Consider the following 69715-nt stretch of genomic DNA (forward strand, 5'->3'; position numbering starts at 1 on the left):
CACACAAATACACAAGCAGATAATTATTCATTTCTTTATTGGTTCTTTACTGAAAGGAAGTTATCAAGTGTTAAAAGTGTTTATTTGCTAGCACTAACATAGCAATAACACAACTGTTAATACTCCATGAATTTCGCGGGGAAAGCATTTTACTGTGAAATACGTGTAATTTAACAAAATATAGTATTCAGCTCATATAGCGGAAACCCTCTCTATTCATATATTATAGAGGAAACCCTAGTATCACTTATTATAGGAGCCTGTGTATACTAAGGCAAATATCACAAGACAAACATGATGTAATTTCACTGTGGAAATAAGGTCATTTTCCTCTTGATAACTGCCTTTAGAAACAAGAGTTATCAGCCAAGTGTGTATCAAAGTCTTCTTCAGGAGGGACAAAACATGTTGACTAAGCAGTGTTGTACTAGACGTTGCCTGTGAAAGTGCTTTCTGTCGGCTGCAACAACTGCAAACTCCCAAGAGCTGACATATGGAGCTACGTCTCTGTGACTCAGCATTTTCTCTCTCATCATGGAAGATGCAAGTACGTTTGTAACCTGATCACCTTGCCAGGATAGGTGTGAAGCCATCAAATTAGTCTAAACCATATTCTTTCTGTCTCTAATCTTAATTAATATATGTTTCCAAATATTAAACACATGAAGCAACACTTCATTTCAAAACTGACTTACACCATCAAAAGCATGACAGAAACTAGAAATGTAACTGTTGTAATGCATTCACTTTGAGTTCCACTTAATATATCTACATCGTGTTTTTATTTCTTGTTTACAACAAACATGTTAGGGTGTAATTATTTGTATATTTAGAGCTTTGAAGAACTTTAATATTTTCCTTGTTAATTGACATTTATTACAATATGCAACTTAAATTTTGTACATGTGGCTTTTTACTTGGGCCATTACCTTCAAAAGTACACATTTGTACCTTAAAATGTGCACACAGACCAGGTCTCACCATTTTAAATATAACAACAAGAGAATCCAGCCAAAAATGTTTATTCATCAAATTCACCATGTTAAAACCAATTAGTGCACATTCAACAGAAAAGCATTGGCTTGGCTATAACAACTTGAGTAATAAAGAGAGCAAAACTGAATTGTCTAATGGTGACATTATGGAACTTAAAAATGTTCACCTTATCAAACTTTAACATTTTAAACAAGAGCTGTGATAAGAATATCTTGCTTGATATATGGCTGGAGGCTTTGCAACATGCATATGATCTGAGGGCTGCATTTAGCTGCTGTCTCCATCCAGGGTGTGCTTGTCAAACAGGTACTCCGCCATCCTGTTGTTGCCAGCATCCATCTTGGAAAGGTTGGTGATGTGGTCACCAAGCTTCTTGATGGCCTCAACCTGCTCATTCAGGTAGTGAGTCTCCAGGAAGTCACACAGCTGTCGGACAAAACGTCAGATTTTTATTTTTAACGAAAATACCCAAACTAGATGACACTGCTTAACAGACTCATGTATTTAAAGTCACTGACTAATCACCACCATTGACCTCTACTGGCTCCTTCAAAAAAATCAACTTCATTTAACCCATTAACTAATTTGCATATTTCTTTCTTGCTTTTTCATATGCAGATCTGGGGAAACATTATATCTCACATGGGGGTCTCCCTTCTCAGAGGCGACCTTATGCAGATCCAGCAGAGCCTGGTTGACGTTCTTCTCCAGCTGAAGAGCGCACTGCATAGCAATCAGTCCATTGCCCCACACATCACGATCAGGCTTCTGAAGAGAGACACAAACATTAAGAGCAAGATCCCCTCTAATTCAACAGTCCCTTACAAATAGGTATAATGTCCATTTATAACAATAACAATTGTATTAAAAACCAAAACCAAAACAGGGTTACAAGTTTTAGTTCAAAACATTATTAAAGCACCTTGATGTCCTGAAGCACAATGCGTCCCCCCCTCTTGTTCTGGAACTCCATGATCTTCTCAGCATGCTCGCGCTCCTCCTCGCTGTTCTTCTTGAAGAACTTGGCAAAAGCAGCAAGAGCGACATCATCCCGTTTGAAGTAGAAAGCCTGAACAAAGCAAAATCAATAGATGAGAAATGGAGTCTAACAAAAACCAGAGGAAGGCATGTTCTTTCTGTGTAAGCTAAAAATACAGTATTTTTTTTTACTTAGCTAAGTTATTCAAACATTTGTTTAAAAAATAAGTACATAAACAATTAAGGATAGCATTGTGGGTGCTGACCTAAGAGTTGCTTCTCTGTCCTTGACCCAATAACAAAGTGGTTTGTGAGGCAAGATAATTTAAGAAACCAACATAAAAAAGAACATATTTCTACAGGTGTAATATCCTGACCTGATACTTTTTATTTTATTTATTATGCATTATATAAAAAAGGATTTAATTGAAGGAGAGAAAACTTGTCACCATACAACAAAAGATATGTCTTGTAAAAGTGAGAACAGAAGAAATGTATAGACGCATACCATTGAAGTGTAAATGTAGGAAGCGTAAAGCTCCAAGTTGATCATCTTGTTGATCAAAGCCTCGCAGTCGCGGTCGTAGTTCTGGCGAATCTGAGAAGTCTCCATTTCGGCTGGTTTTATTAGCCTATCAAAATTGATACAGAATAAATAAGAAATTTAAATAGGCTCAAATAATTTCCGACGAGATCGAAGTTCCGTTCAATCACTGTTGATGCAAGAACCTCTTCAGATCTTCCCGAAGCTGTGAGTGAAATGAAGGTGTGCGTTCATCTTATATACGATCAGCGTATGATGCGTCAGTGAAACTAAAAACCAGCCAATCAAAGAACGAAGCTCAGAGAGGAAGCGACAAGACAGTCCACGGTGTCATTTTCTGAGATAACATGCCATATCAACTATCATGAACGTGTCTTTTTTCCTTCTTCATGATTCAAGGAAAACTGAATCGATGAAAACATAACTGAATGAATTAAATGATATCAGGATCTGTAGCCCAAAACTAGAACCTCAAAAACATATGCTCACATTAATTAAACCTTTATGTACACGAAATTCATATTCAGACAAATTCACTATTGAAAACAATAAATTTAATTCTAAACTTTGTCGAGTAGGTTATGATAGTTTTACAGTAATACATTTTAAAATATAATAATTGAATATGTGATGTAACATGTTGCTCACTTCTGATGACACAACTGTACCACTTTGTATTTTCACAACAAATATAGGCCTAGTCTATATCCAGACACACCTATTCTCAACCTATTCTCTGTTTGACTGTTTTTTCCCTGTTATATGTGGTCTGTTTAGTGGTAAGTGCTATGTACAAGCCATTGAACCATTCTGTCTTGTGGTTTGTGGCATGGCATTAGGTTAGGCCTGGTTCCAGCTCATATATGACCAATAGGGCAATAGAGTCAAGAGTGGGCTAAGATCAGGAAAATATTATGTCTCACATATTCTTCTTTAGTTAGATATTTGCTCCTTACATTTCAATGTATATGGACTAAATTATATCATTAGTGTTATTATAAACACTACTCTTACAGGTTTTTTTTTTACGTTAACTAAGTTATTCAAACATTTGTTTAAAAAATATGTACATAAACAAACAATTAAGGATAGCTTTGTGTGGCTGACCTAAGACTTGCTCCTCTGTCCTTGACCTACTTGTAACAAAGTGGTTTGTGAGGCATGATAATATAAGAAACCAACATTTAAAAAACACTGCTGAGACAACAACAATCAAACTGGATATTTCATTGAAACCCTTATAGTTACAGAGATACAGCCCTTGTGACAACTTCTCTATGTGACAACAAGCCCTGGCGTACCCTAAATGCATTCAGTCAGGTGACAATGACGAAGCATTTTTGTGCCAGAACATGCACCCTAAGTATGTGTCAGCAACAAGTGAACATACCAGACAATGAGCTGTGTCCAGAGGAATATGTGAGTACAAACAAAGCAAATTTTGTTTCCCCCCAGGGACCAACAATGACCTGCTGCAGGTGGAATCAGCTATTAGTCTCCCCAAGCTCAGGGGTCAAGGTTGATGGTTGACTTTGAAAAGCTAGAAATGGATTTATATTTGTTTGCCCTGTCTGTTTAATATAGTTTAACTAAATGTTAGACTTTTAATGTGTTTTGTTTGAAACAAATTGTAAGGCATCACAGAGAAAGCAGACCCATAACAAGATGTACCTCTTAAGGCTGGCCAAGAATATTGTTGCTAATCCCAGTCATGTGTTGTATAATGTATTTGTGCTTCTACCATCTAATTGTCGATACAAAGTCCAAAGATTTAATTGAGTGAAACTAAACTATTCCTTTGTACATCAGGCTGTCCTAGAACTGAATAAGGTATACATGTAAAATGAAAACTCCAAGAATTAGAGTGCAACAGCACAAAGAGTGTGCAACAACATACTGTTATGCAAGAAAATGTTCAGATTTTGTCTGACAATAAAATGTATATTGTTAGAAAACACTCTCTGTCTTTCTGTTGAGTCCAGACATGTCTTACCCCTCCTCTTTCTCCCTCTCTCTCATTCTTATATATACAACGCATTCTTTCTGAATCCCTCCTTCTATATCCATCTCTCTCTTGATATTATGTTTTAAATATGTCTTACTTATATGCGAAGTATGCATGCTTAAATGTATACATTAGCTTCTCTTGATTTAAAGGCCCCAATAAAGACATGAATGTTATGACTACAAGGGTAAAGGAGTTCGTGATGAAACCATGAAGACAGTTCAGCATTCTTCGCAAAAGTCTATTCCTAATATGTCCATGTTTTTCTGTACATGTGGCTATTTTATATAAACACATGTTCTTGGCCAAATGCCTATGCCACGAATATGTGGTGGAGATTTGCTAACTATACGGCATTTGCTAACTATACGGCAACTATACGGCAAAGAGAATTTACAAAGGGACCAAATTGTTATTCTTTATTAACATATATCATTACACATAAAATATAAATCCAGGATGGTGGTCTAACCAAGAGAAACTTTGTCTATATTTAAATGCTTTGGACACTGCCTGCTGTATACTAGGTAGTATGTAGCAAGGCAATTCACTTGGTTTTGGAACAGAGCTTTTTGGCTTCCGTAGAGGTTTAGAAAAAAGGATTCTGACACAGAGGATTGTGCTTTGTTGTGACTGAAATACCATTTTGTAGTATGCTGGTCTGTATTGCATCATTATTGTTTTCTATGAAAAAGTGAAAAAGGGTCACTTTACATTTCATGGCATGTTTTGGTAAGAATAGCGCAGACTTTATGTTCATAGTCAAAAGTCTAGTTCCACAAGACTTAAATTAATGTGAACACTGGGGTAATTTGTTTGCTTTTATTTCTGCATCATCCACCAGGTAGGCTTAATAAAAATTCGGAATAGGTTTAAATAGCATCACTACACATTGATAAAAAGCAATTCCTGCTTGTTGAATTATAAAACTAGAACAGTACAATCCCACAATTTTAAATAAAAAGAGAAGTCAATCCAGACCAAAATATTTATTAATCAAATTCACTAGTTTAAAATAAGTGTACTTTCAACAGCAAAACACTGGCTTGAGCATCAATGGAACTGAAACCAGCCAATCAAAACATGAGTAACAAAGCTCCATTCAGCTGTGACAGCAAAGACATGCTCAAGTTTCATGAGTCTTTTTTTACCTTTTCATAATTAATGGTAAACTGATTCCAAAACAATCAGAACTCAAATCATTAAATTCAGTGGAGTTGAAGATGCAACCTATCAAAGAATATACAAATTCAAAAATATTTATGCGACCAACACTAGGAATTATTGAGACAACAACACATGAGAGAGTCCTATGTCTCAAGTATTTTGACACCATGGCATCTCTTTTGGATCATGTGTAAGGAATATGGACTTGTTTTGTTGTGTTTTACCTCCCCATGTGCTCCGTGACCCAGTTTCTCCCGTGCTTGATTGTGTTCATGTCATCCAGGTGTAGCGTCTGGACCAATCAGACACACCATTTTTCATTTAATTTAACAAATCAATTATTCATTAGAGTAACAAACATTCACAGACCCCTCACCCAATAAACATACTGGGTGCCAAGATGTCTGTGAACGAGGCCCAGGACCCTGGTTTCCATGGCAACCATGACACCTTTGCTAGACCAGATATAACTTTACGACCTAATGGCATGTTGAGAGTTCTCCCTCTCACTACATTTTCCATAGGAAAGACACATAATGCACAGCAAAATGGACTTTTCTTTAATTAATTCATAGGAAAACCTTTCTGTGAATGAACACACATCTCCTCAGGACATTGTGTATACCATTACTGTTCTTGTATATTGTCTTTTGAATTGTATACTGTTTTGTGTGTGTGTTATGATAGATCACTAGTTAATATAGCCCCACCGATACCATGTTTGGTCTCTTTGAATTTGTCTTCTAATTATCTAAATGAGATCATATTATATTATATGTGGGTACATAGGCAATATATTAGTGTTCTAAGAATCTTTAGTAATTTTGATTCGAGTTCCACATGCAAATGACCATGCTCTCACACAAAGGGAGAAATTCCGCTTGGAATTTCAGCCTTTCTCATTGGACAAGCCCATCCTGAGAGACGTGAATCTTCTCAGACCTTAAAAAGGCTCACGCACAGTTCTGCCCATGTTGTTGTTGTTCTTCTTCTGCTAAGTCTTCTGCTAAAACCTTCTGATTGCTGCCCATGTAGAGAGCTTGAGCCGGTGCGGGCGTGCCCGGTGGGCTCCAACACATAGCCGGTCAGTCTGCGGTTCTGTTAGATACGGAGAAGATGAGGATGTGAGCTAGCACCCCTCTAAGGACACCCTAAGTCTGCGCCAGGCCTCGGGCCTTGACTTTCCATTCACCAAAGATCGTAGGAACTCAGCTGATGTCTCTCTTAGGTTTTTTTCACTTTCCACTGGGCAGAAACTCCCAATCACCATCGAGTCAGAACATCTTTGGAGTTCATCACTCTTCAAACCCGGAAGAAGGTGATCACGACTCCTACACCACCGAAACTCCAAACCACCAAGGCTTTAATCCGAGACTGCATCTGTACACTCGTTCCAGGCCAAGGCAATGCAAGTATCATACATTTAACTAAATGAAACAGAGGTTTAGTATAAGCTGTTCTAAAACGACCCCGTTCTAAAATGGCGCTGATGATTTTACTCAGGTGGTTAACTGACTCTTTTCATAGCTTCATTCTCTGTTTTTTCTTGATGGCTTCATCCATCAAGCCTCATTTGCCCTTTCCCATGTATGAGTGATTGTTTGTGTGTTTGTTAGACTAGTTTGTTTTAGTGTTTAGTTAATAAAACTCTTGTGCACAAATTACATGAGTTTCTGATTCTGCCTTGCAAATTAATTGTCTCTTTACGATTTTGATCCTTACTACATGCTCTAATGCATTAATACTGTATGAAAGTATTTTCTGTAGCCACGGAAATATCCTTCCTAGAGTTGATATGAACTTACACTGAATGTTCGCTGGACGAACAGATTGGTTGATGGCAATTTAATTCTGCTACAGTTACTACTGGCAGCTGATATAAATAATTGTAATTAATCATAATTAACTGTAAATATTTATATACATTTCCCTTTTGAGCTAATTTGCTACACTGGTGTGTCTTGTAATTACCCTCGTTACCCCATGTATTTACAGTGGGTACGGAAAGTATTCAGACCCCCTTAAATTTTTCACTCTTTGCTTTATTGCAGCCATTTGCTAAAATCATTTAAGTAAATTTTTTTCACTCATTAATGTACCCCTGACTTAAACCCAATTGAGCATCTCTGGAGAGACCTAAAAATGTCTGTCCACCAACGTTTACCATCCAACCTGGCAGAACTGGAGAGGATCTGCAAGGAGGGATGGCAGAGGATCCCCAAATCCAGGTGTGAACAACTTGTTGCATCTTTCCCAAAAAGACTCATGGCTTTATTAGATCAAAAGGGTGCTTCTACTAAATACTGAGCAAAGGGTCTGAATACTTAGGACCATGTGATATTTCAGTTTTTCTTTTTTAATACATCTGCAAAAATGTCAACAATTCTGTGTTTTTCTGTCAATATGGGGTGCTGTGTGTACATTAATGAGGAAAAAAATTAACTTAAATGATTTTAGCAAATGGCTGCAATATAACAAAGAGTGAAAAATTTAAGGGGGTCTGAATACTTTCCGTACCCACTGTAAGTACCAGTCTGTGCTGTCTGTCTTTGTCGGGTCTTACATTGTGATGTACGTGTGTCTTCTCACGTTCCTGGTTTGGATTGCCCCTTGTGTGGATTAATTAAAGACTGTTTATTCTAATCTACGTCTCCGTCGTTCACTCCGACACAGTGTATGACAGAAGACCCGACCTGAAAAGAAGTTTAATTGCGTGTTCCCCTCCATTTGTTTTCCGTGGTTTGTACAGTGTTTTTTTCTTTCTTTTCTTTTCCTGTTTTGCCCATGGATCCCTTCGACCCCTTATCCCGTCCTGAATACCTCCTCCTCCTGCTGGAGCAGGGGGAAAGATCACTCGAGGGCTATACCAGACTGTTCCTGGCCATTGCTTCGCTGACCAGCTACCCAGACGACGATGAGAGAGGGCTTCTGTTCCTGAATTAGGCCCAGAGATGGCTCTTGTTCCTGAGTTTGGCCCGGAGAGGGCTTCTGTTTCTAAGTTTAGCCCAGAGAGGAATCCTGTTCCTGAATTAGGCCCAGAGATGGCTCCTGTTCTCGAGCTTGGCCCAGAGAGGGCTCCCGTTCCCGAGTCCAGCCCCAAGAGGGCTCGTGTCCCTGAGTCCAACACAGAGAGGGCTTCAGTTCCCAAGTTTGGCCCAGGGAGGGCGTTTGCTCCTGATTACAGCCCTGAGAGCCCGGAGGCTCAAAAATGCACACCCACCCTCCCGCTCCTGCCTGCTCCACTGCTGTCATCTGGTAGCCCCTCTGCTCACCCTCAGCCCACCATCTGTTCGGGGCGAGCACTGCCAGTCTCCGCGGGTCTGCCAGTCTCAATCGTCGTTGTGGGTGGAGAACCCCTTGCCTCCGCCTCCAGCCTCTGAGTCCTGGACTCTGCCTCGGCCCGTCGACCCAGCAGCTCCACCATGGCTCCTAGCTCCCTCCTCTCCACCATGTCCGTCAGTCCACTGGCTCCACCGGGCTCCCTCGTCCCTCCGGCTCTGCCTTGGTCTGTCGTCGACCATCCGTCTCCATGGGACTCCACTCATCCGGCTGCGCCTCGTCCCTCCGGCTCTGCCTTGGTCTGTCGTCGACCATCCGTCTCCATGGGACTCCACTCATCCGGCTGCGCCTCGTCCCTCCGGCTCTGCCTTGGTCTGTCGTCGACCATCCGTCTCCATGGGACTCCACTCATCCGGCTGCGCCTCGTCCCTCCGGCTCTGCCTTGGTCTGTCGTCGACCATCCGTCTCCATGGGACTCCACTCATCCGGCTGCGCCTCGTCCCTCCGGCTTCGTCAGGCTCCTCCTTCCCTTTGGCTCCTTCTTGGTCCTCTGTCGCTCTGGGTCCACCACGGCCTTCCGGATCCCAGCCTCCGCCTTGGTCACCTGAGCCATCTGCTCCACCTTGGCCCTCTGGATTCTCCCTGTCGCCCTGGCTCATCGGCTCTCCGTCTCCGCCTCGGGCTCCTCCATCACCTGCCACCGTCGGTCGGCCCCCTGGAGTCGTCAGCCCTTCCTCCACCATGGCTTCTCCCTCCATCGTCTCCACCTAGAACTCTGTCTGCCGGCCCCCTCCCGGATGCCCGTCCTTCTCTCGAGCCTCCTCCCAAGTCCCGACTCGTCCCTCCTTCTGTTGTATCTATGGCGCGAGGACACCAGGGGTGATATGTCAGGATTATGGACCTGTTTTGGTGTGTTTTCCCTCCCCATGTGTTCAGTGACCCAGTTCTTCCTTGTTTGATTGTGTTCATGTGATTCAGGAGTTTAAGTGAAATGAGCCACTGCCTCCATGATGTCACGCACTGTGTCATAGTGAATGATGGAGACATATTAGAATAAACAGTCTTTAATGAATCCACACAAGGTGCAATCCAAACCAGGAACGGGAGAAGACACACGTACATCACAATGTAAGACCCGACAAAGACAAAACGCACAGACTGGGACTTCAATCTCCAACAGTTCAAACTCCCTCTTTGAACTGTTGCCATCTGGTCGACGCTACAGAGCACTGAGCACCAGAACGACCAGACACAGGAACAGTTTCTTTCCTCAGGCAATCCATCTCATGAACATTTAACAATAATCGTGGAACACATAACACTAGTATACATTATTTATTTAACACACATACTTATTTACATTTCAAATTTGCACATATCATACCTGTACATACAAAATTGTCAATATTATATATTGTGTTTTTGCTTTTTTGTACATTGTCTATTTTGTCTATTATTATATTATTATTTTTATTATCTGTGTCCTGTCTTGTCACTGTCATTCTGTTGAACTGTGGAGCTTCTGTCACTAAAACAAATTCCTCGTATGTGTAAACATACCTGGCAATAAAGCTCATTCTGATTCTGATTCTGATTAAATACATGGGGTAGTGAGGACAATTGACAAGACAATAAAGTACTTTTGCTGGAAATCTAGTACATAATAGAACAATATTTCACCATCAGCGGTTATTGTCGTAAAACTCTGTCATAAAAGTTTTAATGGCATCCGTTGTGCATATGATTTTGCTTTCTCAAATAATATGACTTAGTAAATCATTGAGAAGAGGTTGTGTGTGCCAAACACAGTAAAAAATGTACTGAAACAAACTAACAATAAATAAAATGGTAGCACTGTGACTGACCAAAAAATGCTCCTTATATTTATCTTAATAGAAGCATTGTATAACATACCAAATCTCGTGGGACAATCTTGCAATAATGTAATTCCTGTGTGGAGGTAGTGCTGGTTTTCACTTGGTAACTCTCAGTACAAGAGTAATTGGTCTGGTGACCAAGCAAATTTGTACTCAAAATTGCCCATGAAACCTCATTCTGTGTCAGCTACAAACAAGTGCAAACTCCCAAGAGCTGACATGGAGCTGTGTTTCTTGTGAGTCACCATTTATTTACTGTTAGTTGTGGGTACATTTGTAACCTGATCAACTCACTACAGTGTAGGTATAAACACCTTGAAATTGGTAAGAGTAAACCGTGTTCTTTGGTGTCAATCATCATATATAATTCATATATTTGTCCTATAATATTTCCACTTTAAAAAATTAAGTTATCAGTATTTTTACAAAAGCTCTAAAAGATGTATAAAAATCTACACCTTGCAACAATCTGACATTACAAAAACTGACACTAAGTGCAAGAAGAACATGGTGTTAACCTGCCTTGGCCAAACAGCAGGGGGCATCTATGACAGACTGCTGTGTCGTACATCAAGAAGAGTTACTTACTGCTATAGGTTTAATTTACTTTCCATTTGTCAGGTGGAAACTCTAGGTGGGTTTAAGTGGAAATATATTGTATCTAGGAAGATGCATCAGTAAACAGAAATGAAAGAAAACATCAAAATAGTTTAAGTGATGGCAACTTATAATTAAATTTAGTAGCATAAACAATTTTTTTTAAAGTTGATTATTCAAAAACTAATTGAGTAGCATTAGAAGCGGTTAATCTGCAGAATCTAAGTTATTTAGCATGTAAATTTAATGAACAAGATACTTGTTACTCCTACTAGTGCAGTCATTGCTCATAGAGTCAATATGTTTACCTAATCACCAACAATTTAACCACCAGCACTACTTTTTAGCACCATGGTAACAACAAAAACTCTTAAATTTCAAACATAAGTCTTTCCCTTCACTATTACTAGAATGTCTATAGAAATGTTGCATATAGGTAAAGTGTGTCATATTAGCTTATACAACAGTTTAATATAAGCCAGTTTAGAGAAAACAAACAAATAAACCAAACTGTGTTAAATATTTAATATTGAAGTGAAACATCTTTGTGCAATATGTTTGATCTCTATTCATGATAATACTTTCCATGTCACATAATATGCAGTCGTCAGCAGTTACAGACCGACAAGACTTTGCAACCTCAGCTAATATCTCATAGAAATGTGTTCACTTTAGCTGAATTTTAGTGGCCTGTTTTATCCTGTGGAGATGAGGGTAATAATGTGTTGGCTCAATCAATCAATCAATATTTTTTGGTTGTGACAACTTAAAATGAAGTTGTTCAAAAAAAAAAGTTGCTCTATATAATTGAGTTGTAGCCCTGGAACTAGTTAATCTGATGTATTTCAGTTGAAAACAACATTTAGTACAACAAATGCTAATCTAAATATAAACAAGTAAACTACGAAGTTTTACTTCGTTACTGTACGGGAGCGGGTGGGTGCGTAAAAGAACCTTGCGGCAGCGGGACTAAAAAAACAGTCCCGCGCAGACCTCTAGGGGGATCCGCCAAATTAGGTTATTGGAATTCGGAGGTGCGGGATCCGGACCCAGCTTGTTCAAATTACACCCTGACTACGAATAGGGATTTCGGCTGTACGAGCACGGCTTGAACAGATTTATATGTCTCTTTGTGAAAATGAACTACAGAGACTTGTGCTTTCCGTGTCCTGAACAACGTTTGTCGAGCTGCTTACCGGGAATTCTCCAAAATCTTCCCATGGCCACTTCAGGCATGTACATAGGCTACACTTAACTTGCTTTTGCAGCTATACTAGTGGTTATTTTTTTATTAAATTTTTTTTTACGTTGCAGTAGGAAAAAAAAATAAAAATCAGAAAGCACGCCTGTGTCTGCTTTAGTCTAACATGTGTTAAATGCTTCGTTAAAAAAAAGAAAAGATAGATAATCTATCAAAGCAAGCAATCTTTATTCCGCCAATGTATGTGTAGCCTACTGCAAATGGAGAACTGGTGATTCTGTCATTCAGATGTTAACACTTTATGATAAGTGGAACACATCTTTAGAAAATTTAATTATAATTATACAATACCAACTTTTACAATAATTTAACATACTTTTACAATACCAAAATCTAAGTGTCCCCTTTATATTAGATACTGTCAGGGTTTTGCCCTGACACTCTGGTTGTCTTGTGTTTTGTTTCTTGTGTCTATGTTGTCTTGTGTCAGCACATGGCCTAGTTGATTGTTTTACTCAGCCATGTGCTTCTTTAGCCCCTCCTCCTGGTTTCCTCATTACCACACTCTCTTGTTAGCCCTCATTGAGTCATTAGGGCCTTTCGCACCGCAGGAACCTTTTCATAGTACCAGAACTAATTGTGGAACTACCCACTTTTCGGCGTGTTCACACCGCCGGAACTGGGAGCGATTTTAGTACCGAACTGCCTTTTTCGAGAACCAAATTAGCTCCTACTCCGGAGCAGGGTCTAACCAGCACAACTGGTACTAATCGTGACGTAAGTAGACATTGACTGGCCAAACGCTTACGAAAACGCCCTCCCCCGCCATGATTTAAAACTCCGTGTATACATACTGTAAGCATGTCAACTTATTTCGCAAGTATGGAGAACAGCAATCGATGGACAGACGCTGAAGTGTAGGCACTTGTAGCAAATGTAGCACTGCCAGTTGTCGTTGGAGATTCTTAGTCCTCCTTTCCGTTCTTTCAGTCGCTTTACGTATACGTCGACTTTCCATGTCCATTATTGTGAAACCCGCGAGACACAACAAACACAGCTCCGATCACAGCATCCTCCATCCTCCTGTTGATAATGTTCTTTTTCTTTGTTTCTGTTGTTGAACGCCGCGCACAAATGACGTCGCTGTCGACCGGCTTACGTCACTTCTTAGTACACACTCTCGGTGCGAATGCAACCCTTTAAATGGTACTGGGAAATAGTTCGCGCAAAATCGTCCCAGTACTTTAGTACCGTACGTTTAGCTCTGGAACTAAAGCGGTGCGAAAGGGCCTCTTGTTAGTGTAATTGCTCTCACTTGTTCCTCGTGTGTTTTCCTCCCTATTTATAGTGCCCCTTGCCCTATTGGCTTGGCTGGTTCGTGGTCATTCCTTTCCTCACTGTCTCTGGATGTTTATGTGTTCCTGTCTGTTTGATCTTGTGCTCTAGTCTTGTCTTTTGTAATTCTATGTTCTGGTCTTGCTCCTTGTTTTTGGATGCGGTCTGTTTTTGTCCTTTTGCCTTTAATTTAGTATTCATTTAGTTCTCTTAGTCCTGATCTTTTGTTTTTATTTTGGTTATTTGTGTTGGTTAATTTAATGATAAATTAGTTTTTTTTATTTTTTTATTAGTCCTTTGTTTATTCTCTTGCCTGTCTTGGAGTAATTTGTGTTCCTGTGGAGCTATGTTTTGTCTTGTTGTGGTGGTAGAGTTCCTGTCCTGACCTGTTCTGGTCCACTGGTTCCCTTGCCTGGTGTGCTTCAGAGTTTATGGTCAATAAGTATCTGAGCTCAGCTCTCTGGTGCCTTGCTCTGGTCTCTCTCCCGGCCTTGTCTTGCCGCCTCTGCTGCTATAGTATTCTGCCAGTTGATGTCTGCGGCTGTTCCAATGGCCTTCCCTAGCTATCTATTTATTGTGTTCCTGTTGTATCACCTGTGCACCTCACAACCCTTTTGATTGATCTGTTTTGTCAATAAACCCTTGTTACTCACACTGCAATTGGGTCCTCCTTCCAGATCCCTGACATTACGAACCAGCCAACGTCAGGACCCAGCAGATGTGCTTCACTACTCCAGTTTTTTTTTCCTTATCTAGTCAATTCTGCTCTGATTTTCATTAATCATGTCTTGTCGGTTCCAGATACCCCTGAGTTGACAGATTGCTGCGGCCATCCCTGGAACAGTCAAACTAGTTCCAGACACTCCTAAGTTGACGGATAGCTGCTGCTCCTATCCTTGCTAAAGTTAAGCCCGTTCCAGTTGTGTCTGAGTCGACTGAGACCACCATGGCCATCACGGTGTCCATTAAACCAGCTGCAGACACTCCTGAGCCCACTGATATTGCCATCCTTGCTTCAAGTATGTTCCAATCATTCCTGAGACCACTACAGTTATCCAAGTCAGTTAAGTTAATTCCAGACTTTCGAGTTGATCCAGACCGATGCGGCCATTCCAATTGCAGTCAAGTCATTTTGGGTCATTCCAGTGTTGACCCCGGCCATTGTTGCCACCTGAGTCAATCAAGTCCACTTCAATTAACCCTGTGTTGGCTGATCAATGTTGTCATCCCCCTCATATGTGGAGAAGGAGGGGACATGCATTTCAACTTATGGGTCTTCCTTACGAAGACTCAACCCATGGGTCCAGGAGGACCCGAGTCAAGAACCCTCAAGCCCTGTGAGTCCAGAGGTGTCTAGTTCGTTGGCCTTGGTGTCAGAGTCTCGAGTAACAGTTACGAAGCATTCTCCCAAGCCTCCCGGTCTATTTGACTTGTTTACAGAAGTTATGCCAGAGCCCGTTCCAGCCTTTCATGTCACTCCTTCAGATGTTGATCCTGCCAGTCAAGTCCATTGAGGTTGTGTCATGTCCACAGACGATGTTCCTGTCAGTTGTGTCATGTCCACAGAAGATGTTCCTGCCAGTCAAGTTCATGGAGACCATTCCTGTCTGTCAAGACATGCATTCAGAGATTGTCCCTACCTATTCTGTCTGGGCCATACAAAGTGTTCCTGCCTGTCCTGTGCTTTAGCCCCTCCTCCTGGTTTCCTCATTACCACACCCTCTTGTTAGCCCTGATTGAGTCCTTGTTAGTGTAATTGCTCTCACCTGTTCCTCATGTGTTTTCCTCCCTATTTATAGTGCCCCTTGCCCTATTGTCTTGGCTGGTTTGTGGTCATTCCTTCCCTCACTGTGTTTGTCTCTGTCTGTGGATGTGGCTGATTATGTGTTCCTGTCTGTTTGATCTTGTGTTCTAGTCTGGTCTCTTGTAATTCTATGTTCTGGTCTTGCTCCTTGTTGTTGGATGCAGTCTGTTTTTGTCCTTTTGCCTTTTTTAGTATTCATTTAGTTCTCTTAGTCCTAATCTTTTGTTTTCCTGTTTTTGGTTGTTGTTTGTGTTAATTTGAGCTTTTAGGCCTTTTGTTTATTCTCTTGCCTGTCTTGGAGTAATTTGTGTTCCTGTGGCGCTATGTCTTGTTGTGGTGTTAGAGGTCCTGTCCTGACCTGTTCCGGTCCACTGGTTCCCTTGCCTGGTGTCTGGGGTGCTTCAGCGTTTATGGTCAATAAGTATCTGAGCTCAGCTCTCTGGTGCCTTGCTCTGGTCTCTCTCCCGGCCTGGTCTTGCCGCCTCTGCTGCTATAGTGTTCTGCCAGTTGATGTCTGCAGCTGTTCCAGTGGCCTTCCCTAGCTATCTCTGTTTGTATTCCTGTTGTATCACCTGTGCACCTCACAACCCTTTTGTATTGATCTGTTTTGTCAATAAACCCTTGTTACTCACACTGTAATTGGGTACTCCTTCCAGATCCCTGACAGATACATTTTATTAATAACATTGTATTTGCCTTGGGTAGGTCAATCAATGTAATAAAATGTGACTTTATCTCATTACATAAATTAACAAGGTAAGGTTTTTTATTATTATTAACAATTAGCCTGCTTTAATCAATAGGCTTGGTTGAGATGAGCGAAATCTGCACAGAACCGATCACCACGAGATGTTTGCCGGTTAGAAAAGTGTCAGTTACGTCCGACTTGCTCTGATGTCATGCTGACGTGTGCCAAAAAACTTGCGACGGCGAGGCGGCTGTGTCGGATTGTGCAGTTAATCTCCACCAACTGCGCTGATCAAAAGCATGATGGGGAAACGACTGACTGACGACACGGCTTAAAGGGGTCATATGATGTTGCTAAAAAGAACATTTATTTGGTGTAATGAAATGTGTTAATGCAGTTTAAGGTTCAAAAAACACATTATTTTCCACATACTGTACATTATTGTTTCAGAAGTCGATTTTTACAAAGCTCATCAGTCTGAAAAGCGAGGTGTGCTCTGATTGGCCAGCTATCCAGTGCATTGTGATTGGCCCGAATACCTCAAGCATGTGACGGAAATGTTATGCTCCTTACCATATTGTGATGCCCTGTCCCGGCCGGAGCGACGAGACAAAAACATGAAAACCCATTATAAACGAGGCATTTGTTGCATCCAGTGGGGACATAATTACGGATTACAATGACTTATACTGTCTTTTTACGCATTGCATCTTGCCTCGTAAACATAAAACCATGTCTGCATTTGTGATCGGAGAAATGACAAACAACAAGCGCTACTCTACACTGCTCAAAACTTGCGTTTGAATCGTCAGTGGCAAATTCTTTAAATATGAAAACATACTTACAGTCTGTGAGTCAGAACAGCCGGCATTGTAGTCTACTCTCCTAGGATCAGGAAACAGTCCTCCATAAAATGTTCTGCACACATTTGAATATTTGGGTTGAACTGCTCTGGAACAGTGTTGTAAATACAACTTAACCACTGATTTCTAGTCGTGTCCTCTTTTGGAAGGCCAAACAAAGTAGTTTCACTTTCACAACGAAACACACAGCGTCACACACCGCGGCCTTGCGTGAGCAGAGGCCAGCGGCTAGAGTGAACGGCAGGCTTGAGAACGGTGCGGCCGGCGGGCTTGTGGCAACCACATGTGACGACCCCGGGCTGGACTCTGCTTCGTCCACGGTTAAAGCCGTGTTGATGTATTTCCTCAGCGACCAGCATGGATCGGCTCCAGGCATGACGAAGCGGATATCGTACTCTTTTGGAAGGCCAAACAAAGTAGTTTTGCTTTCACAACGAAACACATGGCAGCAACAATACTACAGCGAGAATAAAAGTTATGCCTTCTTTCTTTGCATGAACATTTGGGCGGCGTTATGCAAATCTTCCCACATAGTGATGTAGACATGTGGGGGCGTGTTAGAACGAGCCGTTTTAGGTAGGTGTGGCTGACTCTTAACTTTTATGAAGAATATCTCTTTGGATTTGAGACTTTAGTCTTTGCAAATTTACAGATCTTCTTTATGCACCAAGAGCTTACCACTTCAAAGAGAAAGGAAAAATTGAAATCGCATCATATGACCCCTGTAATGCTCATTGGTTCAGACAACTGTGATGCTGCGATCTCTTCTAAAATGTAAAAAAAAATTTTAATCTGATTCATGGGATTATGTGTTTAAATTATGCATGAATGTTCCCAAACACAATGACAGTGCGATCTCTGTGTGAGATGTGATTGTTGTCATATTTCTATAAAAATCGAAAATACGTTTGTATTAAAGTAAAAACGGATGATAAATACACCTTTCGTATGTAATTAAATAGCAAGCACTTTGAGTGTCTTGTTCATCATATTTATTTTCATATAAAAACAACTGAGCTGAAATTATATCATGTTAATTAGCAACGCAGCACGTGAGTGTGAATAACGCGATATCTGCCTTTGATCTCGTAGTTATCTTCCACTTCGAGAGCTCAAAACTGTCCGTCTTGACTGAGCTTATTTCACTCCTCTAGGGATGGGCGATACCCCTTATTTTGTTTTCGATACGATACCGATATTTTTCAAGGCAGTATCGTCGATATCGATACCAATTCGAAACTTCTGCACTAAACTTTTAAATGATGAAATTTATGAAATTATTAAATTACTAAGAGTAAAATGGGTAATGAAAAAACGCATTTTTGTTAGTTTAACCCTTTGACGCGTACGATCAGACCGGTGTGATCAGTCTTGGCTGGTCCCTGAAGCGTACGATCACACCGGTGTGATTAGAACTTTCAGTGCGTCATGTCATCAACTGCTGAATTTAAATCCGCTTTCGCGCGGAGCCAGTTCGGACGCGCTTAGCGCTTGTTATATTATGACAAATATTCATTGTTTTCAACCATATAATACTTATTTTAGGTTTCAGACATTTAAATACACATAAGTACTAGCAAAACCATACATTTACAGTTTGTAAAATGCACGCTGATGTCTATGGAAACGGCAATAATGATCCTTAAAAATATAATCTGCCGACATGTTTTAATTGATATCATATACAGATTGTGTAGGTAACTATAAAGTTTACTCTGCTCTTCTCCCAGTTTACCGGAGACCTACTTTAACGTGTTTCGGGAGGAGAGGATGAATTTGCATGTTGTAAATCCCACAGCTCGGATGCAGCGCGAACTAACATGGCGGCGCCCATCACCCGGTATAGATAAACTAACACGGTCGATATAAAAGTGTTTAAACTACCAAACAGATGTAATTGCACATATTTCAGAATCGGAATATCAGATATTTCATAATATAGTGAGCATGTTTGTGAATATTTTGAATAAAACAGGAAAAACAAAATAAAAGCGATCCATGTGTCACACAGATCTATTGTGGCTGCGTTGTGTCACATGACAAGCATGACGCGTCACCATGGAAACAATAAGGCGTTACATTTTAAAATAACGGTCGCCTAATCAAAACTCACGGTAAAATAGGTTATTCGTCCAATTCAATGCATATTGTACGCATTATTATTTTTATTTTTTTTGTTAAATAAACAAAATCAGTGGTAAATAAAACGCACCTTCGTATCGATACTTTCGATACTCGCGTCAGTATCGATATATCGATACTTCGGATCGATACGCCCATCCCTACACTCCTCCCCTCACTGCAGCCGCCTACTCTCGCCTACATTTCAGGCGAGGCTAGGGCATCTCAAACAAGCCTAATGCAAGGCAGGATTTGCAATTGCATTTGGATTATGTCACAATTTATGCGTCCACATATTGAAAACGCAATTGAAAATAAAATTTGCTATTCTATTTGAAAATTGTCCGGAATATCGTTCCATACGTTTCACAGGCTGTTAAGAGGACGAAATCAGCTCCGTATATTAGACATATTAAATATATTAGATTTAAGTTGTGCCATTTTAGCCTAGACATCCTTTACAAAAATAAGAAAACGTGTATTAGTAAAAGGAAGGACAACATTATATTATTAAAACCCCAAACTGCCGGGTTTCCCGGCAGGGGGATGGGGAATCACAAGATGATGTATTTTATATGGGCGTGACTTCTGACCTCACACATGGATGTGGGCGGGGTTGGATGTCCACCGCAGGCTGCAGCGAGCCCTACTTGGACGAGCTTGCTGGTGCTAAATTGAGGTCATTTTTAAAAAATAAAGTCCAAATATTTGTATTCAACCACCTAGATAGATTAGGAAAAAGAGGGGAATTAGTAAAAGGAAGGACAACATTATATTATTAAAACCCCAAACTGCCGGGTTTCCCGGCAGGGGGATGGGGAATCACAAGATGATGTATTTTATATGGGCGTGACTTCTGACCTCACACATGGATGTGGGCGGGGTTGGATGTCCACCGCAGGCTGCAGCGAGCCCTACTTGGACGAGCTTGCTGGTGCTAAATTGAGGTCATTTTTAAAAAATAAAGTCCAAATATTTGTATTCAACCACCTAGATAGATTACATCTGAGGGGGGAAAAAGGATGTGATGTTCAGAACATGGTAACTACAGTAATAATCAAAGTGGGAAGTGATGCCCTCTGGGGGCATTTGGCCAGGGGTGTTTTTACACCACAGACAAGGTTTGAGAAGAAAAAAATCATTATCAAAATCTATTTATATTTTCCTTATTATATTCATTATTTCCTTATTGGTTATTTTGGGAAAATCCCAGGTATTTTGCTAATATAAAATTAAATTATATAAGTAGCCTATATAAAACTGCGTAGCTATCGGTACTTTTTACTTAAATACATAAAAAATCAAGTACTTTTGTACTTTCACTCGAGTAAAATTGAAACTGAGTACTTTTACTTTCACTGGAGTAAAATTTTATTATACGGCTCTGTACTTTTACTCAAGTACTTGATTTGTTTATTTCTGTCCACCATTGCCTTCAGGTAAGCATCCACAGCTTTACTACAAGCACTACTTTTCAGCACTATGGTAACCACAAAAATGTGATAGAAACTCTTTCATAATCCTATGTCAAGTTACTACAACTAATATATATATATATTAAAGTACTGGAGCAAAAATAAAGACAAATTAAATATTGAACAATTAATAGCAAATAATTTTCTACTATCATTACTAGAATGTCTATAGAAATGTAACAGGTGAAATGTCTTTGTGCAATATGTGTGATATATCAGTAGGCTTACTCTCCTTATGATACTCACTTTTCATGTCACATAATATGCAGTCGGCAGCAGTTACAAACCGATAAGACTTTGCAAACTCAGCTTTCATGGTATGGTTGATCTGAACAGGGCTTTATCACTAATTTGAACTGGTCCTATGATTCCTGTTAAAAAAACATTGTCAGCACATGTTTTAAAATATTTACTACAATAGGTTAGTATTTATTAAATTACAAAATATCAGGATGTCAAGGATGCAAATGGCCCTGCATACTACAGCAACAGCCTGTGTGATGTGGCAAATATCATGAGACAGTTCTGCAATATCATGTAACAGTGATATCATCCCTAGTAACTGAATTTGGATGAAAAAAAAATGATTAGGGTGACAATGACAAAGCATGTTGTACCAGAATGAACTCTCAGTCTGTCAGCAAATGTAAACGGATCAAAGACTTGATACTGCTGTGTTGCTGTGACTCAGCATATTCTCATATATGCCATATTATGGAACATGTGAGTATGTTTGTTATTTGATCAGCTCAGAGACCAGGTGTGTAACCTTCAATTTTACACCTGCCATAACCTTTTTCAGTTTAGTAACACCAGGTAACCAAAATTCCATCTAATTCCATTATATTACTCTCATTTAAACAGAATATTCACCATATCTTTCATTACAGTTTGTTCTTTAAAATAAAAATTTCCAATAAACACTAAAGGTTGCAAATAGGTTTACATTGGAATGAAAAATGCTGAAATGCTTTACAAAACCATATACTGTACTATAACAGAACACAAATTCAGTGTAATAATTGCAGTTTTGTCTTAAAGAGACAATTCTGTCATTATTTACTAACAAACAATAACAAAACATTTTTTTGTCATACAGGTTTGCATGACATGAAGATATGTGAACTATTTTTGTGTGAGCTATCCATTTTGACAATAATTGTAAAAGCTAATTTTGTAGAGGAAATATATTGCAATACACTTATTTTATTTTATTTTTCAGAACCACATCAAACATAATTGTAATTCTGAGAACATCACAGAACTGGCACTGCGACTGATACATCAAGTACAGAGAATCACAAAACCACAGGCAGTTTAAAATGAATGAGTAAGTATTGCACACTAACCAATCCATTCCACCAACCAAACAATCAAGCACAAGACCACACACCAAGTTTCTACAAAAATTAACTACACGATTAATTTTTGTCGACACCTGAAACTGGACATTGGATTTCTAGTTCCCAGTGTGCTTTGTGATGGCCTTGGTAGGAAAATGTTGAAATTGGTGAAATGTTGTTATTTAAGTCCTAGTCCTAGTATTTTTGTATGAACTTTAATTATGTGGAAAAAGGTTTTTCCATTTTAATAAAGTATTTAAGAACTTATAAATGCTGTTTAGAACACTAAGGCTCTTTAACATGGTTTTTAGTGCCCAGAAATGTCAGGTGTTTTGACTTCCCATAGACATAAAATTCCAAGCCAAGTTTTGTGCACTCAGGAATAGCTGACACCACAGCTGAGATGAGCGACTGAAGGCCAACGATCTAAATGCTATCCATAGGCCTATTGAATTTTTTATATCATTTTAAATGTTTAAGAAATTATACCAGATGTGTATGCTGTACTTTAGGAAAGCTTTAGTAACAAAACTATCTGCTGCTAACTGACTAAACTGGGTTGAATCTGGTCAGTACCTGTATAATTGAAATCCTGAGGGAAACAGAGGTTGCTGTTGGAAGAGATGTTAGTGAGGCCAGCACGGGAGCTCATATTGTTGTCAGCGCAGATCCTAATTCTTCAGTATAGTGATAACACTAAAGCCAACATGACATTATGCCTTTCGGTGTTCAGTGTAAACCTAACGGTCTTCCTCAGACAAATTTGGGGTACGTGTAAAACTAGTGGCCTAATAATATAACAATCAACCGCATCACTCCATACTCAACAAGATAGCAATAAACATTAAAGCTTATTTTCCATTGTAAACAGTGGAGCCCCACCCCAGGTTTACATGTATTTACTAATAATCCCGTTTAAGTAAACTGAACATATTTAGTTCGGTTCTAATATTTGTGGGTCTGTATTAGTCATATTAAACAGATGTCATTTGATTTGAATTTCTGAACTATTTTCCTTTCTGCATATGCTCCTGTAGTAGTAAGTGTTGTTATCATTTAGAAGGTCAGTGAATATGCAGTGCATAGTGTTTGGCATCAGTTAATCCAGGAAAGACCGAGATGCCACACAGTCTTACATATAGTTTAATCATTACCTTTTTGTAGGCCAGAGAGCATAAATCATTAATGGCTAAAAAAAATAAATGCTTGTTCAAATATTACTTTTGTACTCACCAACCTGACACACCTGTTTGTTGAAAACAAAGAGACCAATCAATTCAGCCAAAAATGTTTATTCATCTAATTCACGTGGTTAAAACCAATTAGTGTACATTAAACACAAAAGCATCAGCTTGATGACTAAAAATCACAAGATGACCAATCAAAAGAGCCAGTATCTTATAGATGTTGCCTCTAAATGTTAACCTTTCAGCCTCTCAAAATCTAAACTTGCATTAGAGCTGGGTGACAACATTGCTTGACTATTTTCGCATACAGTATAGCTGGAGGCTTTGCAACATGCATATGATCTGAGGGCTGCATTTAGCTGCTGTCTCCATCCAGGGTGTGCTTGTCAAACAGGTACTCCGCCATCCTGTTGTTGCCAGCATCCATCTTGGAAAGGTTGGTGATGTGGTCACCAAGCTTCTTGATGGCCTCAACCTGCTCATTCAGGTAGTGAGTCTCCAGGAAGTCACACAGCTGTTGGACAAAACAATAGAAGAGATGTTAGGATGCTTAATTCAATAAATTAGGATGGGATAGAGGCAGTAATGTACATCAAAACATGGCCTTAGAAACTCACATGAGGGTCTCCCTTCTCAGAGGCGACCTTATGCAGATCCAGCAGAGCCTGGTTGACGTTCTTCTCCAGCTGAAGAGCACACTGCATAGCAATCAGTCCATTGTCCCACTCATCTCGCTCAGGTTTCTGAAGAGAAAGAGACAGACACGTCAGTGAGCACGTGATGCCCCCCTCCCCTTCAATTCAATGGGCCCTTGTAAATATGCATAGATCTAGAGCCAGATTTGCTCATCAAATCGTTCACCATAGAAAAGGCGTATTTCAAATGCGATTACCTTTACGTCCTGAAGCACAATGCGTCCCCCCCTATTGTTCTGGAACTCCATGATCTTCTCAGCATGCTCGCGCTCCTCCTCGCTGTTCTTCTTGAAGAACTTGGCAAAACCAGCAAGAGCGACATCATCCCGTTTGAAGTAGTGAGCCTGTAAGGAACAAAATCGTTAAGGAAAAGATTCAAAACACCGAGAGACGCGCTCGTTCACCGCCTAAGTGCAAGCTCTGAATTGCATAACGCTACACTGTCGCAACCAAAAGAAAAAAAAGGCAAAAGACATGGTCTAGCATATGGATTAAAAAAAAACTAGACACTTGCCATGGAGGTGTAGGTGTATCCAGCGTAAAGCTCCAAGTTGATCATCTTGTTGATCAAAGCCTCGCAGTCGCGGTCGTAGTTCTGGCGAATCTGAGAATCCATTTCGGCGGATTTTTTGTCGTTTTATTATCAAAATGTTGGTAAAAAATAATAAATATGAAGTAAGATGTTTTCGAAGGGAAATTCCAGCGAGATCGAAGTTCCGTTCAATCACTGTTGAAGCAAGAACCTCTCCAGATCTTCCCGAAGCTGTGAGCTAGAACCTGCAGCTTCGTCTTTATATACACTCACTACACGACGCGTCAGTGAAACTGAAACCAGCCAATCAAAGAACGAGCTGAGTAGCGAGGAAGCGGTAAACAGTCAGCTGAGAGTCAGCAGACAACGGAGATAAGATATTTGTTCCTCTTTTTCATAATTAATGGCAAGATGAACCCAACAGAAAACGATTTGACATTCTAGGGTTTGTATGTAAAATGTAACGTTAGACAATATATCAGTCTTTAAGAACTGGACATACTTTATACACAAATAAAGTTTTGTAATTATATTTAAATTACACCAGGGGTAATGCAATTAATTACATATTGAACGAAAAAATCGTAATAGATTGTATTAATATAAAAAACACTGAAGAGTAAACCTGATTCTAAGGTTTGCGTTAAATGAGAATGGAGAATGTTCAGTATAATCAAAGACTATATCACCCTAAGGGACTTTGGTATTATTTAGTCAACTTTTTGTATAATTCATCATGATGTTTCAACCCGACACCTCTGCCACATTGTATTTTCACAGCAAACTTTTAAGGTTGAACCTTAAACTATTTACAAAATGATGAAATGACCCTTGACTTCCTTGGCACACTTGACTTTGTTTGCTCGAGTCAAAGGATCAAAGTGTGTTGAATTAGTGAAAGTCTAATGGGTTAAAAAGAAGTCATATTCAGTAGCATGATGTTAATCTAAAAATCATCCCAACGTTGAATTTGCTGTGCTGCTTATGTTAAACTATAGAAACGGAAACCATGGTGTAGTAATATCATGGGACAGTCTTCCAACTATATGTAGCTGTTTTTCACTTCATAACTGCCTTCGGAATCGGACGCAAAGGTAATCTATCAGGTGACTATGACTAAGCATTTTGGTACCATGATTTGCACACGAAACCTCACTTTTGTCAGCAATAAAACATGTCCACTCACAAGACGTGGCATTTTGCTGTGTCACTGTAACTCAGCAGCATTTCGCCGTTTCACTTCCTTATGCGTGGCGCGAGCACGTTTGGATGTTGAACTCCTCCTCAGGGTGTGGACTTCAGCTTTTGTAGTAAACAGCTTTCAGACTGCCACATTATAGTATTTTTATATCAGTAGTTTTCATATATTTAGACTTCTGGTAGCAATGAGAATGAGATAGTAATAGTAATGATAGATAGTAGTAATAGATAGTAAAGAGAATTGTCTATTGTTGAATGAGGAGACCTACATAAACTTATAACCTATGTAATGCTCTATGCTACTTTTCAAGTCTTCCCAGATGTCTACTAAAGAGCGCTTGATCTGGGAAACATCTGCTGTGTAAAAGCAATCTGATAAACGTATTAGATCAGTTTTACATAAGCTACATTCTAAATCATAAGCATATTCAAGTAATTTTCTAAATGTTTATTTAACATCTGATAGGAAATGTCTTAGGGGTGTATTGCAGGTGAGCAAATACAATTAACTAAAAAAATAGCAATGGCAACCCACTCTTGATAGAACACGTACAACACGGAGACGTCTTTTTTACGTAAACTAGACGTCTCCGTGTTGTACGTGTTCTATCAAGGGTGTAGCCATTGCTATTTTTTTAGTTAAGTAGAACATAGTACCACTAATTTTGGGCCAGTTTTCGGATCATTTAATATCTTTTTAATCAGTTAATTTAATAATCAGCACTCTAAACAAACATATCATTGTTAAATGAGGTACCTCACATTCTATATATGACAACAGGGAATGTATGATGTTTTACATTTTTTGCATTTGTAATAAAACCTGTACTATTTTGCAATAAACAAGTTAAACTTGTTATAACAGTTTATTTGTCAGAATACAACCGTCTGTCATGGGAAACATTAATAAAAGTAACCTTCCTGATTTTACATGACTTTGTGAAAGTGAAACAAATGTTAGAATTTCTCCTAACATGCCCGGTCACTTTCTGTTGTCCAAAATTTAATAATAAGTGCTTTATGCAGTAGGGATCCAAATACTTTTCCAGACCACCGCCTTCCTCCAAAGCTCTTCTTGAAGAGAGGGATTTGAGCTGGTCCAGTTTTGTCCTGCTTCCCTCTCCTCCTCCTCTTCACAGTGTAGCCACAGACGTTTAAGGGGACTTACACAGGAGTACTGAAGAAACTGACAGCCCTTATGAAAAAAGTTCCATTCATACAATAAGATGAGTGCTGCCAGAACATTTTCCTTGTTCAAAGCAGGCAAAAATGTCTGCATGCTTTTAGTTAAATTGAACACCATCTTTGTAAATGTATGCCCTGCCAAGGTCAAATACAAAATGTTTCTGTTCCCTAAATCTCAATGCGTATTTGTCTTCTTCCATTTTAAGAAAAAATCCCCTCACCTCTTTACTTCCCCAATACCAAATGCTTTGAATCACACTGTGGTTGGCAAGTGCCTGGTTCAGCTGATCCCTGCCCCCTGTTATTATATTGACCAGACCTCCGGGGATATCAGAGGCCTGCAGGACCTTTGAGCAAAAAAAACAGAAGTCGAATACATTACAAACAAAGAATTGCGACATGAAGATTAATTGTAAACCATGAACATTAATGGAGGCAGTCTGAAGGTTACAATGTGAGTGTAAAGTGTCTACTGCTACCACTTAAAACATACACATATACAGAAATGTATTTATTTGAAAAGTAACCTGTATAAATTCAAGAGCTGGAAGAGGGTATTTTTCACTTGGCACCATGACAATTGCATTACCCATGGCAATAGCTGCCCCTAGCAAGGACACCAGAGAGAGCAGTGGTTTGGAGTTGGGGAGAATCACTCCCAGCACCCCTAAAGCCTCAGGAGATGACAGGGCGGAACCAGACTGGGGCAGGACCTTTAATGAGATGAACATATAATTAGAAAGCAAGCAAATAAAATCTTGGGTTAATTGACCCTTCGCAGGGAGCTTGACTGACAGGCGATCTGACCAATCATAACGCCAAATCAAATGAATCAAACGCCAAATAAATCAGACAGGAGCGTAGATTAATGTCGGTGGACTTGAACTTGAAAAATTTTAATTGTGAATTGATTTCTTTCCGCGGTTGAAACAAGAAACCTTCTGATGTTCATTCATGTTTATTTCATGCTATAACTGGTAAAGAGGAAGAGATGATCGGTTCACGTGCCGCTTGAACGCTAGTACAGTGATCGGTCACAACACATTAAAGAGCCACAAGATGGTATTTAATGTTTCAATAAAAAAAAAAAAAAAGACAATTTTAAAGTTGAGACTTTGTGTCATATCAAAAGTAAGCTGTTTCTTTCTTGTCTGTTGGTGCATGTCAGTGTCCTCTTTGGTCCGCAATTTATTTTTCACTGTGCAAGAACATGGTGTGTGGCATGAGAGCACCATGGCTTGTCGGACGTAGCAACAGTAACTAAGTGGGGCAGTCCTTTGCGAAGGGTTAATTATGCAAACATTCCTATACTATTGAATAAATATTGTAGGTTCTTACTGGTGTTCCACCCTGCTCTTTATCACAGCGTGCAGCCCAATCAGAGAGTCTGGAGATGCTAAGCTGCACCTCTTTCTCTGCCTCTTCTAATGAGATGCCGGTTTGAGTCTGGATTGATACAGTCAGGTCCCGTCTCCTCTTATCTAGACTGTCAGCAAGTGAATAAAGGGACTGAGAGCGTGCAGCGGGGCTTTTCTTCATCCACCTGCAACGACACAAGGAGCATCAGAGTGGTTCTGTAAGTATTTTATCAAAAAAGTTTGACCTACATTTTTTTGGTCCATATTAGGTTTGCACGATATTGGATTTTGCCGATATCCGATATTTTTCAACTCATTTTGGCCGATACCGATATATTTCCTTCTGTTTGGTAACAACACCAAATCTCCCCTGTGCAGAAATTATAAGCAAAATATTTTTTAATTTAGGTTAGTTTTAAACAAGAACTTATTTGTTAGAATTAAATAAACAATGAAGATTTTTTTTGACAGTACATTGAAGCTTTGAAAATAACTATAAATAAACTATATATCAATCGCTGCATTTCTTACCCCCAGAAAGATGCAAGGTTAACCCTAACATTTCATTTTAAGATTTAACATTTGTAGATGGTCTAAAGCAAAAGAGTTGTAAAAATTCTGAAAATCTTTTAGAGCTTATGATTTGTTTAAAAATAAAACATATTACACATTAATGAATAAATCAGTATAAAATTATTTAATTTACAAGTGTCATGTTTGTGACTTTTCCCCCATGTAAGCTATAGCTTCTGATCTTTAAATCAAAACATACTCATTATTTTATGACATCAATTACTGCTTTATTTAATCAGAAACACAGTCTAAATGTTATTTGAGTAGGCCATTTTACTTTTAATTCAATTAGAAGTAGGCCAACAGCGATCCCTACAGATTAAAACTCCTTACCGAACGTGTGTTAGGGACCTGGGGGAGAGGCTGCCACTATTACTGTTTACTCTATCACACACCAAACACTTAATTCTGTATGTGCTTTCACAGATTAAATGCAGCGATCCAAATAATCAATCTAATCATCATTCAGACAAAACTTTGCTTCAAGAATGAGCCACACTGCTCTAATCGCTAGCACACCCTGAGCACATGTGAGTAACGCATTCCTCTTATCAGCAAGACATATCGGCATAATTTTTCATATGGGCCGATGCCGATATTTACATTTAAAGCCATCATCGGCCGATTCCGATATCAGTCCGATAATATCGTGCATCCCTAGTCCATATGTTTTATCCTCATGGTAACTTTCCCATATGCTCCTACCCTGGCTGGACCTTCATGGCAGCCTCTACTGCATTCCGGACATCCTTCCTGCCTCCGTCTGGGCAGTGAGCCAGTACAGAGCCCCCAGGGGCCAAAACTGACCTGCTGCAGCCCGAGTCAGCTTTACACAACTGACCACCCACGAACTGGGAGTAAAAGCGAGGGACACTGTGAAAGAGAGGAGGAGAGAGAAATGGGTTATAGGAGAGGTCTGAGTTTAGCAAACAGCATTTTATACATTGGTCTCCAACTCAATTCCTGGAGGGCCACAGCTCTGCACAGTTTAGCTCCAACCCCAATCAAACACACCTGATCCAGCTAATCAAGGTCTTCTGGATTACTAGAAACTTCCAAGCAGGTGATTTGAAGCTGGTTGGAGCTCAACTCTGCAGAGCTCTGGCCCTCCAGGAATTGAGTTTGAGACCACTGCATTAAAGGTTACCCAGTGGGCACCTTGATATTAGTCAAGACTTGATCAAGATGCTGTAACAATTTTGAATTCAGCTTGGATGGCAATTTCTTCCAGTGGTATTCAAGTGAAAATAGGAAGTTAGTGAAATTGGTTTAATGTGTATATACTGTATAGGCCAATATGTTTGACGATCAATTTACTGTATATCAAATCAACATCATGTCAAGTTTTTGGCATTAGATTGATTTGAATATTTGACCTGTTTTTGACATCAATTTTGATGTCTTTTCAACATCGATTGCCCACTGGGTATGTATTAAAATACAGTAACACAATTAAATAATATAATTCATGTTACACAACGAAAAAGGGGGAAAAAGGAAAATCTAAATCAGTGGATGAAATTTTAAAGCCTGGGTGCATTTTACAGATTTTTGTGACTTGATTTCTATGGTGCAGAGAGGAATTAAGTAAAGCGCGAGGAAGTAGTGAAGTACAGTGACCTATAGTACAGGAAGCTGCTCAAAAAATACATTTTCAAAGAGAGAGGAAAGTCCCACACAATCTGTTGCTGGCAGTGCTGCTACAATACCAAGAAAATCATCAAAATATTATGATTTCAGTAAAGGGGCATTCCGTGTCAAAATTCAGAAACTTCCCCGGATAAAGGCTCAGGTATAGTTTATACTCTGTATTCTGCTCTGTCTCACGCAAGCTCTTCAAAGCATACTGCATTGACTGTGAGCGCAGATGGACACCCAACTAGAGCTTTGAGCGCTAAAAACCCAAAAATCTGGCTTCTGTGTGGACACTGTGCCCAAAACTCAGCAGACTGTGCGGAGGACAAAAATGATGTCACATGGATTGTCCGCAGGCCAGAGTAGAATTCAGACAAGAGAAGTATATAATTCTGGCTTAAATTGAAAATGGGTGAAATTCAACAACTTGCACATGGAGCCACAATGAGATCTCCATATCTCTGGGATTGAACTATATAGGGCCTTAAAAATGAAGATACCAAAAAGGGTTTAAGAACCAGAATCTAAAAGGATATTGAGATTGAAACGTTAGGGGAAAAAAAACACAAGAAGTGCATTTTCCCATTTTTGAACTGTCATTATTGGCATACAATGCAACATAGATTGCTAAACAGACCTATTTTGCTCTATGTCATCTTTCTTAAGTCATTTCCCCCCTTTAATTAGGCTCGAATCTTTGTCATTTGGACCCCTATACAGTTCTAAGTACTATCTACAAAACAGTGGAATAATCAGTAAATATTCATCCATGACATTAAATATTTCACCAGAAAAAACTAAATCAAAACTCTGACTTGACTATGGAATTAAGTGTTAGTGCTAAAATCTAAACTCAATCTAAATACTTCTCAAGACAGACTTTTGATGATATTTATAGGTTTACACCAGCTGTAACAAGACTGTTCAATTTATGATATCAAACCTATATGCATTTTGCAGTTCACCATTGAACTATGAGCTACAACACACCCACCTGGAAGGATCAAATCCTTCAGGTATCATGAATTTGGAAGCTGTAGAGCCAAAATTAGCATAGTTGATAGAGCTGGGACTGGAGTGAGGGAGGGAAGGTGAATGTGACGGCCGAAGGAACTGATACAGGCCCTACAGAGGAACAAAAAGCACAGAAGGAGTCAGACATTCTCAACTGGTCACCAACCAAGACCATACATCCAATCAGAAATAAAGTAGAAAACCCAAAGGAACAGAAACAATAGCGTAGACAACACTGAATCCCATTTTCAGCACATGAAACTAAACATGTGACCATTTTTATAATATACCTCTCTGCCTCCATCGGTGCAGTTCCCGCTCTCCCTCCGTCCACACAGAGGCAATGCAGGATCCATTACAGAATGACAGTTCACCCACACCGAACCTACACACAGACTATAGAGAAAGAAAAAGAGATAGTAAGAGCAGTAAGAGATCAAGACAAAATGAAATCAAGGTTGCCCATATACTTGACCAAGCATGTACGTACCTCTTTGCAGACTCCAAAGCCAGAGTCAAATCTTCAGTCCAGATGGAGGCCGCCTGACCATGAGGACTGTGGTTTCCTATACACAAGCACAGATCACAAAACTTTTAACTTATATTGCAATGGCATTAATATAATATGTACATTTGTGAAAATATTCCATTAAAAGCTGCAAAATATAATGATTTTTACTACACTCAGACAACAATGCATGCCTATGGAAATAGTCAACTATAGCAAGATTTTTAGCTTCATATAAATCAGTTCTTTTTAATTTCATCCTCACCGAGTGCAACTCCCTCAGCAGAGCTCCTGAAGGATATGAGGGGCAGCACAGGGCCTGGAGGAGGTGAAATCACAGACTCGCAGGAAGGAGCCAGTCCACACAGTACAGTAGGGGGGTAGAGAGCACCAGTTCCAGGTGGACATGACTGGATCAGCTACAAGATGTAAAACCACAAGAAATCAGAAAGATGAAAGCATTCGTCCATTAAATGCCAAAAAATACATCCTAAAATATTTGGCAACATTTAAACTTAAACGTTCACACACTGTCGCCCCCTGCTGCTGGGCATCCAGAACTGCAGCATCTATAAGTTTCCTGTCAGTCTCAGTGGCAAGAGGAACACATTTCATCCCATTCATTCTCAACTTCAGCCTGGCCACAACAATGTCCAACACTGAGTCCTGCACACAGAGCACCCATTGGAACTAGACAAGAGAAAGAGAGAAGCAGGCAAAAAGATAAATATTATATTTGTTCTGTACATGAAAAGTGGTTTTCAATCAGTGAGCACCCCTAGCAGACTATGGCGGTACTGCTGAAGCGCTGTCAACTGGTTTTATTTTAGAAAATAAGCACTAATAACAAGTAGTATATATGAAATATTAGATACCTAATTATTAAATACATATATAAATACCACATAATGTTTTCCTATTTTCTTTGCTGAAAACCTTGGAAACTTGTAAAATATTGACTGTATTGGAATAGGTAAGTTTTTTTTTTTAATATTCTTGAGAAATTTCTCATGCTCTCCAAGGCTGCATGCATTTGATCAAAATACAGTAAAACAGCAATATTGTGACATATTATTACAATTTAAAATAACTTTTTTTACATCTCTTTTCTTCTTGAAGGCCAGCTCTATCACTCCATCCACAGCACTGTCGAGGTCTGCTGAATCAAAGATGATAAAAGGGCACACAGAGCTGAGTGAGAGACAGAAAGACATGGGGACTCCCCAACCAGCCACTGCTTTAGCCAGGGCTTCTCCAGTCTGTTGTCTTCCGCTGTAGGTCTGGTAGTTCACTTGTGGATTTTGAGCCACTTTGGCACCCAGTAATGCTTCACTGCCTGTTACCACATTCAGTACTCCAGCAGGGATCCCAGCCTCCATAAACAGCTGAGCCAACAGAAGGGCAGGAAGAGCGGTAGTCTTGCCAGGAACCACAATAACAGCATTGCCTAGAAAATAAATAGACATGTAAATAAATAATAGTTAATGCAGTTAGCGCAGTTTGATTTGCACCCGCACATCTCATTCAGATAGGATTACTAGTTTTTACATTTATGAGGAAGAACTCCTAATGAATTAAGCTATTTTAAATCATAAATTATATATATTATTTGTTAAAGCAGTTAAATGCAGGGTTATAATTATAGTTCATTATATTTAGAACTAAAACCATAAAAAATTGTTATTTGAAATAAAACGTTAAGTGAAATAAGAATAAATATAGTAATTTTAATTCAGCTAGTTGCCAAGGGAACACTTCTCATTTACATTTAGTTTAACTTAATGTACTAAAACAACTACAAATATATATATTGAAAACAAAACTAATTAAATGACAAAAAACAACAACAAAATGAACAAAAGTAACTAAAAATGGAAAATATACAAACGTAAATAACTCAAAATATTATAGTTAATTATAGTTATAACGAAAAACAAAAAATGTTACTTAAAATAAAATAAAACTTAACTAAAATAAAATAGTCATTTTATTTCAGCTATTTGCCAAGGCAACATTTCTCAGTTTTATTTAATGTAATGTAATACAATAACTAAAAATAAAATGAAATAAATAATAATAATAATAACTATATAGATATATTTTAAAAACAAAAACGAATCAAATGACAAAAACACAAAGTGAACAAAATGAATTAAAATTACAATGGAAAATATAAAAATGTAAATGATTCAAAATATTTTATTAATAAAAACTCTCTTTATGATACTAAAATAACACTGGTTAAATGTAAACCAATGAGAAAGGTTTAACAATACACACACACAACCCCCACAATTTTATAGGGACGATGATCAAAATACTCTCAATACTAAGGTGAAGTACAAAATTGATTTTAAAAATTGATTTATAGTTTTCAGTATTACATTTAAATGTGAAACATGTAATTTACTTGCCATTAGTGCTGCATCTGCAACAATGCAATTTTTTGAAAGTGCCACAGTTTTATTAATGTCAACATAAGTTAACCTTCAAATGCCTTAACTGCTGCTGTCAGCAAGTTATTAAAAAAAACAAAAACAATGTTTCTTTTTTTTCTTCCCTGTTTTTATGTCACTTCATTCATCTTTGAAAGTGTGGGGAGTACATGACAGTATCATAATATTGTTCATAAATTATGTATCTTATGTTTTAAGAGAAAGACTCACCCATAGCTAGAGCTGGTAAAACCTTAAGCAGAAGAAAGTAGATGGAGCAGTCATCTGAAACAAGCACTGCCACAACGCCTAGTGGACAGACAAAACATGACATGAGACTTTTAGAACAACCATGCCTCCTACTTACAACACATTTTCTCACTGTCTTCAACAAGTTCTGCCTCTCAGACTCACACACACACACACACACACACACACACACACACACACACACACACACACACACACACACACAAACCTTGCGGGATCCACTCAGGCATGAGCGTGTCTCGTAGCTGAGCCCAGCTGGCATAGTACTGGGCCAGTCTAATGAGCACAGCAGGAGAAGTAGAAGACTGAGAGAGCTCACACAGCTCAGACACACACTGACTGTGTCTCTGCAGGACACTCGCCAACCTGGGGCACAGACATACATTAATAATGATGTAGCATGAAGTAACATGGAACATTTATGACATTATTTTGAGTAAAGCTCTAGTACTGGAGTAACACTTTGGCTCTTTGGTAACAGCTCAGTTCACTCCAGGTTTTGAAGCCTCCAGCTGCAGATGAGGCAGCAGACGCAACATCCTCATCTTTAGCACAAACAGTGCTGCAGACCACCGCTGCTGTACAAAGACAGGAGGAGGAGGGCAGGAGAAGTTATCTTATCACTGCATGGAAGATAATATAACAGATCTGAACTTCAGGAAAAGATCAAATATTGCTTACCTTTGGAATCAGTCACATCTTGGGTCTGTCTGTCTGCAGGGCTGGAAAATTTCCCATCAATGAAGTAGCCAAGAATGCGAGAGTGTTTCTCCAGCCATGACTGAGAGAATGAAAAAAAACATAAACGGACAGCTTCTTGACAATTTGTGTTTAACTGGAATGAATATCTCACACAAATTGGACAGCAACGATGACGTTACACTTTCAAATTAAGTTCAAATATGCTGAAAATTCAAATTACTCTGATAATTCAAACAACAAGCATGCTTGATTTGAGTAAACAAAATGTAGTGTGGTTGTTCCACCTCTCTGAGGGAACCAATAGAGTGGCTTTGTGAAAACAGGGTGAAGGTTGCAGTAGATAATTCATAGTACATATAGCTCGCACAAAATACATGAACAGTTAACTATTTTGAACTTTGCTCACAACACTTAAAGGGGTAGTTTGCAAGAAAATTACATTTACTTAGACTAATGTTGTTCCAACCTGTATGACTTTCCTTTGGCTTTTTATAAAGTGCGATATAAGAAATATAAACACTTGACAAGATCAGTCACTTTTCACTTTAATTGCATGGCAAAAAGATGTAATTAATATGAATGGTGACTGAAGCTGTCAGTTTGTAACCTGCCTAAGATGTTCTTTTGTGTTTCACGTGAGAAAAAAAGTCATATGGACTTAGTTGGTACATGTTGAGGATGAGTAAATGACTGAATTTTCATTTTTAAGCGAACTACTCCTTTGAAACATCCATTGTTTTTTAATGCGAATTTACAGCAAGAGGACCACCACCAGCATCTTATCACATGCTTTTCTCGTGAGCTGTCTGTATCCCAATGAACAGTCACATGCAAATAATTTTAACACAGGGTGAAAAAATGGCAGTGTTCTGTGGCACTTAAAATGCCAAATAAATAAATATCAAATTGATGATTCAAAGTATTAAATGCATTTAACATGCATTTAATTTTAGCCAAATAAATAAATATCAAATTGATGATTCAAAGTATTAAATGCATTTAACATGCATTTAATTTAAGATGCATTTTATTTTGACCCTCTAACTCTAGCACTCTCTATTTTAATTATATTCTTTAAAAAAAACTTCTCTTTTAGACTTGCACTCTATTCATTTACTGCTTGTTTTCTTAAAAAACACTAGCTTTTCTAATCTTTTTGTATTCTATCTGTTTTCTTTTTATTTATTATACAATTAACAAAAGCAAAAAAGGCCTCTAGCACTAGCTTGCTCTGTTCTTTTTCTGTCGGTTTTCTTTTTATTTATTATATAATTAAAAAAAAAAACTTGCTACGTGTACTGTGTTAAGCTAACTGAGACTTGTTATAGCACTTGTATATCATATTGCTCTTTTGTTGGTTTGATTGCTTCCATTGTCCTCATTTGTAAGTCGCTTTGGATAAAAGCGTCTGCTAAATGTCTAAATATAAATGCAAAATACAAAGTTAATTTACCCCGAGGATCGCTTTACGTTACCTGTGCAGTTGCTGTGCTCGTGCTGGATGGTCCATACTCCATCGTTTGAAAGATGTAGTGCACAGTCTTTGTAGAAGTGCCTGCCATAACAATTTAACCTACAGAAATAAAAAATAGTTTCTAACTTCTGAAAAATATGCTAATTCAACATAAAATAATAATACCGAGTGTGTTGATACTTTCACTTAAAAACAGCGATCAAATGTGCAAAGCTGTCAACTGCTATAAGCAGGACCTGACGAATTCTCGATTGCAAGAAACAGGTAAATATTAAAAACAATTCAAATGTGCATTCAACGTGAGCTTACAAGTCCACGCTGGTATTTCTTCCTGGGTTGTAATTGTGTTGCCAGATCGCGCAAGAAAATCAAGCAAAGTGGTATTTCCCAATAAACATTAGAGGTCGTATGGACGTGCAGATCATGTCTATATTACGTCGGTCGGTCCAGGACCATATCTGTACGTCTACACGACGTGCAAATCTGGTACGATCCAGTGTTTTTTTTGTGTGTTTTTTTGTGACTTCTCGGAACATACAGAATGTGATTATGTATGTATATGTATGTATGTATTTATGTATGTACCAACAGTGATACAATAAAAAACTGATATAAAGTGACAAAGATCAAATAGTGAAAGTAGCAATACATTTCAGTACTCAAATCATTGACAGAGAAAAAAAAGCGTGACAGGTAAATACATTGTCAACTTCTTAAGATTTTTCAAGGTTTACCATTACATACACATCTATTGGGCAGGATTAAAAACACTACAATTACATGCCATAATTTTAAAGAATGATTAAAACAGGAACAAAAAAAGATAAAAGAAAAAAATAGGGCAAGATGGGGAAGATGCCTCATTTAAGAACAATGTCAATATATTTTTAAATTGTAACATTTAATCATAAGTTTAGCATGTGCACAATGATGTGTTATTACAGTAAATAGAAATATTTGCTAATTTAGCTGTTATAGCACAAAATATTAAAAGATGTGTGAGATATGGTGATATATTATTAATATTTCAAAAAATTCAAGTCAATGTAAAACACTAAATTAAATCGATTTAATTTGTAATTTGACAATTAAGTTGAATAAATTACTTTTAATTGAATGAGACGAAGCAGAATCCCAGAGAATTATCTGAAAAGTAAAATATATGACTTATTTACAAGCATATGAATATTTATATATTTAGTTTTCTGTATTTCAATTGAATACACGTCATTATAGCAACACCATGAATGCAAATTCATTGATTTCACTCAATTAACTGCTAGGATTTAATTAAAAAGATGTTGTCTATAAATTACATCTAATTCATGAAAATATTAAACTTTAACCCAATTAACTACGATAAGCATTAAACTTAAAAAACAATAAATAGGTCACCCTGTGCTAATTCTGGGAAGTTTTCTTACCATAAGGGTCTAATTTTCTTTTTGACTTCCTGTGGGCAGTGGTCTAATGCTAATGGTGCATAGAATGCTAGCAAATGTACTTGTAGTATTTATCTATCACCTCTGAATGCTGATTTATGTTACAAAATGTGGAGGAACTAATGTGAGGAAAGACTATTCTCATAACAAAAATAACAATATAACTATATAAAGGCCTTTTCATGTGAGCACATTTAAACTAATGGATTTAATTTGTATTAATGCTACTCCACATATATGTTGTTAAGAAAAACAGACATGTCAACTAGTTACGACTTAATGCAGACTAATATGTACACTGTAAATTCTAATTAGCAAACCTTACTTAAAGCATGCAAACTAATTGCCTTGAAAAAAACAAGTAAAGTGAAATAAGAATAGTGATTTGTACTAACAAAGGTTTATTTAGTGTTGTAAACTTACACGCAAGTTCTGGTATCTCAGAATCACTATTTTCAACAACTAAATGATTAAGTACAATATACTATTTGTGTATTTCAAAACAGCTCATTTAAGTCGAGCTGACTCATGTAACATTTCCTGCAACTTGGAATTCCTTAGTCATATTTACTTGAACAGCAATCTAGTTGCTTGCAAACCAATAGCCTTTAAAAAAAAAAAGTAAGCGTTACTCCAGTAACAAAAGTGAATCAAGCATCCATTACAAATGAATGAAACCATTCATCACACACACACACACACACACACACACACAATTACACATAAATTAAAGGTAGTGACAGTTCAAAGTTAAAGGTATTGTATTTTTTGTTTTTCAATGCAGTTTTAACTTGTATTACAAACATTTTGAAACAAAGCAAAAACAATCTGATTTAGGGTATGCTTCTTGTAAACAGTGGAGGTAGCAGTACGATGAGTTTAAGTATGGCACTGAGTTGCCCGCACCAGTTGACAATGGGGTTTTTTTCTGTCCCAAGTCAAGCATCACACAGTAAGTGTTTTTCACTGCATTAGGGTAATCCAAATGTAGCAGTAATCCAAACGTAGCACATGGCAGTCTGGAAGCAAATGGTTGAGGTAGACCCTGGAGACTGTTCTTTGCAGTACTACCCTGAACAATGATGGCAGAAGACACAGGGTCAAGGCAGAGAAGATTTGGATTAGTACTTCATCTTCAGTGATAGTCAGCAATCCGACAGATACTAGTGCCCAGACCATCAACATCAGACACCTGTATAAAACCAAATAAATACAATATTAGTGGGAAATTATCAGTTGTCAGTGTTATCTGTCCTGCCTACACTGCCATGCTATTGAGTTAGTTCACGCAAACTTGACATTTATGTCATCATTTACTCACCCATGACTTTTGTTTATTTTCAGGACACAAATGAAGATATTTTAAATGAAATCCGAGAAATTTCTGTTCTTTAACTAAGGCCCTGTTTACATTTGGTATTAAGATGCGTTTTGTTCGATCGGATCACAAGTGGACAATGCAGACAAATAACAGTTTACATCTGGCAGATTACTAGGGTAAATGGGTGGATCCCTCTGTCAGCGTCAAAACACGAGCGGGAGGGCTAAAGGTATTGTGCACTAATACATCTGCTTGTACTTAAAGCTGTTGTTTCTTTCCATGTTATCCGGAAAAAAAAAATCAAAACGTTTCACACCCTGTACTTAGCGTTGTCCACTTGTGATCCGATCGACCAAAATGCATCTTAATACCAAGTGTAAACGGGGCCTAAATGTCTATTCACCCAGAACTTTGTACAGCTGATCATATAGCGATCATGTATCTTCAGAAGACTTGAGCCACCTTTCCACTGTACGGCCAAACCGTTCTAGTTGCTTAACCATTCCATTCTGTTCCGATCCGGCCCAAGCCAATAATTATGGTTTATTTTTTCACTGTTGGGCTGTTAACAGAGCTCTTTGGAATGCAATACAAATGTGTCAGTCGTTGCCTTAGTAATGCAAGAGTAAAGATACAGTACCAGATGTAAACAGCACTCATGTAATGAAGGATGAAATATTTATTTTAATTTGACTATTAACTTGTTTACTTAGCTCAAATAGCACGCTTGGCCAGCTACAGAGAAACTAATGGCTAGTCAAAAGACAAATGACCGATCCTAAACATCAACATCACTAAGGCATTCTACAGCACGGTTCAGCGTGTTCAGCTAATAATTCCGGATCAATAATGGTTTGTAATCAGACATACCTAACCAATTTCAAGTGGAAATATAACTAAAACTGCTCCTTACCATTCATAGAACAGTTTGGCCCAAAAGTAATGAAACCGCTCCATTAATATGGATTTATTATATGGTTTCTTCATGAACATTTTGAAGAGTCAGAGTTTTGGGTTAAAGATCTTCATTCGTGTCATGAAGATGAACACTTTTTTATGGGATAGAATGACAGGAGGCAGATTAAATGGCATCATTTTCATTTTAGGTTGAACTAGGTATATAATCAACATAAATCTTTATAGTCAAGTCACCTTTATTTATATAGCGCTTTTAACAATACAGATTGTGACAAAGCAACTGAACAGCATTAATTAGGAAAATAGTGTCAATAATGCAAAATGACAATAGTAAACACTCATTTTTAAGTTAAAGACAGTACAGGATCTAACAGGCATGTTGTTGGTTTAGATGCAGTGATAAGTTTATTTAGCTCTTCCTGTCCTATAGCTGTAAAGCACTGCAGTTTATCTTTTGGTGCGATGAATGAAGCTAAAGTATAGAAGTATCTCAGTAATATACCAGCAAAATGATGTGCTTCTTTAAGGTGTAACTATGAGACTTACAAAGCGGGTTAGTTGTAGAAGTATCTGGGGTAATCACGAAGTAAAACAGGTAGGTCTCAGATGGGTGTCCAGTGATGTCAAATCTGCAACAATTGCAACTATTAACGTTGGCCTATATCTTGTAATTAATATTTGTATGTAAGTGTTAATGAATTGGATTGAAGAGTATAGTTACTAACACCAGTATGATTTTCTCCTTCTGATTTTCCTGTTAGATACCCAAGTCATCTTCAGTATATTGAACTTCTGTCGATCGTGATAACGGACCATCCATTCCTTAGGGAAAGTATTGGGTCAGGGTATGTAAGTTTTCATTTGTATTAAAGTTGTTTCCATGCTATATTGATTATTAAAAATGAATTCATATTTGCAAGTCACATAACCGTTTTACAAATGAATAATAATAATTACAAATGAATTATTGGGGATACCAGTATTTTTTTTGTCAAGGATACACTTTCTAACTAAGCAGGGCCCATTTGGTATTTTATTCCATGGCACTAAAACATTTTATGCGGAAGAGCGCTCTGTATTTTTATATGATGCATTAAGAAAATTCTAAAAAGTGTGTTTTTACATCTACAAGTCAATTTCTTCAACAACATACTGCAAGTATGCATGTACCCAACATGTAGATGGTCAAAAAGTGTATACAACAACATAAACTTGCTGCAAAGGTTCTGCAATGTGTCTGACTCTGTTAGCATGAAGGTAAATGTTTCATTAAAACAACAATGTCTTTCCCCACTTTTTTCACAGGATTCCCTGCTTGAATCACTGAGAAATAAGTTTAAGAAGGAAAGGCAGCCGCTTGTGGCCAACAATGAAATCCAGCGAATGAAAGAGAGATGGGCAGGAAGGAAGCGGCCTACACAGCTCTCTGTAATGGCACCTCGAGTCCTTCAAGTTTCGCGGAGTCCCCTGAAGGACAAGTTCAGGCGAATGATTGAGGACTGTGAAGATGGCAGACTGAAAAAAGGTAATTAGGTGTGGCGCTATAATTTAACAAAACATGCAATTGGCTCTAACTACAGTACTGTTGCTCTGATTAAATTAACATGCAGTTTCTTTGTCTCAGATGCTACCATAGTCCATTATGACATTGTTAATCTGCTGCTAGCTTCCTTGTTTTCTTCTGTTGTGCATGGCCCCTTAATTGCTGCCTGCAGCTATATTTAAATCTGCACTGCTTTAGATTTTCAGCCTACTACTGACTGACACCCTACCTATCTGCCTGAGATCATACCTGTCTTCCTTCCTGCATGTATGTCTTAAGCCCAAAGTATACTTACCTTTTTAGGCATATGCAAGTTTCCATATTTTTTTAACGCGCGGACTTTATGGTCCAGGTCGCATACGCGCATTTAATTTTTTTGCAGTTATTAGTTTATCCACAAGATGACAATCATGCCCTGGGCGTGTCGATTCACACAGTAGTCGAAGAAAAACTTGTGCAAGCTACAGCGACAATTGCTAAAAAGCGGAAAGTCACGGCTATCCTTTCCGCTGTGCCTACAGGATTTCGGTGAGTTTTTGTAACTTTTATGTAGGGAGCAATACGACACAATAAATCGTCGAAAATGAGGGCAGACATGCGAAAGTACTGATAATGCTTCTCGTGAATACTCCGCATTTCTGTCACCAGTAGACTGAGGCCTTCTCCACACGAACACAGGTATTTTCAAAACCTCTGTTTTTTTGGGGGGGGGGTCCCGGTTTCGGTACGGTACGGTACGGTTCGGTACGATACATGTTCAGGGAAAAGTGTTAAAGGACTACTGTCAAATGAAAATAAGAACAAATAATCAAACTACAAGCAACAGCACAAATAAATACAGTAGAGCAAAGATACATCAATTAAGCTGTTTTTCATGTATCTAACAGTAGTTTTCAGGTACGGAAACTGAAAGTAGCTAATCAAATGTAAAACAACATTGCATATAATCTTCACTGTATAAATTTAATAAAGATTAATCATTATTAAGTTACAAAAGCTATTCAGTCAAGAGCAATGAGAGATTTCAGTACACTGATACTGAACACATGCATTCTTTCTCGAGTGTTTAAATTCACTTAAGACATAACCTACTATGTTTGTTAGAATAATCGCCAAGACAGGTATGTTGACAATTCTTGTGTGAATTTGTCAGTTCAAACGCAAGACTCGAAAAAGAACTCAATATTTGCACGCTGTACACGCGCTTCCGTGTGCGTGCTTCGGATGAGTGCACAAATCTTCTTAGAGCACGCATGCAAGTTCTCTTTCACTGGAATATTAAAATTGGCAAGGCTTAAATGAGTTTAGTTAAAACACAGATAGCAATATGTGCTCTCATCTGTCTTATCTGCAATCGCGCACTATCAGCACCCGGTTGATGATGGTGTAAATGACTGGTCATATAGAGCATACGGCACTCGAAGTGAACAAAGTTTAGGGGAAGCCAGAATGCGTATCCATGTATTCACAGAAACATACATTAGCCTCTGTCTGTCTGTCTGTTTTATTTATTTTCAACAAACCATATTATATGCATAAGCTTCGTCAGATATTAGATGAACTGCGGTGCAAGTGCATGCTGAACCGAGTGTGGAGAACTGTCGTGTCGAACTGCCGTACTATGTGTGTGTGTCTCTATGCGCGCACATCGGGATAGTGCGCGATAGAGAGAGCAGAGGAGAATTGTAAACGCACGACCATGTAGAGACAGAAATGATATGCCGTCGTGTAAATAAGATAAATAACATAGGGCTATTTAGTTTTTTAAATAAAAGAACGAGGTATAGACCTGTTCTATAGGAAAGGAAACCTTAAATGACTTCTGTTGTGATCTGGCACTATAGAAAATAAAATTAACTTGACCTTCAAGGGGGACGGGCCACCCCCCTAATATAATGGCAGGGGAAACACTGCTTTGCAAGGCTGTGCATTCGACTAAGCGTATGCGTAATAACGAAATATACTTTGGGCTTTACACACAGTAATGTTTAAAAAATAAAACAAAAAAGTATTGGGTAAAAGCATCCCCCATGTTATGTTAACGTTCACTGTCTTAAGAAAAACATTACGGGAATAGCTACTTCACAACACAGCATCCTGCATCTCTGATTTGCCATGTTTAAGTTAGTCAATAATGATCAATTAAAGAAAAATCTGAATACAGTTTTTATTTGTGCAATCTCTCACATGTTCTGCCATGGATTTTTATTTTTCTCCCTTCTGCTTGTGTCTCAACAGCTGCTGAACACCACCCCCAAAGGCTCTTTTCAGAGCCATTTTTCACATCGTCTTTGGCTTTGTAAGTATATTTTGTCACTAACTGACCGACACCTTCACATTATTTGAGTTTAGATCAGTTGCAGCAACATTGTGCAGCATCCAGTCTTCACTGTCTTAAGAAAAACATTAAGGGAATAGCTACTTCACAACACAGTCTAGCATCCTGCATCTCTGATTTGCCATGTTTAAGTTAGTCAATAATGAGCAATTAAAAAAAACGGAATACATTTTTATTTCTGCAATCTCTCACGTTCTGCCATGTTTTTTATTCTTCTCTTTTTCTCCCCTATGCTTGTCTCAACAGCCGCTGAACACCACCCCAAAGGCTCTTTTTAGTATATTTTTTTTGTATATTATACTTTGTAAGTATATTTTGTGACAAACTGACCTACACCTTCAGATTATTTGGGTTTAGATCAATTAAAGTGCATCATGCAGCAGCCAGTCTTCACTGTCTTAAGACATTAAATTTATGATCCTTTACCACAATTTTATATTGGTAACATGTTTGTAATGTTGGTTAGTAAATAATAATTGTTACTATTTAGATCTATGTAATATTTTCCCCCTTTGCTTGTCTGCAAACAGATCATTGGCATTTAAGATGTTTTTAACCGTCAGACACATTCTCAGTGCGTCTCAATCAGCTCCCTAGTTAAGTAGTCAGGAAACTGATCAGGGAGTCGACCATTTTAAGGGCTGTCTCAATCACAAAATTCTATCAGTGCACTGAAATGTTCGCTCCCTGAAAAGTCCCACAATGCACCGTAAAATCCAGGGAGCATCGTTGCTCACTATGTTCCCTTAACGGAAGTTCTGAAGTGTGAAATATGAATCACGTGAACAAACTCACCACACATAATAACATGCGAGAGATGTTTTGGAATTAATAATCCTTTATTTAATTATATTTAAGCATAAACATACATCGCTAGACAGGCACTGAACAATCATATTGGTTCGGGTCAGTTTTTTTTTAATAGGCCTAAGTGGTGTAGGCTTAATATCTTCTGTACTCTGTAGTTCTGTATTTAGGTCTATATACAGCTGTGTGTTAGCTTAAGTCTACAGTTTAACTGAGATTATTTAACGGAGCTCCGAATATAATTCGAATTTACAATTCGTTTCTACAACGTCAGCAGGTTTTATTTTTTTAAAATTAATTTTATTATTTATTAATTTTAAGCAATAATGATTTTAATAAGTAATTACGAAATATCATAATTCGTTCCACGATTTAGGCCTACTAAAACTAGGGAACGAACGAATGAATTCGTGGCAGCTAAGCCTAAACAAGAAAACGAATACTTAATTCGTGGCCATCATTTAGACTAAATGAAAAAAATAATTCTTAATTCGTGGTCATAATGTAGTCCTAGCATAAAAGAGAACTAGCCTATTCTAAATTCGTGGCCATGATTTTGTCTGCATGTCATGATCGGGGCTCCGTACAACCGAATATAACCTTAGCCTACCTGTTTATTCATTTATTATGGTATGTAACTAGCTCACCTTTTGCTGCACCATGTTTGCGTAGCACATCCTCGTGCTTTCTGGCAATGTGCCGCTTCAGATTCCAATATGAATCTTTACTAACTTTAACAGTCTCCCCGCACTCCCTCTCAGTTTCTTCTCCCTGCTCATTCTTAACTTTCTGTTACAGAGCGGAGCAGAGCGGAATCTTCAGAAAGGCGCTCTTAAGAAAATATTACTGCTCCGCTCCGCTCACATGCTCTGGCACCAGTAGAGCTCTGCCTGATCTCTGATCTTCTGGTTCTTCTGCTCCTTCCACCGTCCCAAGTCTCTTACGTTACGTTACGGAGCCACTTTAATAGAAGTTTCCATTTTAGAACAACAATTAACAATTAAAATGTAAATATGAAATAAAAAACCTAAACAAAACCCAAGTTTCTACCTCAGGAAGTCTCCCAGGGCACTAATATTTTTTGTGGAAATTTTTTTAATGTTAAAAATAAATGTTTGCTTTATTGATGGCAGAGATACACAGAATGACAAAGAGTGTGAATGAACTGCATGACTAAATGAGACAATGAGAAAGCAGTGGTTGAGTGAGATTAAGGGAAAACAGTGAATGAAAGACATAATTCATATACAACATTTTCAAATTTCAGTTCTAAACACGTTGACTCTGTTGTAGGCAAATCTAACATATCCAATATGTGTGCTGTGTTCATTTTTTCCTTTTCAGCAACAAGGCATTGAGTACATAATTAAAAATGGTTTTAACACAAGGTTAAGTTATATTCAGGCAATATAACCGTTTTTATAAACTTTATAAACTTACGTTATGTGTCCCAAGAGGACAGCTGCGTCACAGATGAAAATGGCTTATTATTGTAAGTAATACAGGTTTGAAACAACAAGGAGTGAGTAAATGATGACAGAACTTTCATTTTTGGAAAAACGGGCCCTTTTAGGAATTACTAATGACTTTAACTTGATGAATGAATATGCAGCTTTAAATAAATTTAAATGTACTTACATGACAAAAGATGCAGTGACCTGTTCCTGGTGGCTCTTTATCTGCATCTGACACAAACCAAATGGAGAAAAAGAGGGAAAATCAATGAATTTCAGTGAAATATTGCATATATCAATACAAATTAAAATGTATTTTAGACACCTTTGAGAAGAGATGCAGGATGACTGCTAGGTTGATCACTTACAACAGTGGTGTCCTGGAGGACCAACATGAGTTTATCTCCAGCCTGTCCACACACCTGCCTGGAAGTTTGTGGTAATCCTGAAGACCTTGATCAGCTGCTTCAGCAGTACATGATTGGGGCTGGAGCTTAACTCTGCAATCAGGACTAGATGGCAATCAATACTCAAAAGAGAGAAGACAAACATTGTTAAAGGGGTCATATGATGCGATTTCAAGTTTTCCTTTCTCTTTGGAGTGTTACAAGCTGTGAATAGATAAGATTCTTACTTTAACAAAAATTAAAGTCTCAAACCCAAAGAGATATTCTTTATTAAAGTTAAGAGTCAACCACGTCCTCCTAAAACGGCTTGTTCTAACACACCCCCACATGTCTACGTCATGATGTGGGAAGATTTGCGTAACACCGCCTAAATGTTCACGCAAAGAAAGAAGGCGTAACTGTTATTCTCGCTGTAGTATTGTTGCTGCCGCCATGCTGTGAAGACACTGTGTTTCGTTGTGAAAGCGAAACTACTTTGTTTGGCCTTCCAAAAGAAGACACGACTAGAAATCAGTGGTTAAGTTGTATTTACAACACTGTTCCAGAACAGTTCAATATACAGTATATATATTAGTGCTGTCAAACTATTAATCGCCATTAATCGCATCCAAAATAAAAGTTTTGTTTACATAATGTGTGTACTGTGCATATTTATTATGTATATATAAATACAAACATTTATTTATATTATGTATAAATATATTTAATATAAAAACAACATTTTTCTTAAATATATACATGCGTGTGTATTTTTATATACATAATAAATATACACAGTACACACATTATTTTTTGTTATGGACAATTTATTGTTTTCATTTTACTGTCATTGTCACAGAAATCTATTTTATTATCTATTATTTTCATGTAGATAAAAAAAAACAAAAAAAAAACAAGGGGCCCCGGGTGTTTTTTTTGTGGGCAAGCCCACAGTTGGTCAATCCTCATAGGGCCCTAAATGACCAAACTGCCATGGGGCCCACATGGGCTAACCCACAGGGGACCCCGAGTGGGTTTCTTGTGGGCAAGCCCACTGTGGGAAAAAAACATCATGGGGGCCCAAAAGGGCAAAACCGCTGTGGGCCCGCATGGGCTAACCCACAGGGGGCCCACGTGGGTTTAGTGTGGGTTTGCTCTGCCCACACTGTCCCACAGAAAACCCGCAGTGGGCCTGTGCGGGCATGTTTGCTGGGATCTTGTTTCACTTTTCATCTTACTCAAGCTACTGTGACGATGGCAGTAAATATGCGGAACTGACAATTTTTTTAACAGTATAGACAGTAAGCAGGACTTAATAAACTAGAAGTTCAGGCGTCTCATTGATGTAAAAGCCTACACATAGGCTACAGTTTCATTGTGGTTTAAGTGGCAGTCAAAACCTGTCGTGGGACCAAGGATGAAGACAGAAAAAAGCGAAGCGCTCATGGCATCAGACGATCAGACTTTAAGTAGGAAACCAGCCTTTACCATTACTTCTTAACGTAAACTATCACAAAATTCAGTATAGTAAATTTTTTATTATTTTTATTTTTTTAAGATTACGAGTTTTCAAAGAATCTTGTACTTAGGTAAGTTTCACATATTTGTCAACATCATACTTAAAACGTGTTAAATAGGCCTAAAAATGTTTTACAATGTTGAACAACATAATTTTTCATAGAAAAATAACCAGTAATGTCACTTTACAACCAACAGATACCTGGATTGTCATATCAGTGTTATTCGTTGTTCTATTTCATGTGCATTAAATAGCTGAATGAAGTTTTTAGGTTGCCATTAGTTTCGTTTCTTTAGAACTGAAATCAAGGATGGTTTCATAGCAGCCTAATAATGTTCTCAGATCAGTGAAGGACCAGATACAGAGAGCGGGAACATGTGCACCGTCTCTTCCAGAACCGCAGCTAATGAGTGCTGAGCGGGAGCAGCTCCTGGACCAGGTGGCTAACTTCACTAGAGACATCGGCGACATTATAGATCGGGATATAAAGTTCAATAAGTTAGTATCGAAAGGTCTTTTTGGTATGCGAGTGTATTGTATTGCTGTATGTAACAATTATGGAAATACCTTTTTACGCCCCGAAGCAAATATAGGCCTATGAATGTGATGTGAAGTAGTTTAAGTTGTGAGACATAAATCACAATTATGAAAACTAAAGTGGCAATTTCATATAAAGTCAAAATTGACCGTCGCAATTACGATAAAGTGAAAATGTGACAAAGTTGCAATACTTTTAAAGGGGTCCTATTATGCTCTTTTGCAAAGTCTTGATTTTGTTTTGGGGGTATACTAGAACAGGCTCTCATACTAGGTTGTTCGAAAAACATTATTTTTCACATATTTTACATTATTACAACACCTCTCTCCCCAGTCTGGCATGAACGACTCAAATAGTTCCTGTTTCAAATGAAGGCCCGCCTTCTGAAATACGAAATGTGCTGTGATTGGGTAGCTGGGCCAGTGTGTGTTGTGATTGGTTAGCTGGGCCGGTGTATGTTGTGATTGGTTAGCTGGGCCGGTGTGTGCTGTGATTGGTTAGCTGGGCCAGTGTGTGCTGTGATTGGTTAGCTGGGCCAGTGTGTGTTGTGATTGGCAGCACTCGCCACCTGGTCGGGAAATGTCGTGGCTCTTACCATAGCCGCCTGCGAGCTTCAGTGTAAATATTGCGTCAAAATCAAATCAGTTTGAGCATGATTTTTAACCCAGATGATTGTAAACACTGTAAGTTCGTCTGCCTTGGGAAAGCTAGCGTGTCTCTGACATAGTGATAACACTCGTTGAGAAGGGTGTTCCTGCACAACCGGAGGCCGCAGTTCTAGGACCCTATGCTTTTGTAACAGCACCATCTACCGAATTGGATAATATAGCGGAGGCTGCAGTTTCAGGATCGCATTTCTAGGACCCTGGTGGTTTAGTTTGTAGTAATGTTTGTACATGTTGTACATTTTTATTTCAATTGTGATTTTTGATTTATAAATACATCAGATGTTAATTACAAAGTGTGTAATACCTGCTTTGAGTTAACAATTTTACATTTAAATGAATTTACACTTAAAATATAAATGAAAAATGTATTTCAGTCTTTAAACAACTGAAAAAGTGGAGTACCTTAAGTCTTAGTTTCTTGAAATATACTGTATATTGATTAGCCCCCTTAAGTTTAACTAGCTCATTATCAGGTATAATAAAGATGGAATCAAATTAAATCAGCATTTGCACTCACTAAATTACAGCCAGATATTTAAAAGTTTGTAGAGAGGCAAGACATAAGACTCAAGAATGATTCAAGAATATATATTATTATATACTGTATATACTCATTTTTGCAATAACACATAATACAACATCATAAAAAAGACCCCCTTTTCCATCAGTTGCTGCATGGACAGAAAGGCTGTAGGCTTCAACTCCTGAGAGAGATAAAAAAGAGAGAGAGGGAGAATTAAATAAGAAACATTTGCTTTAAAATGTGTACTTGCAAAGTTGCTTATAGTGAGTAGAATATCTGTTGGGGAACCATCAAAAAAAGTGTTAGCAGATATTTAGCATACAGTTACTTATCAACAGTTGTCTAAAGGCTACCATCAAGATAATCAAATTGATATTACAATAAAAATAGTTCAAAGCAAATGTGTACACATTCATCTGATCTGATATCAGATCTTATGGCTGTTTGAGAAAAAATATTATTTATAAGTGGTCTTTGTCTACTTTAAGTACAGTGACGTTACTTCACTTAAAGCAGACAAAGAGCACTTAATAATAATAAGACCACATTAAAGCATTTTGGAATGTTTTCATGAAGACTTTGTATTTGTTATTTTACAGTAAAAACACAAATAAGATGTACCAAGTTATTGTGCAGATCTTAAACAATGGCAAGATATGAGACCTATAATCCATTATAACTATGAGAAATATAATCCATTGTAACTTAAGTGGATGCAATGTGTTCATTGTGTGTTATAAATCATCATACACTTTACCATAAATAAGTATTATAATACATTAAAACTGTTCTTACGATTATTTATAAGATGATGCAACATATTATAAGGTTTCTTATAATGCATTATTCATTCCTTATAATGCTTTAAGAATAACCTTATAATGTATTATAAATACAGACTTCATAGAAAGTGTTACTGTCAATCCTTCTATTAAAATTTTCCACTTCACTGAAACAGTTATGAGAGAACAATCACTGTTGGGTTAACATAAATATCAGTAACAAAAGGTGCAAATAATTAATATTCTACTCTGACCTGTAATGATAATCTGGACCAGAAAGGAAGACCTGCTCAGCCTCCTGCAATGAGAAATTCCGTAGGACAGCCAGGGCATATATGATGGCCTGTGAAAAAACAGTTAATTTAAGTATACTATTATAGTAGTATACTATTATATATATATATATATATATATATATATACACTATTATGTATAATGGCTTGCTTTACTGAACAGCAAGCCATTATACATTGGTCCATACACGAGTAGCACCAGCTTGCAGTTTATACAGTAGATTTTGTAAGTGCAGGAGCAGGACACTCACAAACACATTACATGGTCCGGCATACATCTGCACTTCATCTGTGAAGCTCAGTTGTGTTGGTGTCCTATGCAGCACTCCTCTCAGATAGGCAAACAGGACAGTTGTTCCTCACCGTCGAGGTAGACAGACACTCGGGCGGAGGTTAGCTTATGAGACCACTTAGAGGGCTTCCCGTTGAGTACACCCTATGGGCAAACCATGGTGCAAAAACTGTTATTTTAAGGAAATTGATACATTTAAGATAAAGATACAATAATTTGCAGCATAGTTAAAAGATATTGTTAATGTTATTCCTAATTAAGGCACTTACTATGAGTTTGTTTGTAATGATGATTAAATGTGAACATTGTTTAAGTACCACTAAATGCTCCTCAGATCCCCGTATCTTCCCAATGAGGTCCAGCAGTCTCTTTAGCTCTGCAGTGTGCTCATCGACAGCCTGGATGTGGATCTCCTCTGAGATAGCACTCTGTACACTGGCTGAAGAGTTGCTTGGAGCAAGTTTCTGGCCTCATCAGTCCAGAAGGCAAACCACTGACCATGCCTTTCAAACATCAACAAGATTAATCTAAAGTACTGTCAAAAGGACTGGCTAATAACACATATTGTGGTGCAACCAATCAATGAGCCCAGTTTAATTAAGAAAGATGATTTATCCTTAACTAATATGCTAAAACAATGAGTAATAAACAAGTTTTCACACTAATACAGTAAGCTACAGATAAATCTGACACATCAACATGCTTTTATCATCTTTTTAAGTTTAATTAATGTGCTGGCTAGATTTACTTATTGTAGTCATTATGTCAACAAGGTTTAGCTTAGTTAATTAAATCATGGCCACGAATTAAGAACATCGTAATAATCAATAAAACTAGCAATCGGGAATTGATTATTATTTCTTAGTAGTTCTCACGTTGGCTAACGTTACGTAAACTTTGCATCGTTTTAAGGTTATAAAATAAAAGTTACTCACTCTGATTGCTCTCCATGTCATCCATCTTTAGTGATCCAATTCGGTAGGTGGCGCTGTTACAAAAGCATAGGGTCCTAGAACTGCAGTCCTGAAACTGCAGCCTCCGGTTGTGAAGGAACATACTATTGCACTCGTTGCCTTCTCTAGTGCAGCTCAACCAGGTCTCGTCCCATTCGTCGATATTTGTGATATCCCGGAAAATATGCGTTGTAGTCCAAACGAGTCGTTCGTTGTAGTTTTTGAAAAGTGATTTCTGTTAAATAAAATATCTCCTTTTGAAGTGGACTTTGAGCTTTGTAACTTTGCAGATCTTTTTTTATGCTCAAACAGCAACATTACAGACTAACTAAAGTTGAAAACGTGAAAACGCATAACAGGACCCCTTTAAAAACCCTTACAAAAATTAACCATGGTTTTATTGTAGTAAAAGTGTAGTAACCATGGGTTTTGGCTTATTGATTACCATTTGTATAGCCACAGTTTTACTACAAATACCATGGTTAAACTATGGTTAGTGTAGCCAAACCATGGTCAATTTGTGGTTACCATGGTTTAACTAGTAACCATGTTTTTTTGGTTTGATTTGTAGTAAAACCATGGCTAATTTTCGTAAGGGAATACTTATATGGAAGCGGGTGTCAGGATAATGTTTTGTTTTATTGTTTAATTTCAGCATGGTTGATGGGTTTGCACGTGTGGCGGATACACAGAGTTTCCAGAGCCTTGTAGAAAAAGTGTTTGTTGATTGCATCACCTGGGGGAAAATTATTACTCTGATCTGTGTTATTGGGAAAACAGCTGCAAAGGTATGCAGTGCTTGTTTTCTTTCTTTGAGTCAAAAACACAGTATAAAATTATAACAGTACTGGATACATTAAAACATTTTTGTGTTTCAGTGCCCAAACAAAAATTAATTATCTGAGGTTGCACTTTGATGTATGTACGCTTGTTTTTTGTTGTTCATGGATAGATTCTTGCAAATTCAGCCCCAGACATTGTGTTTTGGACACTGGATTACTTCAGGGATTACCTACAGAACTGGATCTGCAATAGGGGAGGATGGGTATGATATGATAAACATGACAGCACTTGTATTAAGACATCATAGCATTGAAAAGACATCAGAAATATTTATTGATTAACCCTTTTAAAAACTTGCAGGTCAACAGTATCTATTCTTTGGCTCGTTCCTCTTTTGAGCTAGATTTTAGTTCCTCATCCAGCCCGATCTCCCTTTCTTCTGGAGTCATCTTCCTCGGTGGAGCACTGCTGGGTGGTCTCATCGTCTGGAGACTAAAGAGAGGTGCCTGAGGAGGGTCAGTGGAGGACGGATAAAGTGAGAAAAGGAGGAATGCTGGGATTTACACATGCTACAGACCAAAACAAAGATAGTTTGGTGACCAAATATAGGAGAAAAGTAGGCTGCTTGGGAATATTATGCAAAGTGAGAAAGGGTGTGAAATATTGTGATTTTTCTTTCACCTCTGAGTCCATGTGACAAAGATGAAGAATGAGGGCACTTACAATTCATCACATCCAGAATGGGACGTACAGTATAGCAATAACCAGCAAGATTTGAAATATCCTAGATCTGTGCCAGGAGGACTGGTCACTGTCATTTTAGTGACATTGTTATTACCCTCTACCTCATTTTCACTTGTACCATTGTTTTAACTCCATGCATTCTGTTGTCAGACTCTTTTAATAAAACAAACTCTTTTAATGGATTTGTTGTGGGTCAGTGCATAAACACAATACTTTATAAACAAGCCTCTAACTAGACAAAAAATGTACTAGAAATATAACATACAAAAATGATATTGTTATATTTATTTACAATTAAATTCTTGACTTTCTCAATAATGTAGATTAAGAAAGCCCAATAGGAAGGGCCTGCATTAAATAAAGTCCTTCCCCCCATGAAGGTACAGGAAAATCAAGACGAGCATTTGTGGTTAAAAAGTATATACATTTTAATTTGTAATCGTTTCACTAGATAAGACCATTATTCCTCAGCTGGGATCGTGTAGAGCCCTTTGAAACTGCACTGAAACGGCAACCCTTGAAGGGCTCTCATTGAAGTCCACTATATGGAGAATAATCCAATGTTTTCCTCAAAAAACTGAATTTCTTTTCAACTGAAGAAAGAAAGACATGAACATCTTGGATGACATTGGGGGTGAGGAAATTTCTGTTCTGGAAGTGAACTAATCCTTTAAATAGCATGCAATTACATTTATTCTAAAATGCTAGCATTGAAAAAATTAATTGAATACGTAAAACCAGAAGTGTTTAAAAAAAGGCAAGCACACTAATTGTACTGTAAATGCGCTCTTGGATCCCAGAGTAACATGGAGAAATCACAAAAAACATTTGAAGAATCACACAGGACACATATTGAAAATTTTGGCATGAGCTTTTAACATTTTTATTGACTTTTTGATAACGTTTTCTTTTTAAATTGGATTTCATTTTTCTAATTGTTTTTATTTTTTTTCCTATCTGTAATGAAGAAGATTTGATCAGGTAGGTTAGCATTCACGTTCAAACTTCCATACTTTTAGTAATATAACATTTTTCACAATTTCACAAACTCAGTTAAATTATTACAGTTTATTAATTTTTTTCTTTATACATTTCAAAAATATAAAAGGTAAATAATAAACATTCCATTGAAATATATTTTATACAGTTCTTGATATTTTTTTTCTCCATTTTTTTGTATGACAATAAAATTTTATCCAGCATCAATCTTAGTAGCATAGAACTCATCCATTTCTTTTAGGAACCTTCTCTTTCTCACTGGCCTCTCTTTCTAACTCTCTCTGTCCCTGTTTCTTAATTTAGGGGGGTGTATGGTTAGGCTTGCGCTCAGCAGTAGACACAGCAGCTCCATTAGCTGTGATAGTGCAATGAATTCCCCCTTTAAACAAGCTACATTAAGTAACTAAAGTAGAAAAGGACAGGTAGTGCATATTGGGTCAAACTATAGTAGAATAAATGCACAGACACATGCAGTGAAAACTGAGTTCCTGCAGGCTGTTTTGTCGACATCTGCTGCATCTGTTCAGCTCTGAGTCTGTGGAAGCTCTGATGAATATTCACTACAGATATATACAGATAAATATCATCTTAAAAACAATATATAAATATGTAAATGAAACACTTTCGGAATGGCTAGTGTATAGCCATAACTTATATTTGGCATGGCCACATTTTGAAGAAAAATGAATGTGAGATAAACCAGAAACAATATATGCTCTTTCTTCCTCTCTTAATTGTCTCAGAAAGAGAAGTCGCAGAGTAGAGAGCCCAGGTGAAAGAGTTGGTTACCTCATTCTGGCCACTCACAAATTATTCACAAGTTATGTCCTCATTGTATTCCATGCATGCAATATAAGTCAACTTCAAACAATATGATAGAAAAATACAAGAACAAGGGATGCAAAAAAGCTTCTTCCTCAAAAATAGAGAAGGAGAGGGGACAGATGAGAGGAGAGAGGGGATGCAAACAGGAAGTTGAGAAAGCGTGAAGACTGATTCTGGCTTTGTTCTGCTCCTCTCTGATATGTTTTGTATTTGGGTTTCAAGTAAAGGTATGTTGAGCTGTCAGCCATCTGGAGGGGTTGCGGTCTCATTCACGCCAAGACAAACTCTCATGGGAAGCATTTACAGAGAGAACATTTTCAATTGATGTGGCCGGTTTGCGTACATATTCAGGGAACAGTTTCAGGCACACTGGATTTTTTATTAGGGATGAGATGAACATGTCCCCCAATTCCTAATAACAACAATGAGGAAAAGGTGGCCCTCTATCATTATTGCTCCAAAACAACATCCAATCGGATTTATGAACGACCAGAGAGGTACACATCATCTTAACCAGTCAGCAAATGCAATCTGGAACTGAGTAGCACATATAAAACATTTTAATGTCCTACAAACCCTCTGAGATGAGTATATGCTTACATATAAACATATATGTTAACTCTAAAGTGCATGAGTGTCTTCCTGCACCGTGAAGCATGCAGTAAAACATAAAATGTATTGATGTATTAATCGAGAAGAGAGAGGGAATTCAGTGCACCACTGAGGAAAGCGACATGGCTACTACAGCTGCACACATCTGTCACACCTTCAAGATACTTGGACCAGCTGCTAACATATGAAGTAAAACTACACAGTCAGCAGACAATGCTGGCTCTTGTGGTGATGGAGCTGCATCTGTGTCATTTTCCCTCCCTGGACACACAGCACTGGTAAACAGACACCAGCCAGCTGGCCTGAGCACATGGCATGTGTGTGTGTGAGCTGCTAAGGTCTTGCTTAGGTGTTGCATAGGTAGTTACTAAAGTAAGCTTACATCTGATTCTGAACGAAGAGCGCTGACAGAACACAGTCTTGGTGTTTCAAGACAGCAAATGACTCTTTAAATCAACGTAAACAACACCTAACCAGACTAACCGACTTTTGTAAAGTAACCAATGCTTGGTATGTTGTTGAAGAAGACACTAAAAGTTTTAAACAAACAGTCAAACAGTTACTCACACGTGTAATCTATGATTTAAAAGTGACACTGCTGGAATCATGGCCTCCTCTCACACAGGATAATGCTAATACTGATGCAAATATCAGAAATCTGCTGCTAAGTTAATAAGGATGTCCATTTTGGTATGGCATGGCTGGTTTTAGTGGGTGCTCAGCATATGCAAATCTCGAAACTTTCAAAATAAAACAAATATTAAATGATTGTAACAAAATCTTGTCAAAACCTTGCAATGCTCTGTACCACCAGAAAATGAACTACAGAATAAAATGTCAACATTTTAAACAAACTCAACACAACTTAAGAACTACAAAAGTTCTCAGCACGGTCTCCTGAGCACCTTTGAGCTCATATTGTGGCGCTACTCTTACATTATGGCTTCCTGATTGAATAATAGTGCTTTGTAAGTGCTCAGGGTCTCGTGACTCAGCAGTTCACACAACGCTAATATTCTCTAGACTGATATTAAGCGGATGCAGGCTCACTTTCGATGGATAAAGCTTTGATTTACCCATGGAATGTGAATGAAATAAAATAGAACAAGCATCGCAAATTAAGCCAAAACTTTCCATCAGGATTCAACTTAAAAAGAAAACTTCACCCACAGCCTTAAAATCCCCTTCCACCTTGCTCTTCAGACCCATAACCGTCAAAAGAAAAGAGCCCTGTAGGTGTCGGAGGTCTCCAGAGGAGCTGTCGTGCCACTACTGGAGGCTGCCATGACTGAGGGAGACTGCGAAGGGCAGAGCAGAGAGCCAGGAAAGTTCAAGTAAAGGGTGAAACAGTGGACAAAGAGAAGGGAAGGAATGTCACTTGAAGCCATTGAGGGAGCAGTAGTAGTTGAAGGAGTTTGTCTCATCACTCAGTTACAGGGTTTGTTAATCTTTTACCCAACAAAACTGTGTGAATCTTGCAATCCTATATATTTTTACATTATTCTTTTTTTTTATTATTCAAAAACAAAATATAGAGCCTCTCTTTTTTTATTATTTTTTAAATATAATCTTTTTTTTCTAAATTTAGAAGCATTTAGCATAAACTTTTATTGTTTCCATTTGATTTCGGCGTTTAGGGATTTCAAGCCCTCTAATTTGGGGTTCAGGGCTTGCAGAAGTCATGCAGTTTATTCATGCTGGTAAACAAAGTGAGAAAAATGCATTTTTTAATTTTCTTTTTTTTAAGCTTTTGTTCAAAGTTCACCCAGTCCACTTAAACACCCCTCTGTCCTTCAACAGGTATCATGCACTTATGTTGTATTTTCTGTTCCCCACATGAAGGTGAGGAACGTGACTCCATCCACTGATCCAGAGTCACCCATATTGTACTGTGCAAACAGAGCGGTCCTTTCTACGGTTTCCTCTTGTTCCTCTCAGCATGATCTCTATCTTTCTCTCTTTTTTTTCATTCATGCCATGCAGTTCATCTACAGGGGAACAGAAACGCTGAGATGCAGAGAGCTGAACTAAGAGAGAGAGAAAAGAGAGAGGCTAACGCTCTTTTCTTCATAGTGGACAAAGTCACCTTTCTGTGAGCCCTGAGAAGGACACTCTGAACAGAGATTTCCAATTGGATGAATGGGGAAACAGTATGATATAGGAAAATGGCAGGCCGATGGCGCCGCTGTCTATTTTCATTTAAAGCACGTGCAAGATTTCCAAAAGGTAAAGGAGCGGAAAAGGTTTGGCTGATAAACTGTTCGATTGAAGCGTTTGAATTGCATAGCGTTGAAGGGCATGATGGGTGTTTTTCCACACATTATGTGTATCTGAGACTGGATCGAGGGTTTTTTGTCCACTTTCAGGTGCAATTATCATGGTGGAGCACCCCACAAAAATAGTTCACATCACTTTAAAATTGCATCCATTTCCATCAGGTCGAGCCAGGACATACTACAGTTTGTATGCTGAATTCCACCCGTATTCCAAGGCCAGCGATCCCTGTGTTCCACATCCTCCCAGGACGTGATATTGTCAGTTTATTGCACCTACGTTGGGGGTTAAAATTAGTAATGGAGAGATGAGCGTTACAATGTTTTCTTCAAGTTGGTTTAGTGAAGCACTCCTTTCATCTCTCGTTTTCTCTCTTTCGCCATCTCTAATCCTGCGGTGACCCTGGGGGTTGCCTCTGGACAGGTTTTGCGGTTGGGGAGCTTTAGAAAAGGGGCAGTTCAGAAGCTCAGCACTGTAGGGAAGAAAAGAGAAAGACAGAAAGAGAGGGGAATAGGAAAACGGAGGACAGAAAAATCAGTATCGCGCCACACGTTGCGTCACCTTAATACAGATGCATTAAAAGCTATAGGCTACACACTGCTAGAGGCTTTCACAGATGCCAGCCGTTTCAGACCGCGCAACTGCGAAAGCCAAAGCTAAAGAAGTTGAAATTTTTTCTTTTTGTTTGTTTTGGAATGATGTCCATGGAACATAAGTCCTAAATACCAATGTAAAAAAGAAACGAACCAAAAACCCAAGTGTACTCGTAGCAAAGCCCATCGTAACATGCGCTCAAAAAGAAAACACACAAATGCAAGACTCTAGGAATCACACACACAAAAAACAAACACACACGAAGCTGAATAAAAGTTCCAGTCGTTGAGGGCCACAAAATCTTATTCTAAACCTACGTCAATAAAATCAACAGAATCAATTAACAATGATTGATTTTGTCAGCCCTCTAAGATGGACCAGAACAAAGCAAAAGCTCATTGTACATCAGTTAATCCTCTTCACACAAAGGGTGCTTCCCAAGACGACTCGCTATTCCCCATGAAGTGCCCTTATTTTGATATTTTACCAAACAGTGAAACTGGCATAGGGAATAGAGAGCGAGTGCACCATTTCAGCACAGCGCCAAACATTGGAAGAGCGGGAATACAAAGTGTCACACAAAGAAAATCAAAACACTAAGCACACAGTCAGAAACATCACATGAAAACACGCAGTGTGAACACCATACGCACATTCTTACACTGAGAAGCGTTCAGCTCCCTTCCTCCTCTCTTTGCTTTTTTTCTTTCTTCCTCAAACTGTCCTCCATTTCACGATGCCTTTCTTCATTTGTTGACAATCCTCCCAAAACTCTGTTCCCCAAACACACAATCTGTCCATTTGACCCTCATGCTTTCATTTCCTGAATTTGGTTGCGTCCTGATTCCACATACAGGTTTTTTTTGTAATCCACTTATGGCAGACCGTCATTGAAAAGTTCTCTTTTTTTTTAAACAAATCACTCATTATTTTTCCTCAGTTTCTCATAATGTCATCCGGGCTTTTTTGGTTGTTATCAGTTCATCTACAGGGGAACAGAAACGCTGAGATGCAGAGAGCTGAACTAAGAGAGAGAGAAAAGAGAGAGGCTAACGCTCTTTTCTTCATAGTGGACAAAGTCACCTTTCTGTGAGCCCTGAGAAGGACACTCTGAACAGAGATTTCCAATTGGATGAATGGGGAAACAGTATGATATAGGAAAATGGCAGGCCGATGGCGCCGCTGTCTATTTTCATTTAAAGCACGTGCAAGATTTCCAAAAGGTAAAGGAGCGGAAAAGGTTTGGCTGATAAACTGTTCGATTGAAGCGTTTGAATTGCATAGCGTTGAAGGGCATGATGGGTGTTTTTCCACACATTATGTGTATCTGAGACTGGATCGAGGGTTTTTTGTCCACTTTCAGGTGCAATTATCATGGTGGAGCACCCCACAAAAATAGTTCACATCACTTTAAAATTGCATCCATTTCCATCAGGTCGAGCCAGGACATACTACAGTTTGTATGCTGAATTCCACCCGTATTCCAAGGCCAGCGATCCCTGTGTTCCACATCCTCCCAGGACGTGATATTGTCAGTTTATTGCACCTACGTTGGGGGTTAAAATTAGTAATGGAGAGATGAGCGTTACAATGTTTTCTTCAAGTTGGTTTAGTGAAGCACTCCTTTCATCTCTCGTTTTCTCTCTTTCGCCATCTCTAATCCTGCGGTGACCCTGGGGGTTGCCTCTGGACAGGTTTTGCGGTTGGGGAGCTTTAGAAAAGGGGCAGTTCAGAAGCTCAGCACTGTAGGGAAGAAAAGAGAAAGACAGAAAGAGAGGGGAATAGGAAAACGGAGGACAGAAAAATCAGTATCGCGCCACACGTTGCGTCACCTTAATACAGATGCATTAAAAGCTATAGGCTACACACTGCTAGAGGCTTTCACAGATGCCAGCCGTTTCAGACCGCGCAACTGCGAAAGCCAAAGCTAAAGAAGTTGAAATTTTTTCTTTTTGTTTGTTTTGGAATGATGTCCATGGAACATAAGTCCTAAATACCAATGTAAAAAAGAAACGAACCAAAAACCCAAGTGTACTCGTAGCAAAGCCCATCGTAACATGCGCTCAAAAAGAAAACACACAAATGCAAGACTCTAGGAATCACACACACAAAAAACAAACACACACGAAGCTGAATAAAAGTTCCAGTGGTTGAGGGCCACAAAATCTTATTCTAAACCTACGTCAATAAAATCAACAGAATCAATTAACAATGATTGATTTTGTCAGCCCTCTAAGATGGACCAGAACAAAGCAAAAGCTCATTGTACATCAGTTAATCCTCTTCACACAAAGGGTGCTTCCCAAGACGACTCGCTATTCCCCATGAAGTGCCCTTATTTTGATATTTTACCAAACAGTGAAACTGGCATAGGGAATAGAGAGCGAGTGCACCATTTCAGCACAGCGCCAAACATTGGAAGAGCGGGAATACAAAGTGTCACACAAAGAAAATCAAAACACTAAGCACACAGTCAGAAACATCACATGAAAACACGCAGTGTGAACACCATACGCACATTCTTACACTGAGAAGCGTTCAGCTCCCTTCCTCCTCTCTTTGCTTTTTTTCTTTCTTCCTCAAACTGTCCTCCATTTCACGATGCCTTTCTTCATTTGTTGACAATCCTCCCAAAACTCTGTTCCCCAAACACACAATCTGTCCATTTGACCCTCATGCTTTCATTTCCTGAATTTGGTTGCGTCCTGATTCCACATACAGGTTTTTTTTGTAATCCACTTATGGCAGACCGTCATTGAAAAGTTCTCTTTTTTTTTAAACAAATCACTCATTATTTTTCCTCAGTTTCTCATAATGTCATCCGGGCTTTTTTGGTTGTTATCTGGAAGCAGTAAGAGTTGGGAATAAATGAAAGTGACGGATGAAATGACGAAATGAAGGGCGAGAAGGACACTGTGGAAAAGGAAGACTTGGAATGAATGTTGGGATCAAACATGATTATTTCATATTTACACAAGTGCATGCGTACACGGGGTGTTCTCATCTGCATCTCTCTTTGTTTCGAATGACATCATTTTGGAAGCACTGGTATAGACAAACAAAAAGAGATTTACCTGAGTAGTGACAGGGCAGTGTAAGTCAGAAACAGAGAGAATTCTGGATAATGTCGCTAAATCGTTTGAACTCGACCTGCTCTCCATTTGAATCAAACGGATTTCAGTTTCTGTGCTGTTAACTCCACATGCAGAGAATTATTTACACTGTCCTGCGTGATCACATGCAGCCTCTGCTTTTACCAGGCAATCGCTAACTAAGCTAACTAGTGGCAGGCCTGTCTCTTCCACATCGTAACCTCAGAACTGAAATAAAGGGATAAAAGTGGAGCCATCCCATCCACTCTGTTCACCCTGACTACACCTTAACAGATAGACTACACACAGCAAAACTACAAAATGCACTAGGGATGCTAAGTGCTAGCTATCTTGAATGTGTGGAAACATGCATTGCTGCAGTGAGCAGACTTCTTAGCATTAGCTTCTTTCTCTCTGCTCTGATCAGTTTAGTGAACAGGAAAACACTCCTTCTGGTCTGAGTCTGTTCAAATAAATGCCTAAAGAATCTTTTTTTTAAATCTTAAATATAACAGGTAAACATTAAGGGCTAAAATCTGTATTCTTAGCCTCTAAAGTGACAAAGGAGTGCTAATGATCTACAACAGCGAATGCTACGTCATCCCCGTAAAACCAGCAGAGGCCGGGGGCTAGAGCTGAGGTTAACACAACAGCAAGGGGGAGAAAAACAACTAATCTGCTCTTTAATAATGCAAAACTAAGATGATTAAACAAGATTGATGACGCCATGAGATGAGAATACAAACTAAAATGCACTTGTACGGGAGCTGATACTGGTTCGGGGGCTCAGGTGTGCATTTGGGAATGTATTTGTGAAGGAAGAAGTGGATTTTCTGTTCTAGTCTTAGTTCACAGTTACTGCTTCTTTTTGCATATATCTGATAAGCACTGGGCTTTCAGAATAGTTCTCTGTGAAAAGATGAAAAAGAATAAATCATAAAATGACAATCTGCAATGCTTTTGATGTCTAACAAAGAAAAGAAACAGGTACATAGTTAAAGCACATTCAAAACCCCACATTCAATACAACAGTTCTAAGGGTCTCTGCCACCCAATAGCATCTTAGCATGCAAAACTAAGCTCCGCCCCCTCAGCAATCAAGTCAAAAATGACAGATTGGTAACAAAACATCAACAGAAAAAAAGTTTGTACATTTGTTTCATGCAAATCATTAATATGCATGTGCATATGAATATACACATCCATATGTACACACTCATATCAACAAACAAGTACATAAACCTCTGTTAAAATACATTTTCTTATCAAAACACATAGACTTATAATTTCCTTATTGCTCGCAAAAGAAATCCATGCATGTGGAAATTACAAAGTCAACCTTCAAAACTGTACAAATCATTAATACCTGAACTATACACCCTCATAAAGAGCATTAAAAAACACAGAAAGGAAATGAAAAGAGAGATGAAGAGGAGGAAGAGGACATGGAGGAGACACAAGGTGAGAAATAAAACAGTGTTTTGGCTGGACTTTAATCATACCGGCAATTTAGTCTTCCTCTTTCTCTCCCTCTAAATGTACCACATCATTTGTCTGAATTTAAGTGTATAAATAATGCACACTTGCATTTGTTTCTTTTACAAGGTACCTTGTTACATACATTTTTAATATACACCTATTAAAGGAATTAAAAATCTACATTATATAATTTGCCTCACCGCCATGCAAAGACAAAACACTGTAAATGCATATTTACAAAATGAGAAAAATCAGCTCTCCTAAGACTATTATCTGTTGTGTGTTGGATGGGTTTGACTCAACTATGCTCAGATTCAAGGAAAATCCTGTGGTGTAGTTACTGCGTTTTGTCTTTAAATGGCTAAATAACTTGTTAGTTCCACAAAAAAAAAATCACTCATAACACTGATCTGAGAATCTCCCTAAAACACTTAAAGGTGACTGAACACTCCAGTTACACAAAGCACACATGTAGCGTAGCATATATTTACCAGATGGCCCTCGCTCACTGTCCTGAGGCCTTCAATGTACATGAAGCATGTACATAAAGCAGTGCAGCGCACATGCACCCGACCGATGATTGGTGTTTCACTCATTAAAGCAGTGTCACACATTAGTTTGCTGCTGGCATGCAGATGCTCCATGTAATCAACAACCTCTGTGACTTTCTTCACTCTAGAAGTGAACTTCTTTAAACAGAAAAGAAGAGAGGAGGGAAAGAGGTGTGTAACAAGTAATGTGGCAATAGCAAAAAGACATAAAAATAAAAAAACCTAAATGCAAATAAATAAATTCTAAAATAAAAAAATATGTTGCTTAATCCAGAAGAATAATTACAGATGATTTGAAGTAAATGAATACATGATTAAATATGGGTATGTAAAATATTTCAGTTGCAAGACAATAAAATCATCTAAATATATAATGCTACTTTGCTTTCTGATCAAGTTTTGTCATTTATACCCCAGGTTGTCTGTTGTTTCACATGGAGAAAAAGACAACAAGAAGCTTTGTGAGCTGCCATTGCAGAGATATCTTCACCAGAGGTGTGTATTGCACTGAAATATGCAGCAGATCGACACAATCATGGCTCATATATCTGCATATCAGAGAGTTCATTTTGTCATCTTTTCTTTTTCTTCTTTTACTGTCCGCGGTCAATCCAGCATCCATTCAATGTTCCCTCCTTTATATTGGAACGAAGGCCAGCATCCAAGAGACAGAGCAGGTAAAAAAAAATTTTTTTTTTTTAAAGAAACACAGAAAGAAGGGGACCAAAGAGAAAACAAACTGAACTGATTTTCTACTGCATTCAAATTAGAGGAATAACAGTAATCAGAAAATGATTATGACGAGGGATGGTAATGCCAGTGATGATGAGGATGAAAACGTCCAGCTAATTCTTGCCCATAAGTAGGGAAACTATGAGGCCACTGTCTGGTTCCCCTCAGCCCCAGGATATGCGGATATGCAGTGAGGAGAGAAGTTCAGCTTGATAAGTCTTCATATTAATGAGGAAATACCATAATAAGGAAAGGATATATTTTAAAGACAGTTCCTTCATGCACTAGTATACAAATTAAAAAGGGTCACGAAAAAGTGCAGAAGGTTATAGGCCCTTAATAGCAACGGCTCCTCCTTATTATTAAAATTTTTTTTCCCACGCAATTTGTCCAGACCACTGCTCTTTTCAATTCGTGGTACTTGGTGTTGAATATGCAGAGAGTCAAAATACAAAAACCAAAACGTTAATTGTAGATCTCCAGCACGATATCCTGTCCTCCCAAAATGTCAACTCAAAGCCGCCCACGCGCAACTCCAAGCCCCGATCCGAATTGCAGTGTCCAAGTGCTTAGTATAAAAATAGCCTCTTTTCAAATAATGATCAGTTCTCGGTCTTTCTGTTAGTTGTTAAAGTTAATAGTTGCACATAGTAAAGTTCGCAGGATTCATCTCCAGCTTCTCAGGGTCAGAGGTCATCATAATAGTCGATATTGCAGAAGACTGGTTTAAGCATTTTTTCATTGTCCTAAATAAAGAGCATAATCATAATAACAGTGTGAATTATACGTTAAAATATTGAGTGACAACCAAAGTTTCTGTAGGAAATGCTCAGAGTGTGATTAAAGATGGTCCTTGTGTTTATCGTAATCATAACACTCATCATGTTCTATTGCCTGAATCACCAAAAACTCCTTCATCACAGTCAAATCAGCCAAAACGATCCATTAATTCTCTACCACAGGGCTTAATTACAAGTTCAAATCAGCATATGGTGCGTTTATTTTCATATCCTCGTAGCAGTTAAAGGGGATTGGGAGTTTAGTTATATTCTTCTTGCCTACCTGACGTCTTTTCTAGCATGCACTTTAACTACTTGCATGTTGACCTATGACCTTTATCATTCCAAGCTTTGATATGAAGTGGATCTTCAAGGCCTATTATGGTGTACCAAAGCTGATCGCAGCGACTAGTACTCAATGAATAAGCCTGCTGGATATCAGTCTCGTTTTTATACAACCAGCAATCAATCAGGCGGGAACATGAGGAAAAACCAACTACTGTCATTCAGCTACAGGGGTACATTTCCTACAGGGTGCTCGTCGCTGTCTATGGACCAGTGAGGAGTTTTATCCTAGTAATATTCAGTGCTTCTTTTTTTTTTTACATTATTATTCATCTTCAAAAATAAGGCATAATCTGCTGACGTCACAGCATATAATTGTTTTTAGTTGCCTGTCTGAAGTATTGCCTGAAGTATATGCGATAAAGTAATGTTAGTACTTAAAGCTCTAAATCCCTAAACAAATTCATCCCATTCCCTTCGAGGCATGACATATTAAAAGAGTGCTGGGTACCCCCACCCTGTCCAGTCAATGGAGGAGCGGAGGTGTGAGTACTTAGCATCATTATTGTGATTATTAATACTATTGTGGCATGATGGTGCGTGAGTGTCTTTTTTCCGCTTATTTCAATGTTGTTTCCTAAGATGTGCTACAGAATGGAGGGTATGGGGGATCGGCAGCGGCGCAGGGGGCCGGGGGTATCGTAGGGCTCGTAGGGTGGGTTGTTGATGGGGGTGATGGGGGTCAGGCACAAAGGGGCCCCTGTCATCCCCGAGATGTTATTGAGGCTGCGGGACTTCTCGTAGCCGGCAGCTACAAAACCCAAAAATCCGGTGGATGGTCAGCGGATAGGTTACATACATTTGAGAAAGATTAATGGAATTATTATGGAAGCATTTTACAAACAAAAACATTGGATTCATGACAAAAGTGGTATTTTTTTAAAGGGGAAAGGAAGGGAAGGGTAAAAAAAACAGAATTTAAAGCAAAGAATGACAAAATGAAACGGATGTAAATGACAATCGAAGCAGACAGACATAAAGACAGACAGGGACAGACAGAGGCAGAGACAAGGACAAAACAGGAAAATGAGAGTTATGAAATGTCATCAAGTTTTCTTGTCAATTTGTTGTTATTGTTGTTGTTATGGCACAGCAGTATTAAAAAAAACTCCCTTTAGTCGCAGCCACATACAGTTTTCAGGGAGAGATAAGAGCAGATGTGTAAAAGAGCAGGTGGATGAAGCACCTGATGGCTGACTCAGACCAGTAGTGAGGTAAAGAGTTTAGCATCCAGGTGTTTGACCCAGTCTCAGACGGAACACTCTGCGTTCTGATACTAGCAATGGAGTCCAACAGAGGAGCTCCGTCTAGTCAAAGCAGCCTCACTCAGCACTGTGGGCCAGGTGAAGCTCGCGCATTTCAGACTAGATGTCTTTCCATTATTAGCAGCAAATTTGTCTTCCTTTTACACAGAAGTGTGTTTCAGTAGATTAATATTTACTTAAAACAGCTTCACGTGACCCCAAAGTGCCTGAAAGCTTTCCTTCCACATCCATTTCTGGCTTTGTTTTGTAAGGGTGGCCAAACTTTCTTAAAAGCTTCGGTTGTCTTCTTTTCTCACCCACCAAGTCCAGTGTTGTTTAATTTGGTTACAAATTCCCTTTACAGGTCTTAGTGATCTTCGTGGACTATAATAATAATTTGGGTCAAATTTCAAATAACTTCAGGGGGAGTTTGCTAAAAATAGTTTGCATTTATTTGTGTGTTTTCGTTCTTAATTCACTAAAGAGATAATGCTGAATATGCTCACAAACATACGTGTTGAACGTAATCTCATGACACAGTCTTGCAGGTCAATCTGAGTATTATCTTGTGGATGATGCAGTATGCAAATTACCATGATCTGTCATTCTTTACTGTAACATGTTGTTCCACAACTGTGATCCAGCCACTTAAATCCCGAAAGTTTAGTAAACGTCATTCCAAACCTGCGTGAATTTCATTTTTCTGTGGAACACAATATAAGACATTTTGAAAAATGTCTGTGTATTTGTCTCTATGATGAAAGTCACAGGAGACCAGTGTTTTTTGGACCCCATTGACTTTCACTGTATAGGCAAAAACATATTCAAAATACCTTCTTTTATGCTCCACAGAGAAAATAAAGTAATTCAGGTCTGAAACGACAAGGAGAATAAATCATGGCCGAATTTCCAAAGTTTGGGGTGAAATAAAATTTTTTCTTTTGACAATTTTTTTCAAATAGCTGTACTTATTGATATGAATTTTGGTTATAATAACAGCTAAACAAAGATTACCTTTGTATAGTCTGTTTGTTTGTTTAAGAAGGGGAACTGGACTCAGATAATTGCTGTTTTTTTGGAAAAAGCCAACACGAATGGATATGGAAGGAAGAACTGGCACATCACATAGTAGACAACTATGGGATTACATGTCTGCCACAATTCTGTGCGCGAAAGATCATATTTTGAGCGTGCAAAAGTGCGTTTTGTGGAGAAAATGTTTGTCTCGCAAAGAAGAAAGTATTTAGAGCGCACGAAAATCTATTTTGCATTTAAAATAAGTTTTTGGATGTGTGCAGACCTTCTCTTTTGCACGTGCAACGTTTCACTAGTTTGCTCACCTGATGCCCGCCCTCAGTGCTCGCTAAATTCTGATTGGCTGCCTTGACAACCAATCACAACATTCCTTGCATTACCACGACAGCAGAAGAGGAAAAATACAGTGCATGCATAATTATTATGCAAGTTGATATTCTGATCATATTTTTTCCAAGCACATTTTACCAATTCCAAACGACATCAATCTTAATAACTACTATTAATCTTGTATTTAATCATTTATAATTGATATATAATTATTCATGAAGGCTGAAGGCGAATGCTGGAAGTGAAAAATGTCTTATATTCAGGTGTGCATAATTATTAAGCAGATTTTCTTTTACATATAAAATGAGCCAAAAAAGAGATTTCACTCAGACTGAAAGTAAAAAATTATTAAATGCCCATGAGAAATATTCAAAACTAATACAATACTAGAAATTGCAAAGTTAATGCATAACCATTGGACAGCAAAATGCTCAGTGGGTCAGCAAGGTCAGTCAAAAACATGTGGAGAAGAAAAGATG

The 69715-nt window shown here is 38.3% G+C and overlaps 4 protein-coding genes and 2 long non-coding RNA genes across 9 annotated transcripts in view; 1 reads left to right on the forward strand and 5 right to left on the reverse strand.

Moving 5' to 3' along the window:
* LOC107583029 (ferritin, middle subunit-like) overlaps positions 1-2707 on the reverse strand; it is a 10660-nt gene extending 7953 nt beyond the window's left edge. Inside the window, exons 1-4 of one of the 2 annotated variants that reach the window (XM_016269109.1) lie at positions 2483-2707; positions 1919-2065; positions 1639-1764; positions 1250-1422 (exon numbers count right to left, since the gene is read on the reverse strand). In XM_016269109.1, coding sequence (XP_016124595.1) covers positions 1264-1422; positions 1639-1764; positions 1919-2065; positions 2483-2587 — 537 coding nt within the window. In that variant the 5' untranslated portion in view covers positions 2588-2707 and the 3' untranslated portion in view covers positions 1250-1263. Of the gene's footprint in view, positions 1-1249; positions 1423-1638; positions 1765-1918; positions 2066-2482 lie in introns of those variants that run through there. The other variant, XM_016269108.1, reaches the window with a different exon arrangement.
* A 20842-nt stretch (positions 2708-23549) lies between these two features.
* On the reverse strand, positions 23550-24940 carry LOC107583030 (ferritin, middle subunit-like). The gene is made up of 4 exons (XM_016269110.1): positions 24670-24940; positions 24353-24499; positions 24078-24203; positions 23550-23974 (listed from the first exon to the last, which is right to left on the reverse strand). The coding sequence occupies exons 1-4, from the start codon at positions 24769-24771 to the stop codon at positions 23816-23818; spliced, it is 534 nt and encodes a 177-aa protein (XP_016124596.1). The 5' UTR covers positions 24772-24940; the 3' UTR covers positions 23550-23815.
* Positions 24941-26740: 1800 nt separating this feature from the next.
* Positions 26741-37491, reverse strand: LOC107583027 (aldehyde dehydrogenase family 16 member A1-like). Of its 2 annotated transcripts, none has more exons than XM_016269106.1 (17): positions 37351-37491; positions 37043-37140; positions 35547-35646; positions 35317-35440; positions 35074-35231; positions 34827-34904; positions 33261-33607; positions 32692-32850; positions 32426-32579; positions 32143-32218; positions 31943-32048; positions 31633-31763; positions 29709-29876; positions 28411-28615; positions 27600-27785; positions 27294-27419; positions 26741-27082 (listed from the first exon to the last, which is right to left on the reverse strand). In XM_016269106.1, exons 2-17 carry the CDS (start codon positions 37127-37129, stop codon positions 26906-26908), a joined length of 2382 nt encoding a protein of 793 aa, XP_016124592.1. In that variant the 5' UTR covers positions 37130-37140; positions 37351-37491; the 3' UTR covers positions 26741-26905. The 2 variants fall into 2 exon arrangements, with proteins under 2 accessions (XP_016124592.1, XP_016124590.1); XM_016269104.1 differs by having other exon boundaries at positions 35317-35443.
* Positions 37492-48516: 11025 nt separating this feature from the next.
* LOC107583031 (apoptosis regulator BAX-like) lies at positions 48517-54491 on the forward strand. The gene is made up of 6 exons (XM_016269111.1): positions 48517-48702; positions 48807-48839; positions 49112-49267; positions 53474-53606; positions 53771-53863; positions 53962-54491. Exons 1-6 carry the CDS (start codon positions 48668-48670, stop codon positions 54109-54111), a joined length of 600 nt encoding a protein of 199 aa, XP_016124597.1. The 5' UTR covers positions 48517-48667; the 3' UTR covers positions 54112-54491.
* On the reverse strand, positions 50645-52552 carry LOC107583032 (uncharacterized). The gene is made up of 3 exons (XR_001609005.1): positions 51825-52552; positions 51535-51623; positions 50645-50679 (listed from the first exon to the last, which is right to left on the reverse strand). It is a non-coding gene; the product is annotated as an uncharacterized lncRNA (long non-coding RNA).
* Positions 54492-58732: 4241 nt separating the features above from the next.
* On the reverse strand, positions 58733-60611 carry LOC107583033 (uncharacterized). 2 transcript variants are annotated; one of them, XR_001609007.1, is made up of 2 exons: positions 60311-60611; positions 58733-59527 (listed from the first exon to the last, which is right to left on the reverse strand). It is a non-coding gene; the product is annotated as an uncharacterized lncRNA (long non-coding RNA). The 2 variants fall into 2 exon arrangements; XR_001609006.1 differs by having other exon boundaries at positions 60303-60611.
* Between the last annotated feature and the right edge of the window lie 9104 nt (positions 60612-69715).

This window comes from Sinocyclocheilus grahami, unplaced genomic scaffold (assembly GCF_001515645.1).
Source record: "Sinocyclocheilus grahami isolate Dianchi unplaced genomic scaffold, SAMN03320097.WGS_v1.1 scaffold49.1, whole genome shotgun sequence".
NCBI classification, from domain to species: domain Eukaryota; kingdom Metazoa; phylum Chordata; class Actinopteri; order Cypriniformes; family Cyprinidae; genus Sinocyclocheilus; species Sinocyclocheilus grahami.

Bases quoted from the DNA above. Each gene is read 5' to 3' on its own strand.
- LOC107583030 (XM_016269110.1), bottom strand. From the start codon at position 24,771: ATGGATTCTCAGATTCGCCAGAACTACGACCGCGACTGCGAGGCTTTG. The intron at 24,500-24,669 runs GCAAGTGTCTAG...TGTTCCTTACAG, and splicing joins GATACACCTACACCTCCATG to GCTCACTACTTCAAACGGGA. The intron at 24,204-24,352 runs GTAATCGCATTT...CTTTCTCTTCAG, and splicing joins TTGTGCTTCAGGACGTAAAG to AAACCTGAGCGAGATGAGTG.
- LOC107583027 (XM_016269104.1), bottom strand. From the start codon at position 37,129: ATGGCAGGCACTTCTACAAAGACTGTGCACTACATCTTTCAAACGATG. The intron at 29,877-31,632 runs GTGGGTGTGTTG...TCTCTTTCACAG, and splicing joins GAAGGATTTGATCCTTCCAG to TGTCCCTCGCTTTTACTCCC. The intron at 28,616-29,708 runs GTAGGAGCATAT...GTGTCGTTGCAG, and splicing joins GCCATGAAGGTCCAGCCAGG to GTGGATGAAGAAAAGCCCCG.
- LOC107583031 (XM_016269111.1), top strand. From the start codon at position 48,668: ATGAAGACAGAAAAAAGCGAAGCGCTCATGGCATC. The intron at 48,703-48,806 runs AGACGATCAGAC...TTTATTTTTTTA, and splicing joins AGCGAAGCGCTCATGGCATC to AGATTACGAGTTTTCAAAGA. The intron at 53,607-53,770 runs GTATGCAGTGCT...GTTCATGGATAG, and splicing joins TTGGGAAAACAGCTGCAAAG to ATTCTTGCAAATTCAGCCCC.